We start from the raw sequence: 60,209 nt of genomic DNA on the forward strand, positions 1-60,209 counted from the left end.
TGTTGGACTCTTCTATTACCCCCATCTCCAACATAGCCGCTTGTAGTGGCAAAAACAGTTTAAACCCTTAGACCTATTCCTATGTCCTTGTTGATTTTACCACCATGAGGAAAGCAGGAAAGCAATGTCAAGACTCGCAGTTCTGTCCAATAATTCAATGCAAAGGGAGTTTGACCATCCAATGTTGCCGGTTTATTGTACAAAAAATGTTGTCACAAAACAAAATCACTATGACAAGCTGAACGGGCCCAAAACGGAGACAGCCTAATTCACAGCCTCAGCCCTGAGGTCAATGACGGTATTTGCGCCCGCCTTCCTCCCGTCATGTGTGTCCGTCGGTCCTTTCAAGGGTGGCACCGTCACCACCTACAGAGGGCGCACACTTGCAATTCCACAAAAGAGGAAAGAAATATATATAAATCATTCAAAATACAAAAACTTAAATGAGGCTCCTACACCGCTAATTCCTCCCAAACCACTTTTCTTTTGTGTTCGGGTAGTCTATAGGGTCGTGACCTTATCGTCAACCCCGGGGGAGTCTCGATTTGGTCCATTATCAGGTCGGTCTGGCATGGCCGGGGGGAGAACACATCAGCAAACCGCTTCTGCAACTGGGCAATGTCTGCTCTCTGGTCCTCAGAGAGACGACCCTCACACGGGAGCGGGGTGGGATCGACCGCTTTTGGCACCTCCGGCCCCAGGTCCTCTCTTTCCGATACTGTGGAAACCAGAGAAACATACTCCACCAGGCTTTCAGGAGGTTGAGGTGGTATATTTGTGTAGCACCGCCCCTGTCAGACCGCACCACCAATCAACATCCCCCACCTGGCGTGTGACCTCGAAGGGCCCTTGCCACTTAGCCAGGAGTTGAGTTGGAAGAAGGAAGTAATACAAGTACCTTTTCTCCCGGTGTGAAATGTCGCAGCCTGGCTCCTCTGTTGTACAGCCGTTGTTGTCGTTCCTGGGCCTGGAGCAAATTCTCCCGTGACATCCTACCCAGTGTGTGGAGCTTTGCTCGCAGGTCCAGGACAAACACGGATCTCGTTTTTGCTGGGGCTCGGACCCTCCTCCCAGCGTTCTTTAATAAGGTCCACCACCCCTCTTGGTGACCTGCCGAACAGAAGCTCAAAGGGGGAAAACCCTGTGGAGGCCTGGGGGACCTCCCGGACTGAAAACAACAGGGGGTCAAGCCATTTGTCCCAATTACGTTCATAGTCGCTAATAAATTTACGGATCATGGACTTCAGCGTCCTGTTCATCCGCTCCACCAACCCGTCGGTCTGGGGATGGTAAAAGCTTGTGCGGACAGATTTAATGCCCAGTAACCCGTAAAGTTCTCCCAGTGTGCGCAACATGAACGAGGTGCCCTGGTCTGTTAGAATCTCTTTCGGGATTCCAACCCGGGAGATGACCTGAAACAGAGCCTGCGCGACGCTCTTTGCAGAGATGTTGCACAATGGCACTGCCTCCGGATACCGTGTTGCGTAATCCATGAGGACTAACACAAAGCGGTATCCGCGTGCACTCCGGTGGAATGGCCCGATTAGATCCATGCCGACGCGTTCGAACGGGACCTCCACCAACGGTAGCGGTCGCAACGGGGAATTAACCAATTGACATTCCGGGTCCCATGTGACCCACCATCGGATTATAGTGAGCCGCATGGAAAATCATTTCCCTGCGGCTTTTCGGCACCAGCAACTGGGTATTTTCCTGTCCCGTCCGAGTGTCACGACTCACTCGATACGGTCTGTCCCTAATCAATGAAAAGTGTGGGTACGACTGCTGTGTCAGGGCGCACCAGTTGACAATCAATTCTTGTCACTTGGTCGTAGTCAGGTGGGAGCTAACCGCGACCTTTATCCTTATATTTTTTATTATCCTATAAGTTCAACGGACACTATGGGATACTCGTGAATGTCCCTGTGCACACACCTAATTTTCACCCGCAACGCCTCCAGCAATGCCCCCGGCCGAACCAGGCTTTGGTGTATCATGGACTGCGAACAGCCCGAATCCACCATCGCCTGGCGTGTCCCCCCAGGTAAAAATTTAGTATACTTTAGTGTATTAGAAATATGAGTGAAGTACATGAATTATAAAACAAGTATGCTTCCACTTGTTGTGCTTTATTTAAAGAGTATTTAATATGTACTTTTTTAAAGTATACTTCAAAAAAGATTTAATTAAGTTCATCTTAATAGTCCAAACAGGAAGTATACTAATTTACAAGTAATCAAATTATTTTTTAAATGTACTTTTTGAAAGTGTACTTTGTTGTTAATGTATTTTAAATTGTATAGAAGTTTATTATTTTTTAAGTGTATTAAATTGGACATACTTAGAGTGGCAATTCAGTGTACTTATGGGAGGTATATTTATACACATTTTTTGGAAATTAATTGTTAGTATACTTTTTTAAAGTGTACTATGTAATCACTTCATTAGAAGTGTGACTTCTGTACACTTTATACAGTACAATGTAAAATAAGAGTATTTTTAGTGGCATATCAGAGTACTTTCATAAAATATGCTAAAACACAAAAATGTATAGTATACTTTTAGTAAGTACGCTTATTTGTAATACAGAGTAAGTATAATTTTTTTCAGTGTACACTGATTTCACTTCATTGGTGTGCTTATCTTAGTACACTGTAAAGAAAGTGCACTAAAATATAAGTGTACTTTTATTAGCATATCAAAGTTCTGTCATAAAATATGGTAGGTAGAATAGGTAGGACTTGTACTTTGATTTTACAGGTGGCATACTCATGTTGCAGTGCTCAACTATTGTTGAGCACTGCAACAGATCAAGATTCAAAAATCAATACTAAGCAGTAAATGGCTACGAATGGACCAAGTAATTGAACCTACCCACCAGTCGGTTCCCACATCCAATCAGTGTGCGCAGCATCATCGACATCCAATCACTATGTAGCAGTTTGGGCGGCAATTAGCTACAGTAGCCAATTAGTAACGGTTAATGTTTGAAATTCATCAGTGATACTACTCAGGCGGTAACAGGGTAAAGTTAGCACAACGTATGGGTTGTTTTATTTCGTAGACGGGTCCGTTATTGCAGATAGTACATCTATTATACAGGATGCATATATAAATACTGGTGTTACCGTCACCTGCAAAGAAGACATCCAGTCCCAGGAAGGCTGGATAGAGGTGATTTTGCCAGCTAAACGCAGACGAGATCCGAAGCCGGTTGCAGCCAAGCTGCTGTTTATGGCAGGTAAGTTCTAAAACATTTGAAATGTTCTGAATACTCTTTGTAACCGACTACTGTCATGTAATGTAACGTTACTGATGATGAAGTGCTTAAAACATAAGGCACTTTTCCTTTACATGGTACCTACTCGCCTCGCCTCTTACGGAATAAAGTACCTGGTACCTGCTAACGGGTACTTTTTTTTAGCACCACCTCAGCTAGGTTCCAAGCGAGCTGAGACGATACCGAAAGGTGACGTGAAAGCGACGGGTGTGGGTGTCCTGAACAAACCCGCTATTTTTAAACAGTTTACCCAGTTGTGTTTTTTTGCTGCCTCCAGCTTCATTTTAAACAAAATGTGTCTTCTGGCTGTGGCAACAACAAGACACCTTCGACGTTGTGTGTGTGTCGTGTTAGGTCACGGCAGTTGCTGCGGCGCCGCTTGTTGTACAGTTTTACACGCAGTGCCACCGCAGAACTGTAAAACGAGCTCAACTGGCCTGATGATTATACTTGTGCGCTGGTGTGTCCGTCGACCCGGCATATAGACGACCAGCCACGCTGAGGCGGTACTAAAATCTGCAATGGAAAACGGACGCAGTGTGTCGTGGCGAGTCGAGCAGGTACCATGTAATGTAATAACGCCATAATGAATAAATCCTCCTGTAGAGCGTTTACGGAACAATACCTTATCTTTGAAGTGTTTGGCTTAGGTTTTAGTGAAGGTTTAGCTAGTACGTTAGTATTATAGAATTCGTCGGCGATATGCAGCATGTACATTTAATGAAAATTCAGATAATTGGTTAAGTCAAAGTTAATAAAGTCATTCAGTTGTTGGGGACAACATATTTATCACGAAGGTGCAACAGGCGAAAACATAGAACAAATAAAGTTGTGTCAAGGATACATCTTCAGAGGGGAGGTACTCCCGCCATAACGTGGTATGGACATTAGTGCCCAATACTGATGAAAGTAATAAAGTACAAATAAATTAAATGACAGTGACATTCCTGTCATGAAATTATTATTTTGTATTATTAAAAAATCGTATTGAATTTGTATTTTATGTGTCTTCTTCACAGAAAACTACAAAGAAGTAGTCCAGAAGCGTGTTGCTTTCCTCAAGGGGGGGGATATATGGTCTTCCATCAGTCAGGAGAAGGGGGTGGTGAAGCAAGCTATGACCGTAAGCTTGATTTATGACTTAACAGTTATGGAACATTGTGATTCCAGTTTACAAATAATGCTGTGTCATCGTAGAATATGTTTTCCATGGGAGTTACATCATGAATTTTTGCAGACTTTTCCCAGCTGGGTGCACAAGCATTTAGCAAATTTAGCCAGCAAATATCTATTTGAAATGATCAGTATTACTTAAAAGACTTTGAAACAAATCAAGTTAACTATTTTGTAATGCCAGGCATGTTAAGTCAAGATTCAGTCTCCTATTACAAATACTGCCAGAGTGATGGATGGATGGTGGATTCTTGGAAAGTGTGCTGTAGTCGCAATATGAATAAATACACTTGTAGAAGCTATTAATAAATGGGTCTCTGCCATTGCTTAAAGTGGTGGTGTTGACATTTTTCAAAATCATTCTCTTAAACAAGATGTACTGTACGTTGTCAGTCTGGTTCACAGATGGCCAAGATGGGCGAACAGCTCAAGAGGGACCTCAAACGGCAACCTACAAGACAACTCAGTTCTACTCCTGCTAGATATGAGTCTGATTCCGACGACACATGTTGATATTTTTGATCCACCCAAAAAACAAAAAATGGTAAGTTTAAAACTGTAACTGACTTCATCAAATAATGTGCAGTGTTCCCCAGATAATTTTAGAGTTTACAGTGGTGGATTATAGCCTATTTGTGCTGAAATACATGCACTAGCACACATTACACTTGAATTTAATTATATTCCCCAGTACCAAAGTCCAAACCCAACCTACAAACCTATGCCCTTGGTGCTCTGGGTAAAGATTGTGATGTAGCAGAACTGCATGCGAAAATGAGTTACTATACAAGAGTGTATGAACTCTGTATGAAAATGTTAATTTCTACACACACTGACACCATGAAAATTGTATTTTGGCGTCCGTATGACTAGGAGTGTAAAGCTGCCATTGTTGTTTAAGGTAATTAGGTTGTTGTTTTCTGCATAGGTGATTAACACCAGTGAGGAGGAGGAGGAGGACGCCATCCCTCAGGCGGAGTCTCAGCGGCCAGGGACAGTGCCTGCAGTTTTTGTTGAGTTGGATGAGGACAGTTTGAAGGCTCTGAAAGGTCGGTGGGTGTATATGTATGCTAGTGATGTCAGGGTTGTCTCTGCCACCACCTGAACCCTCCCATACACCTGCAGTCATTGTCATTGAGGTCATGAAGTCAACTTTATGAATTCAAGACATGCATCCCACTGATAATTTGAAGAACATGCATGTTATGTCTTAGAATACAGACCTGACTTCCCACATTACAAATTTGAGATTTTTGCCGTCATTGACTACTGTTAATACTCTTTGTTTAAATTTCACTGATTAAGCAATATGGCAAATTAATGCAAATATATTTCCACACAAAATTGGTGTATATCTGGTTTTTAGCTTTACTGCTTGCTTGAGCAGTTGTGGTTAAGCCAACTTCAATTCAAATTCAATGACTATTTATTCATCTGAAATCTTTGGTCAGTTAGTTTATTGCACAATTCATAGATGGTCATGGTAGTTCAATTTTTCTTTGTCTGGGAAAGTCATGCAATTTTACATTTGACTTAACTTGGGAACCCTGTACTTCTCTATACTTCACAAGCTAAACTGAACATTCGCCCCACTCCATCTTCACACGTAATAATGGAATTACTGCCCTGTGGGTTTGAGTGAGTGGAACATTCATGTCAGACATTTCTGACATGATTCATGTCAGAAATAATGAAAAGTTAAAACAGATGTAGCTGTCAAAAAATGACATTTATATAGGTGCAATTTTGTGTCATAATGTGATACTGACCCTTTTTATACTCTATCCTTATTTTAGAGCTGCCAAGACTGGTGTCTTCACTCAAAACAGTCCTAAACAAAATGCAAGATTCACCTTTGTCTTCCATGATTTCCAGCCAAAGCGAATCCCCGCGCACTAGCAGCGAAGAAGACATGGTATGACTGAAGGACCTTAAACAAATCCTTGTTATGTCTTTGTTATGATTGGGTGCAAAAAGCATACACAAGGGGTACAGTTTGTGATAAAACACTTGAAGCCAAGACACGTGCCAACCTGCCCTATAGAGAAGTGTTTGTAATTTACCTTTTGTCTTAATCTGCTTGTGTGTTTTCACAGGTGTCATTGGGCAACTCATTAGTGCAAAAACGCCTCTATCAGAGGCTGAGTGGGAGGAGGATGTCCCTCTTCACACAAGAACTGGCCACATTGGTGTTTGGCAGGGAAACTTTGGCCAAGGCAACCCTCACAGGAAAAGGAAAAAAAGGCGAGCTGAAGGAACAGCTTGAGCCAGAAAAAACCAATGCAATTATAGGTACAGTAATGTCATAGTTATGAATCCAAATCCATTGTCATGATTGATTGACAAATCCATAATCATCAATGATTGTATTTCAATGTTATACATTGTCTATCCTGTTTTAATTCATGCCCATGTCTCTTTCCGGTTTTCACAGATGCAGTGAGGGAGCGATTCCCCAACACCGAGGTGGCAGAGATCCGGGGCCTTCTACGAAGGAAGTGCAACAATGAGAGCTACAAGGCCTCTGGTAATTCGAATCAGAGCTAGATTTGCATGTAGTAAGTTGTTCGCCATTGTTTGATCTGTTCCCGGCATTTCAGAGAAAGTCGACTGTTCAAGGTTCCTCCTTTTGCCAATATCTGCTTTTGTGTGTTACTTTTTTGTCAATAATAAAGATCCTTTTCTGAAATGCAATTTGTAATCTGTTGATTAAATGCACTTGAACTGAATTGTAATACAATACACTTGTAGTGAAATAGCAAAATTAATTCTTAAATATAACAAAATGGGGATAAAAGTACTGATGAAATATACTTCAAAACCATTTGTTTTGACCTTACACTTTAATAACATTGCACTGAAAGTACGTGTCTATGATGTTTAGGTTGTAATTTAACTTCACTTCAAAAACGTTATTGTCATAGTGGGACACTTTAAAAGCACTAAATATAGCTAGGAAGTGCATTTGTAGATCACTTGAAATATTACAGAGACATACTTAATATAGTTTATAGTAACTTTTAAGTATGATAGCAGTATGCACAAAATGTGCTTAAACACAACTATAATTTACGCTGCAATGCCTTTTTAAGTGTATTTCTATTAGAATGGCGATACAATGCAATTGTACTGAAAGTGTGCTTAATTGCTCATGAATCTTGATTTTCATTAGTATCTTTTAGTGCACTTGAAGTTTAAAAAAAGTTGTTCCAATTTAGTATACTATTTACACTAGAAGTGTAATCAAATAGATGTTAAGTTGAATTTAATGCATAACTTAATACACTTAACTATACTTGGATTTGACGAAAATAGTACAAAATGTAGAAAATATACTTAGTACACTTTATTAAAGTATATTTTTAATATTATTATTTTTCACCTGGGCCCCCCTGAATTCTTACCGGAACGGGTACGTCGCTCCCGGGCCGGGGGAGGGTGCTGGAGCGCTGGCAACCCGGATCACCTGCCCCACCTCCATCAGCGGGCACTCTCTGCGTAGGTGGCCAGGCCGCCCGCACCTCCAGCACTCCTGCCCTGACGCTTGAGAACCTCCCTGTGGGTCGGGAAGGGTGCCGGGGCCTGCTGTGGTTGGGGGGTCGCGGTACCGGGCCGTCGGGGTCCGCCGTGGGGCCGTTACGGGTCGTCCTTCCGTTTGCTGCTGGCTCCATCCCCGGGGTGCCTCCGCTGATCGGGGCGGCGCCGGCGCGCCCTCCCGGTCGCCCTGTCTGCTGGGGTGTACCGCCAGGTGGTCCTCTGCCAGGGTGATAGCTGCCTCCAGCGTCGGTGGCCGGTGGTACCGGACCCACGCCGCCATCCGGGCCGGGAGCCCCTCCACGAACTGATCCAGTACCACCTTCTCGAGGACGTCCGACGCTGCTCCAACCCCGTTTGGCAGAAGCCACCTGGCGGCCGCGTCCCTGAGCCTCTGCCCATAGGCGAACGGCCGGTCCTCGGGTCCCAGCCTGGACCGCCGCGCCGGGCCGTCGGGGGCAGCCCCATGGCTGCTGATTGCGCCTCCCCGGTTAGGAGCGGGAGCAGCCTGACCGACCACTCCCCTGCTGGCCACCCGGAAGCCTCCGCTGTTGCCTCAAAGGCTTCCAAAAATGCCTGGGCATCATCCTCTGCCGTCATCCGGTGGAGGGTCAGGCTGGCCATGGCCGTCGGGGTCGGAGGTGGTTGCGCGGGTCCCGCCCGTGCCACCAATTGCTCCAGGGCCTGGGCCTGCCTCCCTACCTGGGCCGGGGGTTCCCCCAGGAATTTCCGGTTGGCCTCCGCCTGGTCCTGCTGAATCGCCGCCAACTCCCCAATCATCTGGCCCAGTGCGAGCGCTGGCTGGGCCGTCATACTTTGCCGTCGCTCCTTGTCCGACATCCTCTGGTCTCTGTTGAGTTGGGCGCCACTGTACGGTGTTTGTCGTTCGGGCTCTGGACAAAGCGACTCGAAGCCTGGGTCGTATAGTATAACGTTTTTATTCTTTCCAGGAAAACAGCTGCACCGGCGTCCGGCTCACTCGTCGGGTCTCCCTCTTCCTCCTCGCTCGTCCCCGCCTTACTACTTAAATGCAGGAGAGCACACACACACACACACACGCAATCACCAACAGCTGTTTATTATTAGTTCCCACCTGGCACTGTTCCCCGAGCCACTCCCCCTCTCTCCCCCCTGCAGCCGAGCCGAAACCACGCCCGCCGCCACACTGAACTATAAAAGAGAGCAAAGAGAAGAAAAACTTTGATTCATGAGCACAAAACTCGCAAACGAGTTTTCCTAGACGAAGGGCTCGCGGACATGACGAGGTGGCGCGTGGACCTTCTAGAACATTGTCGGAGCCGCAGCGGTGCGAAAAATCCACTGCTTTCCATCCTGAACCGAGAAAGGTTCAGGATGGTCCCTTAAAGATTTGATAATAACGAGAGGCAAAAAAGCCGTACTCTTTGAACCCCCTGCTTTGTATAACGTCAAACTTGGTCAAATAAATCAAAATAATATTAAAATATTAATTGAGAGGGTCGTGTAAAGACGTAACAGGTAGTTTAAATTTGAGAAGGCTAAAATGTTCGCACAGCACTAAATAAACAGCACTCAGTTAATAGTAGGTAGCCTGTCTACATTCAATAAATACATACACCTATTTAATAAATAATGAAGACAGAAAATCTGCAAATGTCCATTTAGAAAAGACTTGCTGTGACTTTGACTATTTGTCTTTATTCATTTCAGAATGGCGTTAAGAAAAGTACTTTCATCGAAGCCCCAAACCCCTTACTTTAAGCCCCCGGCAATACACATTTGTGTGGTCGCACTGAAGGACCAGCATAGGGTCACGAGGTGGGACTTCCAGGACGGCAGAGCGGTGGCGGCCATCACAAAAGATAATGCCATCATGGCTATCAGCGACGGGCACTCCGTGGCCAAAGTGACCCTGTATGAAGACCTGAAGGCCCAAGTTCAAGAGGGTGCTTCCTATGTGGTTCATGGCTATAACTTGAGGGGCAATTCCCCTCCATATGCCTTTAATGTTTCAAAGGAGACAGAATTCTTTCGCAGCAGTGCACTCGTCATCGACGAAAATTTACAAAACGAGGCCTTGAGGCTGATCAATCGTCGCTCGCCCCTGACCCTCCTCAGCACCTGCAGGGACTCTGCTGGTCTGGTCACGGTGGAAGGGAAGGTGGTCGAGGTAAATAACTTTCCGTTTAACAAGACTGCGATATATAGCAAATGTAGTTTGTTGCTGTAAAATAAAAAGTGTAAGTCCGCCGGATTGCAGCTATGAGAACATTAGCACCCAAATCCACTGTGTTCAGGTGTCTGAGCTGAAGGAGGTGGTGGTGGCGAGGGACCGCGTGGCACTGCAAAACATCACGTTGAAGCAGGTAGGCTTTTTAATAAATGCCTATAGGTCACTTTGCATATTGTCAGCACAGTAATACACTATGTCATTCATAGGGGGAAACAAAGGTGCCCGTGTCCCTCTGGAGGGAAACCGCCCTCCACTGCTGTGAGATCGGGAACCAGGGCTGGACTGGGACAAAAAAAGGGCCCTGGCATTTTTGCTCAGACCGGCCCACCACAATCGGTCGGACACAACCACCAACCAGTACACTATCCTTGCGGTTCCTGTAGATATGCATATCTACTGATCCGTTCCCAAAAACCCATACAAAGCTGAGAACTACTGTAAGTGCCATGGACGGTAATGTTGGTAATCAGACAGTTGATGGACCCCATTGACTTCCATAGTAGAAAAAAAAATACTATGGAAGTCAATGGGGTCCATCAACTGTCTGATTACTGACACTCTTCAAAATATATATTTTTGTTTATCAGAATAAAGAAATTCATACAGGTTTGAAACAACTTGGGGTGAGTAAATGATGACACAATTTTCATTTTTGGGTGAACTATCCCTTTAAAGAGCACAAACCCCTCTTTAATATGACACCAAACAAAATTTACCTCCAATTGTTGAGATACTTCCCATAAAAAACCTATACAAACAAATTACTCACACAAAACGTCCTGATAATATACACATATATATATATATATATATATATATATATTAGGGCTGTCAAATGATTAAAAATTTTAATCAAATTAATCAGAATTTTCAGTGGATTAATCATGATTAATCACCTGAATCCTAACAATTTTTTCTTTCTGAAATGCATAATAAAGATAAATAACAGGACACAGATACATAATTATCAATATTATTATCATAATTATTATTTTTTACATAAATACATGTTATTGATATTTGATTTTTTAATTCATTCCAGAAAATAATCAAATCAATGTTATTTGATAAGTTAGACTGATTTCCCTGCATGGCTCTAGAAGGGTCTCGAGCCTCTGCAGTTTATCCCACTCTGCTGTGAGTTTCTGCTCCTGCGATGACCAGACATGACCAGACATGTCAACCCTCCCGATGTTTCAAAGCCCCTCCCGAAAATCTCCCGGACCGACCTTTCTCCCGATTTCCACCCGAACAACAATATTGCTGCACCACCCGTCACTGGGCGCGCCGTTTCAGACCGAACAATAATAAAGGTTACACCTTGAAGTCAAGCCCGGCGATTAGAACGACTGGCGCTGCAAAGAAATCTGCTACCACCCCCATTTCAGTGTGAAGTATCCCCATACCTGGGAGGAATTACATCGCATTGGCTTCTCTTCCTCCGCATGTTTCAGAACAGTATTACGGGTCTCTCCGATGGTCTTTCCTCTATCTCAGCGCTGCTCTTTATTTATTTTTCTTAGCAAAGCTCTGCTGGGCGGAGCTTTTCTTCTTCTCTGTTCCGCTGCGCGAGAACCGGGGGGAGGGGGAGGGGGGGAGGGGGGGGGGGGGGGTGCGGGTCTCTTGCGCAAACGACTTGCTGAACCTGACGGCCTGACGTATGCCTGCAGGTGGCAGTAATGTGTTGTATAGGATGAAGTGCATTCCCTAGAAGAAGAGGTTCTTTCCGGACCTGAATAATTTGTCACACTGCGCATGCGTGAAATGAGTCAAAAAAATTGACGTAATTAACAACAAACAGCTAATTAACGCCGTTAACGCGCTATTTTTGACAGCCCTAATATATATATATATATATACAATTTAGAGTATTCACTTGCCGTAATATTGCATATTGATGATATTGGAAATTCAGAAGAAACATTAGAAAATATCTAGTTAGTTGAATGTACAGCTTTCAAAATGCAAAGCGGGTTTTTAACCCCCAAATAACATATGTTAGCGACCTCTTCTAACGTGTAACTCGTTGTGGGCGAGTAATAATTAAAATAATCAAATGGCATCATTTAAGTTTTTTTCTAGAGAAGGGCCGTCGACGTTATAAGTTTTAAATGTTTACATTAGAATATCCCAAGTTGCAATTGAATAAGTGAACTCTCAACTCTGCTAGCTACAAAAACACGTCGCGCGACTATTATGTTTGAGAAAGTTGCGCGCGCCGCGCAGAGCTGAGAAAAAAAAAGTTGAGCGCTCGCGCAGCAGAACAGAAGAAAAAAAGCTCCGCCCAGCAGATAAAAAAGAGCAGAGCTGAGGTAAAGGAAAGACCATCGGAGAGACCCGTAATACTGTTCTGAAACATGCGGAGGCAGAGAAACCAATGCGACCTAAATCCTCCCAGGTATTTCACACTGAAATGGGGGGTGCGGGTACTAGCGGGCAACGGGGGGGGGGTGCTGCGGTTTTCTTTGCAGCGCCAGTAGTTTTACGTTCTAATCGCCGCGCTCGACTTCAAGGTGTAACCTTTATTATTGTTCGGTCTGAGACAGCGCGCCCAGTGACGGATGGTGTAGCAATATTGTTGTCCGGGTGGAAATCAGGAGAAAGGTCGGTCCGGGACATTTTCGGGAGGGGCTTTGAAATTCGGGAGGGTTGACATGTCTCATTGTAAGATATGCAAAAGCGACATGGCCTGGCACGGGAGCACCACGGCAATGATTCATGATTTTGTGCTTAATATATTTAATTTGGCGGCTGTAAAGTATACATCATGCGATGTGTGTATGTTTTTTGCATTTTATTTGCTTACTTAGGGATGTTCAAGGAGCAATCTGTTTAAAACAAAACATATTTAGAAAGTGCAGTCAGTTCTATTTTTCAATAAAGGGTTGGAAATTAATGTTTTTACATTTTTTATTTTTTCATCCGATTCATCGATTAATCGAACAAATAATCGACAGATGAATCAATTATTAAAATAATCGTTAGTTGCAGCTCTACAAAATAGCTTATGCTGTGTTATTTGACCTTAGCTGAGTGGCCATTGCAGTAACTTTTAAGTGACAATTTGACAAATGACAACCTGACACTCAGACTTTATAATAGCAACAACCGACAACAATTGTGTTTGTTGCCTTATTATAATATTCATTAATTGAGGTAACTGTTAAATCGTCATCATCTTGGTTGTGGCCCAGCCACACACACTATCCTCTTGCACCCGCCCGTATTAACACTCCCTCCCTGTTCATGTAGCTACCTGCTTGCTTACCGTTTCAATGACACTCTCCTGCTCACTCTGCCCCTCCTGGACTTCACTGTCACACTGACACCTGCTGCACCTTCTCCTCTGCTGCCTGCGAGCTAGGTTTGCCAACCGTCCCGTATTACCCGGGACATCCCGAATTATGGGCAATTTTGATTTGTCCCGTCCGGGACAGCTCCAGTACCAATTTCCAATCACAGCCTGCAAAGTCAATGACGCGCGGAAAAACTCCCGGTTGTTGTGAATTTCTCCGCACCCCCCTTGCTCTTACGTTTTTGTTTCTCCATCCTAATCCACACATTTCTTTCTAGCTCTGAGCCACTGAATGCATCTGACTGACACACGGAGAGGGAGGGGTGGAGCCTGCTAAGAGATGATTGGGCCAGCCCAGTGTCAGTATGGAAAATGAACCAATAGGCCGCTGTCCCTGCTTTATGGGCCGGTCGAAAGCAAAAAAAAAATCTTTTTAATAAAATGTTTTTATAGGCCTATCGACCGGCCCCCAAGTGCATCGGCCCACCGGGCATTTGCCCGGTATGCCCGATTACCAGTCCAGCCAGTACACGCCCTGTGTCCCGGGAGTGTCCCACCTGAGACGGTCGGAGTCCAATTATGGATTCCGGCTCCAAACAACGGTGGAGTCAGCAATTGAAGTATGCCTACTAGTTTTTTTCCCCCTTTTTCTTCATGTGTTACCTTGTTATCATCATCATCACAATAAATATGATGCATCAATATAATGCATCAATTCAACAATGTATTTACGAAGCAAGAAGCTGCATCAGATATTTTGTTGCGTATGCCAACAGTTTAATAGGATATTTGTATGCTTGTGTTAGATAATTTAAAAAGAGAGGCACGTGTTCAAAAATTGGAAGCCTGGATGGGGACGTCTGGAAGAATTCAGCCAAACTACTTCTCTCGTTCTGGTAGATTTATTCATCAGATCACAGGTCAAGTATAAGCGCTGCATTTGCAAAGGCAGGAGCAATCCTGCCGGCCCGCAGGCCGGAAGAACACACTAACTTACATCAGCAAGAACATCATGTTTTATAACCCGAAAGACAAAGAACAGTTTTCTATTGGCCCTAAGCTGGTGTAGGGGATGGACCTTCTCCCCCCGCATCTAGAGATCCGGTCACATTCAATGTCCAGACCACCTTGCTTAACATAAACAATGAAAAAAGTCTGGATGTTGGTGTGGTGTGATTTTTAAACCCACTAATCTAGCACATCTGCTGGTTGACCCGCTGACCTTGCTTCCTTAGTCAGGACAGAAACCCGATCCCCTTATCAATTCACACAGAGAAATTTCTGTTTGTCCGTGCGGGTCCCAACTCTTGAATCATGTCTCTCAGCCTGTCTCTGACTTGCTGGCACATCCTGCTTGGTCTCTGAATTGGAATTCTACAGCAGAACGAGGCAAAGATTTCCTAACTCAGCACTAAGAAAAAAGCTTTTGATCATCACTTGTGACCAAATACCTGCATGTCTTTCGCCAGGCGGTCAGTTCCACGACAGCGGAGGAGGTTGGAGTTTACGGGGCAACACCTGCACGCGAGGCTCTCGGAAGTCTAAAAGTGCTCCTGGAGGACGACAGGACGCTGTTCATCGAGGAGAGCAAGTGGCTGCCAATAGCTGCCATAATGGAAGCGCCACCCTTACCGGTCAAAATAACTGTTAAAAGCAACACCATTGTCGCCATTGAAGCCATGCGGAAGGAGGAGTAGCTATTTGAGTTTCTTTTTGTTGTTGCTGTTTTTGCTGTTGTTTTAAGAAACTGGGTCAGGTTCTTAGAAATAAGTTGAGCTCCATCCAAAGTTTGATGGATGCCGTCCCTCCTAATCAGACCAGGCCAAAATGTCTTCCAGTGATCAGCCCACATTATTTACTGTAACATCTCCCGTTACTTCCATAATGCCCATAAACTCCTTAGTAGCCCTAGCAACCATCTCAATCCGTGCCGACTTTTTCTTAATCTGTTCACTCACATAAATGCCAAAAAATCCACCCGTTTCACCACCAATGTTTCTTCTGTAACTGAGCATCCCTCATGACTACACTTCTTATCTCCCCCCTCCACCACCTGCCCCTCCCCTCTCCCTGTGATCACACCTGGCTGTTCCTGGGCCCTTATTTCTTGTTCCCTCCTGCTGCCTTGGCTTTTCCTTGCTGCCTCTCCATATGTTACCTTATTTACTATCTTGTACCTCTGTCTCTTTTCTTTGCACAATAAACAATAAACCCCCCATTTACCGCAGTTACAACACCTTATTTTAGCCTGTGCTTCACATTTCACATACTCATGTGGGCTCCCACATTTAGCACACCGACACTGCCCCTAACACACACTGGCCACATGTCCCATGCGTTGACACTTGAAGCACCTTAGCGGTGCCGGCACATACTCCCTCACAAAGTAACTCACATACCCCAAACACACTCTACTGGGTAGATGCCCATCAAACTCCACCATCACAGTTGGGCTCTCCTCTCCGTTCCCTTTGTTTTTATTTGTCATTCGTTTTGCCTCCACTACCCGTCCACCCTTTACTTCTTTCTTGAATTCCTCCATTGTTATATCTGCTCTTAGCCCTTCCATCCGGTACATGACACTCCTCCTTCGCTCCATTAACAGCAAAAATCAACACTCTCCCATGCCCAACACACCTTGCATCACTAACATGTCCCACCTCTGCTTTAATAGCTTTAGGTATTGCTATCGGATTCAACACTTTCCTCGTAGGCTCATCAAACACAGCAGAGATGCTCACAAGTCTCTGAGCTCGAGTCCGAGTCGAGTCTGAAGTCTTTCGAGGACGAGTCTCAAGTTACGAGTCTGAAGTCACTGTGTGTGCGACTTAAGTCGCACTCGAGTCCCCTTCTCTTATCATCGTCCCTTTTATCGTAAAAAACCATACCAACAACTTTTTACTCCGTTATTTTTTTTGGGGGGGGTTTTCCCATCAAATGAAAATACGGAGCGTAGCCGCTAAACCGGAAGTACGAAGATTTTCACAGTAAGAATCGACGCAACCGTCTGTAATGACAGCCGTTACCAGGGTAACATGAGGAGAAAGTTCATTAACTGATATAAATAAATAATCCTGGTCTGACGGGATGTGTTAGCAGCAGTAGTTGACTACACGCGCTGCTCTTGGCTCTGATATTCATTGTCCACTGTACGGTGTGCGTGGCTGGTTCAGGAGGAAGGCACCAAACGTCTTTCTAGTGTTTTCCCGTATCCCATGTGACCCGCCATCGGATTATAGTGAGCCGCCTGGAAAATCATTTCCCGGCGGCTTTTTGGCACCAGCAACTGGGTGTTTTCCTGCCCCGTCAGAGTGTCACGACTCACTCTATACAGTCTGTCCCTAATCAATGAGAAGTGCGGGTATGACTGTGCTACGTCAGGGCGCACCAAATGACCATCAATTCTTATCACTTGGTCGTAGGCTGAGCGTAGAGTATCGTCACGAGACTGCTCGAGTGGAAAATCTTCCATGGAGCGGAACTCGGGAACTGCCGGAGTCTCCACGGGAGGCTCCGCCGGTTCCCCCTCTCCCCCGGCGGCGTCGGACGACCTCGCGTCACCGCTGAGCACAGCACACATACCGCATGTCCCGGTCGGTCGTGAACGCACCCCCGCAGCCTGCCCCATTAGCGTGTTAAATCCCGTTCCCAAAATTACGGGGTGCGTCAGGTGGGAGCTAACCGCGACCTTTATCCTATATTTTTTTCCCCTGAACCTAAGTTCGACGGACACTATAGGATACTCGTGAATGTCCCCGTGCACACACCTCATTTTCACCCGCGACGCTTCAACCAATGCCCCAGGCCGAACCAGGCTCTGGTGTATCATGGACTGCGAACAGCCCGAATCCACCATCGCCTGGCGTGTACCCCCCTGGATTCTTACCGGAACGCGGTACGTCGCTCCCGGGCCGGGGGAGGGTGATGGAGCGCCGGCAACCCGGATCACCTGCCCCACCTCCATCAGCGGGCACTCCCTCCGCAGGTGGCCGGGCCGCCCGCACTTCCAGCACTCCTGCCCTGGCGTTTGAGAACCTCTGGGTGGGTCAGGAAGGGTGCCGGGGCTTTCTGCGGTCGGGGGGTCCCGGTGTAGGCCTGTCGGCGCCCGCCGTGGGGCCGGTATGGGCTGCCCCACGGTCCGCTGCGGGCTCCCTCCCCGTGGCGCTGTTCCAACACCACCGTATCCAGGACCTCCGCCGTGGTTTCCACCCCATTCGGCCGGAGCCACCTGGCGGCAGCGTCCCGGAGCCTCTGCCCGTAGGCGAACGGCCTGTCTTCCGGCCCCAGCCTGGCCCCCCGGAATCGCCGGCGGTGGTCCTCCGGTAGTAGCCCCAGCCGGTCGACTACGGCCTTCCGCACCGCCGCGTAGTCCCGCCGGGCCGCCGGCGGTAGCCCCATGGCGGCTGTCTGCGCCTCCCCGGTTAGCAGCGGGAGCAGCCTCACTGCCCACTCCCCCGCCGGCCATCCGCACGCCTCCGCCGTTGCCTCGAAGGCCTCTATGAACGCCTGAGCGCCGTCCTCCGCCGTCACGCGGTGGAGGGTCAGGCTCGCCATCGCTGTCGGGCCCGGTGGTGGTTGCGCGGGTCCCGACCGTGCCACCAATAGCTCCAGCGCCTGGGCCTGCCTCCCCACCTGGGCCTGGAGCGCCCCCAGGAACTGTCGGTTGGCCTCCGCTTGGTCCCGCTGGATCGCTGCCAGCTCCCCGATCATTTGGCTCAGTGCGAGCGCTGGTTGGGCCGGCATCGCCTGCTGTCCCTCGTCTTTCATCCTGCCGTGTTGGGCGCCACTGTACGGTGTGCGTGGCTGGTTCAGGAGGAAGGCACTGGACACCAGGGTAACACAGTTTCAATATATCTTTATTTAATACAGCTCGCCGGCGTCCTGCTCGCTCGTTCGCCCTCTCTCTCGGTCGCTCGCCTCACTGTTCTTAAATAGGGAGGAGAGGACACACACACACACATCAATTCCCGCCAGCTGATTACCAAACGTTCTCACCTGGCACTGTTCCCCGAGCCACTCCCCCTCTCCCCCACACCTGCAGCCGAGCTGAAACCACGCCCGCCACCACATCCACGTATTGTTTTGCTTCAGTGAGCAGAGCAGAGACAGTTTAAGGAGATCGCAGAGTAAACGGTCCGCCACTGGAGTGCATACGTCCCGACGTCAGCAAACCGTCGGTCAAACCGCCTGCCGGTTCTTTTGTTGCCGTCTTGTTGGAAGGTTTTGAACCCAAAGCTCACAAGAAATGGCACAGCAGCGGCCCGTGCATTCAACATATTTGACAACAAATTGTTGTCCCCGTGTGTGGCCGCGCGTGCGCAGCCAGCAATATATGTCAATGTACGTGTTACGTAGGCAGGTAACGGAGGGAGGGGTATACCAAGCTCATCAGATGTTTCTTAGAATTAAACATTGTTCACGAGTCCCAAAGCTCGAGTCCGAGTCGAGTCTGAAGTCTTTCGAGGACGAGTCTCAAGCTAAGTCTGAAGTCACTGTGTGTGTGACAGTTCGAGTCCGAGTTCGAGTCCGAGTTCGAGTCCGAGTCTCAAACTGGCTCTGCGGATCGATACCGGACTCCGCGCTTGATAGGTATTTCTTCTACCTTACCGAGAGATGAGAAAAAACCACAGACGTAGAAGTCGTATATATTTCACTTTGCAAAGGGGAAGCCCAGTAGATTGTGTTTCGACACTCCCCCGAACTCCCCTTTACAACAGCCTTTTATTCGCAGTATTCACACACAAACAACAACAGGGTGGGGGCTTCCTCTGTTCTAAAGGGGTGCAGAGTTCATATGTATTGATATCTACTCCTGTGTCAGGGGTGCAGAGTCCATGTGTATTGATTTCTACTCCTATGTAGTGATATTTTACCTGTGTCGGGTGCAGAGTTCACAAGCACGCGCTTATGTGTACAATATCCTGTGTTACAGTCAGCTGGTGGTGTACCACCACTGCACATGATAACTTGCATAAGATGTTCCAAAAGCATTACAATCACCCACCGTGCCCCATTATTTCCCTCCTGTTTATGCTTTTTAACTTATTGTTTGCATATCTTAACACAGTTCTGACAATACTTTGGTTAGGACCGTAGAGGGGCGAGCTCGTAACATCAGCATCTGTTCGTTCCTACAAAAGGAGTTTAAAACAGGTACATCACACTGAACTCGGTCCAACATCGTCATTTTCCTCTGGGTCCTGTCGTGACAGGGGTACATAGTGAGCTAGGGCAACACTGTTAATGGCAACCGAGATTACTGAGGCATTTATAGATTTGGTAATCATTGAGCGGATACACGGGATAACACAGGTTATAAGACAGCAAAAGATCAGGAGGCCGCTGCAAAAAACTACTCCCGCTTTTATGAGGAGTTGAATCCAAGTGCCGGACCATATCCAATCGTACCAGTTCGCACTACGGACTACGTGGTCAGCAACCATAGCCCTCTGCAGTTGGGTCAGGCGGCCTAGTGCGTCTGTCTTCATCAGTGATATAGATGCAGCAGGTCGTATTTAGGAGTATACAGGTACCACCGGATGCTGCAGTTCTTTGGTGGATGCCTCTGTATCACCTACTGTCGCCATCTGTAGTTTCACGTCTTGCAACGGAAACCACTCCGAACATCACCAGGAACAAGCCTCCTAGGCCTCTACCGGTGTTGGAAAAGCTGCGATGCCAGTTCTTAACTCGGGGCTTTAGGGATGTGTCCCCACGCTGGTCTCTCTCCTCTCTCACAAACGTCATGGCTTCAGGCTCCATCCCCCGGTCTGACACCTAATGAGTAGGGATCGCTGATTTCTTCACTGACGTTGAGATGGCTGCCTTTTATGCGGGCAGTCCATGGCGCCATGGATTAGTTCGAAAGGTGTGGGGCCGGTTTGGTTCGGAACTATGTGCATTACCTGGAATGGATATTCAGGGGATGGGAACCTCCCGCTCTTTGGGCGTAGGTTCCCCTGTGGATTGTGCTTAATGCACGTTACACATGAACTACAACATTTTTTTAAATAAGTTTTGAATATTGACTGTGTAAAAGTGTCATATTATGGTGAGCATCCCTCCTGTTGAGACATGGCATTGCCCATGACTCATAATAAGGGCAGCAGCTCTAAACAAGCTCTTCGGAAGAACCGGCTTTCCTTTGACGCAAAGGAGGCCGTTTAATTCTGTGGCTCCTCTTGTTATCCAGGAAGCCCTTTCCTGTGCTAGCCCCCTCCCGGGTCCCCTGCCCTGATAGGCAGTAATTCCGAAATCGTCACCATAGTCATCCATGACATACACCTCTGGTTGCTTTTGCATTTTTTGTTTTATTAAATTTCAGTCAAATTTGCGTGGCGTCCGTGTGTCACAATGGTGTCAACACTCGCGGTTTCCCATGTTACGCAATGCTTTTTTATCCAGTCGCCTATGGGTTTCTGTAGACCGCGGAGAATACCATGTTTTAACGCCTGTTGGTATAGAGTTTTCCGCTTCTGTGTGGGGAATGCCGCTACTCGCTCTGTGTTCTTCCTCATATCTACAGTGAAAGTCAGAGACTGACTCCCCAGTGTTTTGTTTGCATGCTGCTAACCTACTGTGTGCTGCAGCGCGAAGGAACAGGGGGTGGGCTCTATCCAGAAGGGCGTCAATTTGGGCTTTATAGTCGCCTGCCATCGGCCCGTTCTGTGGGTGCCCGAACACGACTCCGGCATCCGTCGCTCCTGTGTAATTACCTCCACATCTAGCCCATTTTTATTCCGAACATTTTCTGTAGGAGCTTGCCCATTTCTCTCCCGTTTAATTTGTAGGAGTCGGCCAGCAAGAACACATCGAGTATGAATTGATCAAAATTCCTTACCAGAGGAGTCAAACTTTCGCACGCGCTGACGCATTCGGTCCATGGCCGGAACACATACAAGGGAACGTCTTTGTGGTGTGGGTTGGGGACCTGTATCATCGGATACGTTTGCACTTCTTTTATTTCTTTGTTACTTCTAAGGCAGTTCTTTATTGGCGAGAAATTGAGTTTTCAGGATCAGGTTTGGGGTCTCCGACATCTCGCAAGTCGGGATAAATGAGCGCTGATGGGGCTGATATGGGGGCCTGGGGACCGTAGACTGGAGGAAGGTCCTGTCGTTGGTTCAGCGCCGGCCCTCCGGCTTCTTCCCCAACAGCCACGTCGGCGGCGACTGGTGCGGGACGAGCCGCGCGGACTACGGGCAGATCATCTAGATCGGTTTTTGAATAGAGTGTCCTCGGCCGCGGCTTTTGTTTTTTCACTTCTGCTTTTCTTTTCTTTGCTTCGGTCCGTGCTTGGTTGCGGACTTTTGCTGCTTTTAACCAACATTCGGCTTGTTCTAATTCGTCATGTGGTTTTTTGCTTTTTTTTGGTTTTGTATTTAATGTAACTTTTGCCTTTAGGTCTTTACACATCGGACACTTGCCGACCAGATACGGCGTGTGGAGCGGACCAACCCGGACTCTTTGGTTATTGTCCTCGGTGACTTTAACAAAGGAAACCTCAGCCATAAACTTACGAAGTTCAAACAATTTATTAAATGCGCGACCAGAGAGGAGAACACGCTGGATCATTGCTACACTACAGCAAGCAGGGCTTATCACGCCGTCCCTCGTGCTGCGCTGGGACACTCCGACCACGTCATGGTCCACCTGATTCCTGCATACAGGCAGAAACTAAAGCTCTGTAATCCTGTGGTCAGGGAATCCAAGAAGTGGACTAGCGCGGCTCTTGAGGATCTTTGGGCGTGTTTTGACTGCACAGACTGGGATGTTTTCAGGACTGCTTCTGACAATCTTGATGAGTTCACAGAGGCTGTAACTTCCTACATCGGCTTCTGTGAGGACAGCTGTGTACCATCATGCACCAGGGTGAGTTATAACAACGACAAACCCTGGTTCACAGCTGAACTCAGAAAACTACGTCTGCAGAAGGATCAGGCATTTAGGAGTGGGGACAAAGACCTGTACACAGAGTCTAAATACAGGTTTAGCAAGGCGGTGAGAGACGCTAAACGACTGTACTCAGAGAGACTCCAACATCAGTTCTCAGCTAACGACTCTGCTTCGGTTTGGAGAGGCTTTAAACACCTCACAAACTACAAGCCGAAAACCCCCCACTCCATGAATGACCTCCGCCTGGCAGATGAGCTGAATGAGTTCTACTGCAGATTTGAAAGATAATGTACTGACTCCATACCCCACAACTCCACCACCTCCCCCGACCCATCAGGTGCACACACCTTTGGATTACTCTCCCCTCCCCCACTGCCCCTCTCTGTCTTGGAGAGTGACGTCAATCGGCTCTTCAAAAGACAAAACCCCCGGAAAGCAGCCGGTCCGGTCTCGCCCCACACCCTGAAGCATTGTGCTGACCAGCTGTCTCCTGTGTTCACCGCCATCTTCAACACCTCCACGTCCTAGCCTGCTTCAAGGCCTCCACCATCATCCCTGTTCCCAAGAAGCCCAGGATCCCAGGACTGAATGACTAGAGGCCCGTCGCACTGACCTCTGTAGTCATGAAGTCCTTTGAACGGATACTCCTATTCCACCTAAAGTCCCTCACCGACCCCCTCCTGGACCCCCTGCAGTTCGCCTACAGAGCCAACAGGTCTGTAGACGATGCTGTCAACATGGCCCTCCACTTCATCCTCCAGCATCTAGACTCCCCAGGAACCTACGCGAGGATCCTGTTTGTGGACTTCAGCTCTGCCTTCAACACCATCATCCCGTCTCTGCTGCAGTACAAACTCTCTCAGCTACACGTGCCCGACTCCACCTGCAAGTGGCTCACTGACTTCCTGTCCGACAGGAAGCAGCACGTGAAGCTGGGGAAACACGTCTCTTCCTCTCCACCCTCATTGGAATGAACTCTGGTGGGGGCGAGTCCGCCTACAGGTGGGAATCTGACCACCTGGTGACGTGGTGCAGCGAGAACAACCTGGAGCTTAACGCCCTGAAGACAGTGGAGATGGTCGTGGACTTCAGGAAGAACGCAGGCCCACCTTCCCCCCTCACCTTGTGTGACTCCCCCGTCACCACTGTGGACTCCTTCCGTTTCCTGGGCTCCATCATCACCCAGGACCTCAAGTGGGAGCTGAACATCACAGCTCCATCACAGCCAAGGACAAGGGCAGGCTGCAGCGTGTCATCCGCTCTGCAGAGGGGGTGATTGGCTGCAATCTTCCGTCTCTCCAGGACTTGTTCGCTTCCAGGACTTTGAAGCGGGCCAGAAAGATTGTAGCCGACCCCTCCCACATGAACTGTTTGCGCCCCTCCCATCCGGCAGGAGGTTGAGGTCCATCAGGACTAAGACCTCCCGCCACACGAACAGTTTCTTCCCTTCGGCAGTCGGCCTCATCAACAGAGCCCGGGGCCCCCCCTGACTGACTCTGACTCCCCATGTCACTCGTCACTTTGTTTAGCTGGTGCACTTTATCTTTATTTCTAGTTTTATCTTATCTCCTCTAACTAGCTTTAGTTTTTAGCGTACTAACCCATAGCATATATTTTATTATACTTTTATTTTATTTTATTTTTATCTTATTGCTGCACTATGTCGTCATTATTGTACTGTCTTCTGTCATGCATCAACCGCCAAGACAATTTCTATGTATGTCCAACATATTATGACAATAAACGTTTCCTGATTCCTGGTTCCTGAGCTGTTCGTTGTCTCCCGAGGGGGCGGGGCGTTTCCCCTTTTGGTCACCTGACGTCTTTCTAGTCTGCGCTGTTCAGGAGGCTGCGCCCGTGGGTTGCCACAACATTTTCACCAGATGTAACCGAAGTAATACATACCAAAACAAAGAAGTTCAGAAATAAAGTAATGTCGCAGGGAATGACAGAGAAATGACATAGGGAAAAAGTATTGAACACATGAAGAAAGGGAGGTGCAAAAAGGTACGGAAAGCCAAGACAACTGGTGAACATTTCATGTCAATAGCTCCTTTGGAAAAATAATTACCGAGAATAATGGTGACGTATTCAATACTTATTTCACCCGCTGTATATACAGTTTTTTATTTTAAATGAAAACAAAACAAAAGCTTTATACTTACTTAACAGTCAAGAACTGTAACAAAATGTATTAACAAGACCGGCTGACGTGGTGACGTCATCAAGTCAGCTGCTTATCCATTAGCGTAAATGACCGTACTCCCGTACCCGTGAGTCAGGACTCCCGAGTACGCTTCCCGAGTCTATTCTCCCGAGTACGCGAGTCCGCCCCCGCCCTCTTAGGAATTGAAGAAGGGCCACTGATACCCGGAACTAAGAGGGAACCGAACAGTTCCTAGCCGGACATGCACTCAGATGCACACGTAAACATGGCGGCTAACATAGAGCAAATTTTTCAAGATTTTATATTGAATAAGATCAGAGAAATTGAAGACCAGAATGAAGACAACATGTACGTGAATTCTGTGTTCTGTTTTAAATTTAGTGTAGTGGTAGTAAAAGAGTGGAGGAGAACTAACGTTAATCATGACAGTTGTACCGCTAACATTGACGTTTATCTAGTTGTTGATTCATACCGTTAACTTGGGACACAAGTAGCAACATGATGTAACGTTAGTGTATACAGTGTATGTGAGTGAATTCACAAGGCGGCCCACGTTAAACCGGTCCCATTTCTGTTTAACGATACTGTGGAAACGGTGCACACTTTTAGTCGTTAGCTTTACATTTCATAAGTGCATGAAGGGTTCTCCTTTGCTCGCGTCCAGAGGAAAACATGTGACATTTAAACAGTCCTTAACAATAATCACACAAGTAATCTGAAGCTAAATATTGAATTCGATATTGTTGGTTCAAAATAAATTTTCCATTCTAGTAATAAGTAACGTTAGCGCACGGTGTTGATTGCTAGCGGTTGTATTGAAAATCAAGTATTTATACTTTTTCTGAATTATCCGACTGTGAAGATTTATTGAGATAACTCATGTTTCTTGTTATTCGGCATTTAGCTTACGTCCTGATGTGCTGAGGAGTACGAATCACCACTGAATAATGAACTCTTTCTGTGTTCTGTGTCCCTTAGTGCTGCTGAAGGATCAGGTGATGTTATTAAAATGGCTGAAGCGGAAAAAGGCCCTTCGGACAGAAACAAACACGAAGAATTAAAGGCCAGTGGCACACAGAAGAAACACAGGAAGCACAAAAAACACAAGAGTAAGAAGAAGAGAAGAAACAGAGAGAAGGAGAGCAGTTCCGAGTCTGGAGCAGAGCTGGAGGAAGAAACCAAACACCAGCCAAGGTGAAGCTTTAACATGCTAATTCTGCTTCTACACCACGCAGGCACACTCACTCACATCTGTTTAATTTAATTCAATTGAATTAATTTTATTCTGTATAGCCCAACATCTTAAATTACAAATTTGCCTCAGACGGCTTTAAAGTCTCTACACATGCAACATCCTCTGTCCCGAAACCCTCACATGGCACAGGAAGAACTCCCCCCTAAAATGAAATTAATGGACTAACTACCATGGATGTCACAGGATCAACAACAAAATATGCACAATTCATTCAATTCCAAAGACTGATATGATTCAAATATTCCAAGTTGTAAGCCAGGTCTATGGCAGGACCACTTCAGGGACAATCACCATCAGACATAACCTCCATCCACAGAAGCACAAAGACTTCAGGAAAGAAGCAGAGGTTGGTTTATTATGACAGTCATAGTAATGTGATTCATATTAACAAGATGGCTGTAACTCGCATCAGCACTAAACGTGTGTCTAATTAAAAGGGCTTTGAGCCTTAAACGTAGACAGTGCACACATAATGCTAATTGTTTTCTGTTTGTTTTCCCCTACGTTTACACATAAGAAAAATTAATAATTACACACTTCTCTTACCATGTCAAGTGCCTTGAGTAGCTTCAACACTATAAACATAAAGGTATTATTATATATTTCATTCACTAGCTCGCAGTTGTCTCGAGACTGACTCTCCTTCACTCAACACTGAACATTATATTAAATAAAACATGAGTTCTCAAATTCAGAGAATTAAAAAAAACAATCAAACAAACAAAAAAATTATGATGTTACAGAATAAAGGAATTGTTTTTCTTTTTACAATATGTACTGCTTTTTAAATAAACTAGTCACTACTTTTTGAGGAGAAACATTTTTACATTCACTGGTTCAAAAATTCATATTTGACTTTTTTTAGACACCAATCTGCCTCTGATATATAGAAAACATAAAAAACCCTCACATGTGCAATGTTGAACTGCTACCATGATGTGCCACATTTCACCTAGATAGCAAAATTTAAAACATCTATCATTAAAAACTATGACAAAAGGCAAAAGTCTATCAAAATTGACAATCTAATTTAAGAAATATTGAGGCACTGCTTTTTTTTACCTTATTGCAGGATTCTCCAACGTTTTTTAGTTTAGGGCCCTTAATCTGCTTGATAACCACTATCCCGAGTCCCAAATAAATCTTTTGAATTAAACTTTTTACCACCGGTCAAACGTTTTGACAGGCCTTTTAATTGTTTTCTTTTTTTCTCTTTTTCTGCATTGTAGATTAATATTGAGGACATAAACTATGAACGAATACAGGGAATTATGTGGCAAACAAAACAAGTTTTAAACAAACCATATTTTACGTTCTTCAACAAAGCCACCTTTGAACTCCAATCATTCTTTCTATTAGCTTCACGAGGTAGTCACCTGAAATGTTTACCAATAAACAGGTGTGCCTTGTCAAAAGTTAATTTGTAGATTTTCCTGCTTTCTTATTGTGTTTGAGACCATCAGTTGTGTTGTGCAGAGGCAGGTTTGGTCCACAGCTCCATTCAGTTGACCTATTGGACCACAGTTCTAATCGGAATTATGGCAAGAACCACTCAACCAAATAAAGGGAAACCACGGCCCATCATTACTTTAAGACAGTAAGGTCAGTTAGTCCGAAACATTTCAAGAACTTGAAAGTATAGTTACAAAAATTCTTAAACGTGGCTTCCATGACGACGGCCACAGGAGAGGAAGAACAAAAGTTACCTTTGTGACCTAGGATAAATTCATTAGTAACCAGAGGACAGTGAGTGAATCCAGCCTTAATGGTTGCATAGCTGTAAATGGTAAATTGACTGTACTTGTATAGCGCTCTTCTAGTCTTCCAACCACTCTTAGTGCTTTAACACTTAATTTCATCATTCACCCATTCACACCCAGTCATACACTGATGACAGGAGCTACCATACACAGAGCAACCTGCCCATCAGTAACTAACATTCACACACTGTAGTCATGGCTACAGGAGCAATGTTGGGGTTAAGTGTCTTGGTCAAGGATACGGATAAGGATACATGCAGGTTAGCTGGGCCCCAATCGCCAATCCTCTGATTGGAGGACGACCTCGCTCCCCCGTCACACACAGTCGGCCAGGCAAAGAAGTCACTACTGGAGAAGAACAAGAAGAAGAGACCCGTTTTGTTGAAGAAACATACTCAGACTAGCCCGTCTGACACTAACCACAATGCCATGTTCGAAGTCACAAATCTACTTTCTTTCCCATTCTGATTCTCAGTTTGAACTTCAGCAAGTTGTCTTGACCACGTCTACATGCCTAAATGCATTCAGTTGCGACCATATGATTGGTGATTAGCAATCTGTGTTAACAAAAACAATTAATAACAATAACAAGCAACGGGTGTATCTAATACATTGGCCGGTGGAAGTGCACTAACAGTCAAAAGTTGACAAAAAAAAATGATGTACAACCTTTCAAAGGTTTTCTTTTGCTTCACAGAGGAGAACCAGAATCGCCCACACAGCCAAACGAGGAGCGAGGTAAACCTGCCTTTTGTTAATTCCTGTGCGTCCTTTTTACACCGATGTGTTGATCAACTGTAGTGAAAAAAACACAGAATTAGTGTATGTCTCTGATATGGGACTGATAAATGATTATCCTGTAGCTATGCTCACACTACTAATCAGACACACTGTCAGCATTTTCTTATCAAACTATATTGACTGGCTGCATCACTATACTCCTTAAAACTGCACATCATATTACTATAATTTCATCTCTAAATATAGTCATCTGTTTAACAAAACATGCTGTGGAACTGTGTGTCCAGGTGAGGACGAGAGTAAGTCCAGATACAGCAAGCGCTACTCAACAGAAAAGAGGAAGAAGAAGAAGAGGAGAAAGAGGAAAGGAGAAGAGAACTTATCAGATAGCAAAACAGAATTTGTGTTAAAGCAGAGAGAAAGTAAGAGTGGCCAGTGCTTATTGCCAAGGCGACGAGAGGACCTGCCTGATATCATCCCGAAACAGGTAAATAGACCAACAAACTAACTGAGCTCTTCATGATGTTTACCGTGGATATTAAACACATCTATGTTATTGTATTTATGGAATGATGTAACCCAAACTTGCCTAGGAGCAAATACATTTCCTTGAATTCATACATCCCATTCATTCAAGTCAGTAGCACATAAAAATAGAAACTTGTCTGTTGTTGGTGTGGTGGTTAGCCTTGTTGCCTCACAGCAACTCAGAATCAGAAGCCATTTATTTAGGAATTTGACTACGTTCTGGGTTCCAACTCAACCAGCAACCTTGTGGAGTTTGCATTTATTTCCCTGTGGCTACGTGGGTTCTATCTGGGTACACCGGCTGCCTCAAAAGACATGCTCTGGCTGTTAGGTTAAATGGTTACTCTTAAGTGTGTGGATATGCAAGTGAACGATTATGTGTCTCCCTGTGATGGCAACCAGTCTAGGTGTACCCTGTCTCCTAGTGCGGCAGTATGTCCAGAAATTCATCCCACAATATTTTGTATAATTCTGGTGGTCTTTCCAGCATGGACCCATTCATAGAGAGGATGAAGTCAGCAGACTGTCTGTCGACCCTCCCCATCTGAGAATAAGTTGATACATAATGAGGAATGTGGGACCATTATGTTTTATTTCTTGGGGTATTGTAGTGTAGCCGATACATATTGGAAATTAAAAAAAACTGCATTCAAATCCTAGTCTGTAACATGGGAACGGTCATGGCAGTATCTTGGGATGAGAACCCCGGGGCAAGGGTTTCCTTAAACTAACTACTAACCAGTGGTACGAGTGGAGAAGTTGAGCACCCTCCTCGAGAGAAGAATTCGAGTTTTGAGTTTTTTCATTTCTACTAATTTAGCTTTAATCCAATAAACAGACCCTGCATGTGTTGTTGGCAAGCCCTTTGTGCAGCTCCGCTTCTGTAACAGTTTGTGTCTGGTGAGCTTGATAACCACTACAATACATGACAAAGTTCTATTAACACAACGTGTTACTGATCTGTAATGTTATTCCTGGGCTTTTTGTTCATAATGTGATGAATCATATTATTGATTATTGAACATTATTAATACACCGAGGCCACATGTGACTCAGTGGCATAGAATGCTATAATAAGATGAGGCTTGTCTTTCATTTCCTCTCCCAGGACAGCTCCAATAAAGGAAGAGGCAATGAGAAAAGATGCGGCAGGAGGAGAATTCGTTCCTGTTCCCGTTCCCGTTCCCGTTCACATTCATGTTTAGTGAGGAGGAACTTCAAATCCAGAAACCACCACCGAAGATCCAGGACGCGGTCCAGGTATGAGGAACAACCATAAGTTGGTTTAACTCTTAAAAGAGATGAGTGGCTCAGTGGCCAAAGCTGGTTTGTTGGATCCCTGGCTGCAGCAGTGTCTTCGAGCGTTGAACAAGCAGGGGGCCTATTTCATGTATGTACCTAGAAGTAATAAACAAATCAAATTAACTTGTTGTTTATAAGTTAAGGTAACCTACAGTGTCCTAACCTTCAATTTTTGCTATCCTTTATCCATTTTTCCTTCAGATGTTCATAATGAATTGATGTTGAAGCTGTATTTCTGTTTAATTACGATTAATAATTATCATTATCTCTTACAATGTCCAGTTAATAAGACGTGTAAGAGATATTAAACGGACATATGGCGGCCACGATATATGCATGTGTCATTGTCCCAGGCTGTTGCAGACCTTATATAAACTCACTGTTTGAAGTTGCTTTGTGAATCATCAAGTCCTCATCCGTACTGTGCTATTCTGATAACTTGCCTGTACTAAACATTTAGATTATCATGGTGACCCTTTACATTCTGTGGGAACAGTTTCTGGCTGCTTACATGCTAGGTAAATCTTATAATTGTGCTTTTTCTGTGCCCTTTTCACTGGGTGCTCCATCCTCCCATGACAGCTCTTCAGACAAGAAGGGACCTCTGGATGAATCCACCCAAAGTCCTTCTGAAGGACTCCGGCCATCTCAGCTGGCCTGCAGCCCCATCCGAAATGTCTTTGCTGAGGAGCTGCCAGTGTCCTGCACAGAGCCACAGAGCCAAGACCAGAGAACAAAGCCCCTGCAGAACCAAGAGGACACGGCACCAAGACTAGGTAGGGCCTGCTTAATAACCAAACCTGCAGCTTCCTGCACATCCCAATCAATCTGCAATCAGTGCATTTTAACTGATCCGGACCAAACCACTGAACCCAGCCCCCCTTAGCTCAGAGCATCAAACTGCACCAGGTCGTCTGACTCTACTGTTAAATCCCCAGCAAAGAAGAAGAAGACGTCTCCACGAAGGAAAAAGGAAGCAAAGACACGGCAACGAAAGTCACCATGTCGGAGCCACTACATTGGATCCAGGTCCAGGAGTCTTTCAAAGAAGAAGCGGTCACGGTCAAGGTAGAGGCTGGGGGTTTCTCTATTAAGACTCTAGTGGTATCTAAAATGATCCAACATTATTGTGATATCAATATCTTCCTCTTCCCTGAGCGACTAATGAACATGTGCCCAGCTCTGCCCTTATTTACCCTGACTGCTGACATTCATTTTAACTGGTCAAAGTTGCGCCGAATGAAGCCCCACAAGGACACTTACCACTTCCTCACTTGTGTCATCCAATCTCATGGATCAATAAAAAACCAACTTTCAGCAACTATGTATCAGAGAGATTAGCAGAGTTTGGCCTTTAATCACTAAACATCACTGTGAGGTCAAGGAACCTAAAACATTGAGCTGTCCAACCCAGTTCTATCTGCTTAGGATGGGACACCTTCCGTGTTTTTACAACAAAGACAATATTTGTTAGCCGTTTGCTTCATTGCAAATTAATTGATAGATGTTGGCTGTGCAGGTCAGGAGGTCGGCGCTCGCGGAGGTCACGCTCAAGGTCGGCGTCACACAGTCGGAGGAGGACCACATACAGCCAGAGGGACCGCTGGAAACGGGAGCCAAGTCACTCCCCTGTACTCATCCTTCGAAAAAATAGATCCCCCACTCGGAAACTCTGCAGTTTGAGTAACAGCCCTCAGCGCGTCAGTGAACTGGGTCAGATTATATCACTTTTCTGTACTTAAAGTTGTCATTATTTATAAAAAAAGTCTCCAGTGTCTTGAATTCACTATGCGTAATAGTCAGTTCCCTGAGTAACAAACCCAAGACCTGCATTAATGCATCTTGATAGATAAAAAAGTGTGAGAACAAGCTGCATTGGTTAAGAGCACCAATAGGAAATGATAATTCTTATTCTTTAGGTACAGGATCTGAAATATATTTTTTAGTTTTCAACTAGAAAATAAAATTAATTTGTAGAACGTCCTTCATTATGTAGCGTTTTTGTTGAGTTGTCAGTAGTTGCTAGTCTCCCAATAACATGCCAGGCATAAACTAAGTTAGTAAGATATTTCAATGTTTGGGAAATTCCATTGTAAAGAAATTTAGTGAAATCAACACATGCAGTTAACGAGGAACTGCTCACTGATGCACTTATACGTATAAATAAGATGACTGTACTCAGATGAAACTCATCATTGCTGATGTTGACATTTCATCCCAAGTAAAAATCTTCACTAATTTATGGCTTGAGAAAAGTTTAAAAAATGGTGCACTGTTTGAGTTAGCCCTAATCAGACTAATGCTGATTGTAAAAAAACTGTGTGGATGTAGTTCGGCTCAGAGCCAGGTATCAACTAATTACACCTTTGCCGTATTTATGTTTATTGTTTGTTTCCTCAGACAAGGACCAGTTGCTGGAAATTGCCAAGGCCAACGCTGCTGCCATGTGTGCCAAAGCAGGGATGCCCATCCCTGCCAGCCTGAGGTCCACAGTGCTTCCCTTGGTTCTGCCCAGTATGGCCATGAATGCTGCCATGGCCAGTATGACGGCTGGTAGGAACCTTTTGACTATTTTTGTTCTCTAAAATCCGTCCATCCCAAAAAATAGTCAGTTGGTTTTTCTGTCAGAGTGGGCAAGCCTTTGCAGGTGTTCCATACATAGTGAGAGTTTTGGAGAATTTACATTCTTCAAATAGGTTATTTTAAGTTGCCATGCAAGACCGCTTCTGAGACAGTTGAATAGATTGAAACTTACCCTGCTGTAATTGTTTCACATTGAGTCCTGTTTTGTGTCTCTATCTTCCTAAGCCACCATGACAGCGGCATTGTCTAACATGGGCATCTCTTCACTGCTCTCACTGCCATCCATCACCAACAAGCCACCTCCTGTCTCCTCCCAACCCAACATGGCTCTAGAGGAAGTCAAGAGGAAAGTAGCAAAGCAGGCCAACAGCATCAGCATCAAGGAGTTTACTGATGTAAGAGAATATAATCCATGTGATATTTACTGCCCACAGAGAGCAATCAAATGTTATGTTATAAGATGTTATAATCTTGAATGTGAAGACAATTCGCTAATATCTCATCTGTAGATAACAGATACAGTTACAAGTTAATGTTTTGTCTCAAACAAATATAATACAGTCTCAACATACAGTATAGTTAGCAAGCCTGAGCTGGGGAGGTCAAAGTCATTACAAAATTATCCAGACTCTGTTCTCTAAGAATGAGCAGTATGCACAAAAGCTCTGAGGCCTGTTTCTCCAAGCATATTCAACATATCCACGGTATTTTAATTATGTGGTTTACCACGTGACAGCTGCAGCTGGCTACCAACCCGATGAGTAAAGCCAGGGTTTCTCAGTGTGGCTGTGAGACGTTCGCATGAAGGGGCGGGGTTTACAGCATATAATACATAACTTACACAGATAAGTCTGCTCTTAGAAGTGAACCCACTATGTTATGAAGTTATATTTTTCATAGCATCTAAAGCCTGTTATGATAAACCAGTCCAATGGACTTGCTTTCAAAGCCGCAATCTTCGGCCACGTGTGGTGACATTTTGGCTTTAAGCCGAATAAGAGAGCCAATAGACTTAAAGGAGCCGGCCTTTCCGGTGAACACATTTTCTCAAACCCTACCACATTGCACCAAGCCCGATGCTTCACCCCGCTCCGTGTGTCTCTTGCATTGTATGTAAGTAAATTGTATGTATAAAATTTTTAAGAATAAAACGGTCTTTCTTCATTGAAAGAGCATACTTGCATTATTATTAGGGCTGTCAAATGATTAAAAATTTGAATCAAATTAATCAGAATTTTCAGTGGATTAATCATGATTAATCACTATTTGCAATTACACCTTAATCCTAACCATTTTTTCTTTCTGAAATGCATACTAAAGATAAATAACAGGACACAGATACATAATTATCATTATTACTATTATCATTATTATTTATTACATAAATACTATTTATGTAAAAATTATAATGATAGTATTTATGTAAAAAATAGTATTAAATATAAATAGGGAAATTTTTGATCATTTGACAGCCCTAATAAATACATGTTATTGATATTTGACTTGGTTTAATTCATTCCAGAAAATAATCAAATCAATGTTATTTGATAAGTTACAGACTGATTTCCCTGCATGGCTCTAGAAGGGTCTCGAGCCTCTGCAGTTTATCCCACTCTGCTGTGGTCGGCAAAACGAGTTTGTGCTCCTGATGGTCCAGGGCTGCGATGACCAGACATGTCAACCCTCCCGATATCTCCGGGAGACTCCCGAATTTCTCCCGATTTCCACCCGAACAACAATATTGCTGCTCCATCCGTCACTGGGCGCACCGTTTCAGACCGAACAATAATAAAGGTTACACCTTGAAGTCAAGCGCGGCGATTAGAACGGAAAAAGATCAGACTGCCGCTGCAAAGAAAACCGCTAGCACCCCTCCCTGCCTGCAGGTGGCAGTAATGTGTTGTATAGGATGAAGTGCATTCCCGAGAGGAAGAGGTACTTTCCGGACCTGAATAATTTGTTACACTGCGCATGCGTGAAATGTGTTAAAAAAATTGACGTAATTAACAACAAACAACTAATTAACGTCATTAACGCGCTATTTTTGACAGCCCTAATTATTATGCTATTATATTGTCATAAAACTCAGAAAATTACGTTTATCTCAATTTATTCTCGTGCAATACATCGAAATCATGTTCTCAAAATAAAATCACGCTCTTGAAACAAAGCTTGTTTCTCTCACAATATGTAATCAAACATGCAGGGAGGACCCTGCATCCTTATACTTTTTTGGAGGCTTTTCTGCCAAGTCAGTGCATTGAAATGGTGTGGGTGTGTGTTTTTCAGAAATGCAAGATGATTGTGGACAGTAAAGGAGAGCTGCCAGTGGCGATGCCACATGTTTCAGACGAGGAAGATGATGGGAAACCTTTTGGAGGATCAGCTCTTCGGGAGCAAAAAGCCATCAGCTTCAGCATCAATGTAATGTCCACACCCAGACTTCACATCCTATTTGAGTTCACTTGTTATTACCACAGCATATCTACAATGGTTTTTGGGATAAAACTTCATGTTACATCTTAAAAAAATATAATAGATCTGTTATCTAATACTAATGAAAACATAAAACAAATTAAAGCTGCGAGCAGCACTCAATGGGTCCTCGCTACTCCGTGCACATCGGGGCAGTTGCTGGACGCAAATAAATACAGCCGAGAACGCCTCCGGCAGTCAGAGACATCGTCCGCAAGTCAGTTGTCGTTTACGAGCAATGCCGGGAATGACATTTTGCCAACTTTATCTTTAACATTATCAATGTTTTAGGTATTTTCTGACCACATTTTAGATGGCGCTATGACTATAATTCAGAATGATCATATGGATGTTTACAGGGTAAAGATGTAATGACTCATGAGAATAAATTTATAATATATGACGTTAAAACCCCTTACATTTTCATGGCAAATTGCCAAAGCACCATGCTCACATTGTTTAATATATTTTCAAGCTTTGTAAGTTATGAGTCAATTTGAGTATGTTTAGTACCTCAAAAGCACCTTTGTTGTTTACTGGTAAGAATAGGTTGCCACAGCAACGCCGTTGCCCGAAACATAAAATGCTTTTTGGGCTGTCGTCAAGAAAGTATTACTTTTGTGTGGAATTAATTTAATGTCGACCTAATTTACATACCGAGAGAAACAAAGTATAGAAACGTTTACTTCCTGTTACCAGTAGGTGGCGCTATGACTTTTATTAAAAATTCAGCTTTACATGTCTTCAGGCCTGGAGTTTGGAGATTGGAATCAATCATGTGTAAAGATGAAACAATCCGATCATGTGGAGGAGATTTATATTTATTAGTGTCCTCACTACGAATAGTCGTAGAGGAACCTATTGTATTTCAAGGAATTATTATTATTATTAGGGTCCTCGCTATGACTAGTCGTAGAGGAACCTATTGTATTTCAAGGAATTATTATTATTAGGCTCCTCGCTATGACTAGTCGTAGAGGAACCTATTGTATTTCAAGGAATTATTATTATTATTAGGCTCCTCGCTACGACTAGTCGCAGAGGAACCTATTTTTCGGTCTCACGTTTGGGTATAAAGAAATGTCTCTATAGCGCCCTCTAGAAATATAAAAAAGATCACACTAGGCCAGTTTCCGCCCCCGATGTCCGATCAAAGTTGGCACACAGGTGCTCTTTGACATGCTCTACAATGATGGTATGGAAATGCACCTAACTAGATTTTCCACCATTTTGAATTTAGTAAAAAACACATTTTTGGCAATTTCTTCTAAAAGCTGAGTTTGATTGCCACGAAACCTTCGGTGGATCATTGTTGGATCACTGTGCCCTTGATATATCAGAATGGTGCTAACTCATTGTTTTGATGAGATATGGGCTAATTAACTTCGCAAGGGGTATGGCTTAAACTGGCAGATTTTTAACTTCCAAATGACTTAGCCTGCCCTCACCAAAATTATAGCATGTGTAAACATTGCTACACGAACGTTGAAGTTGTTTTAACTCGACCATACTTTATCTATCTAAACATGAACTTCTCACCCTTTAAACATCCATATGATCATTTCTAACCTGTTCTATGGTTTTAAGAAGATATTACGGTTAATGAACTTTGCAAGGGGTGTGAACCCCACGCAGTGTGCTCTTGGCACCTTGGCCTCTAAAAGTTGCATTTTTCCGGAATAAATATTGAACTATGTGCGTAGGGCGCAATTAAAAAAAAAACACCTTTTAAAAGATTTCGAAGGAAGTTGGGTCACGTATGGTATTTTGAGAGGCTTTTATTTTGGGATGGAACATCAGAATGTCCTGGTTATCCATAAGTGTCACCTTGGGGGTGTCACCTTGGGGATGTGTACTATCAACTTGAAGTGGAATGGTCATGAAGGTATTGATTCCCTTTAAATATAATCTGAAAATGACAAAATGTAGTCTGGTGATTGAGATATTGAAGGAAATTGGCTCTTGTATGGTATTTTGAGAGGCTTTAATTTTCGAATGGTACATCAGAAGCTCCTGGTTATATGTTGACATGAAAGGCCTAAAACCATGATAATATCAAAGATAAAGTTTGCAAAGCGGCATTCCTGGCGTTGCTCCACGCGGTTAACGACCACTGACTTGTGAACACTTCGTCCGACGGCCGCAGGGTTCCTCGGCCGCATTTGTAACCGTCCGGCCAGTGCCCGACGTGCAAGGAGTAGCGAGGACCTGGGCCTGAGCAGACTGCGGAAAATTTATATATTCTTGGTGTCGCGCAATTTGGGGATGAAAAAAGTGCTCTCTAGCGCCCCCTTAAGTGCTCCCTCTGGGGACATTTTTGCCCACTTTTACCGATTGACTTTTGCACACACGTGCTCTTGGTTGTGCTCTACAAAAAAATCAATCATGGTATGCAAATGCGCCTACCGTTTTATGTCCGCCATTTTGAATTTTGTGAAAAACACGTTTTTGCGAACTCCTCCCAGACGCTTGGTCAGATTTTCACGAAATCTTCAGCAAAATGATCATTGGCTCAATGCCATCAAAAGTTATTAAAAGCTTGTTGATATCTCATTGGGTTTTTAATTGATGGACCAATCAAGTTGTAGGGGGTGTGGCCTAAAAAGGAAAGACCAATAGCTTTAAAAGTAAAAGGCCTGTCGCCACCAAATCTTTAGAACATGTTCACATTGGGTCCTAGAACTTCCCCTGTTTTTTTTTGTTGATATTTCTGGCTAGACATTTTTATTCATGATGCTTGTGTAGGCATATAAGTATTGCCATGCAGTGATTTTCAAAAAGTATAGCACCACCTATTGGCTTAGGTCAATGCTATTATATGCAATTTCTACAGTCAGATGTCCATTTTCTAGCCCTTTATTCTGATCCACTTCAAATCTGTGAATATAAGCGTTAAGCCTGTGATGATAGGTCACAGTGAATGTTGGGAGTTTTTTACAAACTTTGTTGCCGTGACCACACCATCTTCGCATGAAAGTTCAAGCACATCTTCTGAGCCTTGGCAAACTCCAAAACTCTTGAAAAGCTCTGTGAGTGTCCTAGGTGATGATCCTTAAAGACCTGATGTGGAGTTTTGGATCAAAAGTGAAAAATTGCCTCCATAGCGCCCCTTGGAAGTTTTTGACGAAGCAGCGCCGGCACCCTATTTGACCTACAAGTACGGTGATTTTTGAACAAATGTATTACGGGGAGACTTTAAAAAAGCCTCTGAGGACTATGCTCTAAAACAAAAAGGAAGTCAGTTATAATTTTTTTTTTGTGATTATTCCCTGTATTTTTTGCAAAAAGGCGTAAACCGCTTTTGTGTTGAATCAATTACACAGACATGATCTGTGTAATTGATTCAATTTGCTCTTCAGACTACCTTTATTTTACAGGATTACATCTTTTTGTTATTGTGGTCATCGTGCCCGAGACCCGTAACACCCACTCTGCGATCTCCATTAACTGTCTCTGCTACATTTCATTGACTTTTTGCAGGCCTTTTGCAGCTTGGCAATAGCCTAGTGTTGGTGGATTCCGTTTATGAAACCAGGTTTGAATTCCAGCCCCAAGAGTGATTTATTTTGTCTCTTTAGTCTCTTTTTGACACGCGTATCCGGCTGACCGCTGCTCCCCTGACATGCAAGGAGAGGCGAAGGCCCGTTCATCGCTGCAGCGATGCAGCTTTAATATTATATTTTTATTTTCTTGGTGACTGATCAACTTTGCCGATTCTCCCTCTCGCCTCCCTTTATCGAATTCTTAAAATATTTACAGTGAAGCATTATGAAGGTCCTAGGTCTTTTCTGACATCAGATTAACCTGTGAGGAGCAGGGTGTAAAGTAAAAAACATTTACTTTCCGGTTGCCACCAGGTGGTGCTATGACTAAAGTTAAAAATGATCATATCGATGTCTACAGGGTAAGGAGGTCATGACATATGAGACATATGGAGCAGATTAGATAATGTACGGTCAAGTTAAAACAACTTTTTTTTCAATTAGCGATTTTTTTTTGCCGGTGCACGCTCACATGGTTCAATATTTTTTCAAGCTTCAATGCAATTTTTTAAAGGTAAAGGTCTCAAGATCACACCGGCCAAATTTAATGGGAATTAATCCCCAGGTAGGTCTTTCACAAATTTGGTGAGGGCAGACCAAGTCATTTGGAAGTTATATGTCTTGCCAGATTAAGCCACACCCCTTGCGAAGTTCATTAGCCCATATCTTCTCAAAACTATACAATATCAACAAGACTTTTATGATTCAGGGGTACATAGAATCATTAATGATACACAGAAAATTTTGTAACAATTCAAAAAATCTTATTTGGCGCAAGAACACATCCATGCCAAATTTCAAGTCAATCGGGTTTCAGGGGGAAAAAATGGCCTACTTTGATGAGGAAAAAAAGGGAAGAAACCTATGGGTGAACGCCAGAGGAGGAACTTGTGGTCAGGTTGATCTCATTAGCAAATGCCGGTACGTATATATATATGGTGCTATGAAGTTAAGTGAATGAATAACTTATTAATTAACTGTAAGATTACTTGTGCCACTCATTTGATGAAACTCTAAATAATTAACCATATGTTTCCTTTCAGAACACCACAGTCCGTCCAGCTGTGCGTAGTGATGCAGGCATGGCCAAGGAATTTCCTGTGTCTTCAGGATCACAACATCGCAAAAAGGTCTGTATATCTTTGTGGGAGTTCTAAATACTAAACATAACTCAACTAATAAACTGTGATGAAATAGAAGATTAACGTCTACATGAGTAGAGACAGATGTTTACTTCCCTCTCTGTGTGTTAAAGTCATAGATCTCCTCTCTGTGTTCATATAGCTGGCCACTTGGCATTTTGTCCATGTTAGTGTTCCAGCATTTCGTGGATATTGTGACGTTTCCAAGAACATTCACCCTGGAGGGCGCCAGCCTGCTCACCTGTTGAGAATGGGCAAACATCAGTGGCCCCTTATAAAACTGGTGGTACAGATGGCCACTAGTTAAACTAAAGGTCAAAAAACCACGAAGCACGTGGATGAGGCCAGCAGAAATGTCTTTACTGTCCACCAGTTATCAGTTCTAAGTTCTAAATTACAAACGATTAATCAACTGTTGGAAACAAATTATATTCAGGAAAATACTGTAATTTAATTATACAACAATGCTTTGTTATTAATGGAATGTCTTATGCCCAGGAGGGCGAGGCTCTAGGTGCCTATGGAGAATGGGTTCTGGTTGACAAAGCAGCAGAAAAAGCTGCTGCGGCCACGAGAAAAGCCCTGGCCACTGTTGCCATAGCAACAGCCAACTCAGCAGGTGAAACGATGACACCAGTCTTACCAGAGGTTGTTGAACAGCCTGAGTTGGAGTCAGATAATGACAGTGTTTTTCCTGAACAACTCCTGCAGGTGAGTAAGTCTTCTACATACAATGTAAGAACTAAAACAAATTATATCCACTTTTGCATCTTTAATCTGTAATTCAATCTGCACAAAAAGCACCAAACATTAAACCAAGTTGAAGTTACTTATAATGCTTTCCACTGTGAGAATGTGTAGTAGCGTTATTTCTTAGATTAATTGTGACATTACCATTTTACCACGCTCCTCTGCTGCAGGGGCATGCCCATAGCGTGTTGTTTGTAGCACTAACCACAACTGTTTGTCACAACTACTCCACAAGATATATTGTGCAAAGTTGGGTAGTCAGCAAATATGTTGCAAACCCTATGGAGCTCCTCGTGGACAACAGATAACCTTTTCTTCTAGTCTTGATGGGTATTGCACAAAACCAGGATAAGGGGTTAAGCCAGGACGTTATCCTGGATGAATTTAGCTTTGACTTTGTTGCACAAAAGCAGCTTGAATTAAACCCAGCCAGGTCACCATGCCGATTTATTCTTTGCAGCTAGACTGCTCCGGGGCAGGCTGACAGCCAGGTGTGTGTTAAATCAGCTGCTGCTCTGATCCCAAACAAACATTTTAAACAATTATTCTGTTGTCTTCTGAATGTGTTCGGATTTCTTTTTTTTAACATGCATTACTTCACTATTGCTGTTACGAGTTTGATTTTAAACCCTACTATTGCAGTTGTTTAGATCAGTAGTCCCCAACTTTTTTTGCTTAACGGACTATTTACAACGGACAATATTTCGCAGACCAGTGAAGAAGGTCCGGCATATATGGTAAATGGTAAATGGACTTGTACTTGTATAGCGCTTTTCTAGTCTTCTGACCACTCAAAGCGCTTTAACACTACATGACATCATTCATACACTGATGACAGGTCCTACCATACACAGTGGCACTTGCCTTATTACCTCCCCTGGCCACAGAAGAATGAATGAATCAAAGAATCAAAGAGGATTTCCACATATGCTCGTATAAATGGGTGATTGTGTTTTATGTGCAGTACTAGAGAATGTACCATGTATGAAGAGGGCGGTTTCTGGAGGTGGAACAGTGTCAGTAGCTGTCCAAACAAAGGCCAATTCTTTAGCCTGGGGTTGGTCCCCCACCCCAGTCCCAGACAAATGAGCCTTTTTTAACTGCTAAAATCAGTTTGGATTAAATATGTGAGCAGGCATCTTGTAAGTAATTTCTACACCATTTGCAAACTGTTAAGGCACTGGAAAATGTTTTTATATTTTATATTGACCTGTTGCCAGGCTCTTTTGCTGTCTTGTTTGTTCTGTTTGAACATTAATTGTAGAAAGATATTTAGAATTAGACATAGCTTATAGAGATTTGCACGTATGGCTATAAAACATATTCTCACATTGTGAATAAGGGTTTGAAATTAGGCTTAGTCATTAGGATAAATTTCCAGAGGAACATAAATTCCTCTGCTCATTTTTAAGGCACAGAACCCTAAATGATAATACATTTTATTTATATAGTGCTTTGCATGGTAGGCTAATCAAAGACACTTTACAGTAAAACCAGCGCATTTAACACATGATCACAGATACAGCAATTAATACAGTCTACAACTTTCCTAGTTAGTACATATTTTCAAATCCTTCCGCATTTAGTCGGTCCGCAATTGTCTGCCAGGCTTTTTCTCTCTGTTCAGTTACAGCTGCGGTTTTACCTTTTTTTTGCATATAATACGCTTCACCTCATGTTTCCTTAATTAGTTACTGCTCGGCAGGTGAAAAATATGCTGCGCACGTATTCTCCATCTCTGCATCAGTAAATGTGTGATCCATACTGTGGTCTATTTAAGAAAGCCGTGGACGCGCACCTATCCCAGCTATGTACACCTGGATTGACTTAGCTCCCCCTTTTCATCCCGGCTCGGCAAACATGCAACCGATTAAGCTGCGACGAGCGGATCACACTAGGTCAAGCTGTGCTTTTTCACTTATCCTGGATTTTATTCTACTTTTTTGCAATTCCTCCTTCAGAATCAACAACCTGTGGATTAATATGTTAACAAAAACAATAACTACACCACATCCAACTAGTTGACACATTCTGCAAAATTCAGAGTTGAATCCTATTTTATAGCAGGGCGATGCTTGCTAGTATTTGAGTGCATCAGGATGGATACAGATGAACTAGTGACAATGTTTTAGTAAGCATCAAAAAATCATGCAAACTTTGAGTTTTCAAATTCAATTGTTTTATTTTGTGAGCTTGCTAAATGTAACAATGTCTGTCCCTGTGTTATAAAGAATAGTGCTGACTCATACCTACCTGTGTTGTCTCTGCAGCCAGTAGATATCTCTCAAGCTGTAACGGAGAGAATCAAAGCGCAGAGGCGATTGGCTGAGAACCCTTATGACGTCAGTGCCATCTGCATGCTCAGCCGGGCACAAGAGCAGGTAGAATACAAGTTTGACAGATTATCATTTGTACGTCCAGGTAATAAAATAGCAGGTATATGATGCCACAAAGCTGCTTACAATAAAATGGTGAACATGATGATGTTCACCATATGGTATGTGACATCTATGCATGGTAATTAACCCCTGACATGGTAACCTGAAGCTCATGTTACAGTTTTAAGGGTAGTCGGTCATTACCGCTTCTACCTAGAGGGTCCCGGGCGGGGGGGGGGGGGGGGGGGGGTTAGGCCCTGTGCTAGGACAGAGGCTAAGATAGAGACAAAAAAAACATTTATTCTCACATCCACACACCTGTCATAAATTAACAAGTGTGCAGGCAGATATTTTAATTAAGTAGAAATAGTTATACAACAATTAGTAGTTATACCAAAGGTGGTTCATTATAAGTATAAATACATTAGAATAGACTATCAGAATTATTAAAGTAATAAATGCCCCCCCTCCCTGCTCCCTCATGAGTGAAAAACGTATATATATAGAAATATATCTCGATACTGATGTACATGTGGACGTGTAAACATCATTAAAATGTCTGTCAAGCAAATTCTAACCATTGTATACTTTTGGCTATTTTTCTTTGAAATCCATTGTACTATGATATCATTCATTGCTTTAATTTGGTAATAAGTGTAACAATGAATGCAGTAGAGTAACCAATTATACACTCACCGGCCACTTTATTAGGTACCCCATGCTAGTAACGGGTTGGACCCCCTTTTGCCTTCAGAACTGCCTCAATTCTTCGTGGCATAGATTCAACAAGGTGCTGGAAGCATTCCTCAGGGAGTTTGGTCCATATTGACATGATGGCATCACACAGTTGCCGCAGATTTGTCGGCTGCACATCCATGATGCGAATCTCCCGTTCCACCACATCCCAAAGATGCTCTATTGGATTGAGATCTGGTGATTGTGGAGGCCATTTGAGTACAGCGAACTCATTGTCATGTTCAAGAAACCAGTCTTGAGATGATTTCAGCTTTATGACATGGCGCATTATCCTGCTGAAAGTAGCCATCAGAAGTTGGGTACATTGTGGTCATAAAGGGATGGACATGGTCAGCAACAATACTCAGGTAGGCTGTGGCGTTGCAACGATGCTCAATTGGTACCAAGGGGCCCAAAGAGTGCCAAGAAAATATTCCCCACACCATGACACCACCACCACCAGCCTGAACCGTTGATACAAGGCAGGATGGATCCATGCTTTCATGTTGTAGACGCCAAATTCTGACCCTACCATCCGAATGTCGCAGCAGAAATCGAGACTCATCAGACCAGGCAACCTTTTTCCAATCTTCTATTGTCCAATTTCGATGAGCTTGTGCAAATTGTAGCCTCAGTTTCCTGTTCTTAGCTGAAAGGAGTGGCACCCTGTGTGGTCTTCTGCTGCTGTAGCCCATCTGCCTCAAAGTTCGACGTACTGTGCGTTCAGAGATGCTCTTATGCCCACCTTGGTTGTAACGGGTGGTTATTTGAGTCACTGTTGCCCTTCTATCAGCTCGAACCAGTCTGGCCATTCTCCTCTGACCTCTGGCATCAACAAGGCATTTCCGCCCACAGAACTGCCGCTCACTGGATGTTTTTTCTTTTTCGGACCATTCTCTGTAAACCCTAGAGATGGTTGTGCGTGAAAATCCCAGTAGATTAGCAGTTTCTGAAATACTCAGACCAGCCCTTCTGGCACCAACAATCATGCCACGTTGAAAGTCACTCAAATCACCTTTCTTCCCCATACTGATGCTCGGTTTGAACTGCAGGAGATTGTCTTGACAATGTCTACATGCCTAAATGCACTGAGTTGCCGCCATGTGATTGGCTGCTTAGAAATTAAGTGTTAACGAGCAGTTGGACAGGTGTACCTAATAAAGTGGCCGGTGAGTATGTATTGTTCATGTCCTTTATGGGTATTTACCAGAGGTGGGATCAAGTCACTGTTAGGCAAGTCACAAGCAAGTCTCAAGTCATTGCCCTCGAGTCCCGAGTCAAGTCGAGTCAAAGACGAAGCAAGTCCCAAGTCGAGTCACAAGTCACAGCCAACAAGTCTCAAGTCGAGTCACAAGTCGTACCATTTCAATTTTGAGTCATTTCGAGTCATTTTATTATAGTGGAGACGGGGAACCCTGGGTGATGGTGCGCTGCCTCACAGACCTAGACTACGAAGGGAAGGGTAATGGTGGATCGACTGTGACTGTGTTATAGTACTGTAACGCTCACCCCAATGCTGCAGCGTAAATAAGGAGGCGATGACTGGCTTGCAACTCCGCTGCATTTATTTATATAAAACAACTCAACTTCGGTCACTGTTGGCCGTCACCACGCCGAACGAACACTTCCGCATACACGGCCCCCCAAAACTCGGGTTGTCTCGCGTAACTACAGCTGGTAACAGCGCATAACGTGAACACATGCAACATCTGCATAACTGATTAACTAATAACTTTAACTCAGCTCATTACACTACTTTAAAACGGACGTTGACATAATGTTGGCGAGGATTTCCATCGGAGTCTGAATCCGGGTTCAAAAATCCCGATTTTTGTAACCATGAACGAGCTGTCTCGTTGATACGGTCAAATGGACTGCAGTGATTGGATGTCGTGCAGGCAGCGCGCGCTCTCTGCATACAGGTGGCGCACATTTTTTTGACAGATGCAGATAAACAGAGCGGCGCGGTGGTGTGAAAATGTTATCCCCCAGTTTTCATGGGAAGTAGCAAGTCTTCTCGAGTCAAAAGGCTCGAGTCCAAGTCAAGTCACGAGTCATCGGTATTCAAGTCCAAGTCGAGTTGCAAGTCTTTGTACGTTTTGTCGAGTCGAGTCTCAAGTCATCAAATTCATGACTCGAGTCTGACTCGAGTCCAAGTCACATGACTCGAGTCCACACCTCTGGTATTTACCATATTCAGTACGGACCATGTGGTGAGCTGACCCCCCTGACTGATCCCCCTGACTGACTCTGACTCCCATGTTCATTCAATCACCTTGTCACTCGTCACTTTGTTTAGCTGGTCCACTTCATATTTAGTTTTATTTCTAATTTTATCTTATCTCCTCTAACTTACTAACCCATAGCTTTAGTTTTTAGTGTACTAACCCATAGCATATATTTTATTATACTTTTATTTTATTTTTATCTTATTGCTGCACTATGTCGTCATTATTGTACTGTCTTCTGTCATGCATCAATCGCCAAGACAATTTCCATGTATGTCCAACATATTATGGCAATAAACGTTTCCTGATTCCTGATTCCACACTTTATTAAACTATCTTCTGATAGGTGGATGCGTGGGCCCAATCCAACACTGTTCCCGGCCTTTTCACTGGTTCGACTGGAGCCCAAATCCTCAGTTCGGAGGAACTTTCCACCAGCGGACCACAGGCGTGGCTAAAGAAGGTAAGAAACAAGTACAACACACAAAATTTAAGACTACAAAATAATTGAGACAAAAGAGCATAAACTTGCTCGTTAACAAACGGACATCCCCTTTTGACATATTGAAGAACCATGTCCCCTTGTTAACACAATTAGCTTTAGAATCCTAAAATGTAGTTAATTACTATAGTGAAATGGAGAACAATAAAATTACCGTCAGCTATCTGACAGTAACTGTCTTACAAAATTACAATCAAAAAGTATGAAAACATTATTTTATTTCATTTCAGTTTTATGTCATTTTTTTGTGTTAAACGTTATTCTGACTCACACAGGCTCAGCCATACAACCATCACATGCAGGCTCTGGATTCCACCGCCGTAGCTGCTGCACCAATAAAGGCACTTTACTAGTGTTAGCAGGCATCAGCAGCCAGTGGGCAAATGCGCAAATCAGGAGGCTTAGATGACATTTCAAACCAAAGCTTCATTTATGTTTATATGCCAATCATATCACTCACCATCACTGACCAGTTATCTTCAGTCTCCACCAGTCCTCTCCATCCCCCACCCAAACAATTAAGCTCCTTTTATATAATGACTATAATTAGTCCATACCATCTATAGATAGATTAGCCACATATAAACACACACATTAACATTTAACTAATTTCCCCAAACCAAATACATATTTATTTATTTATTAAGCATCTACAATCCCTTAAGTACTGTAAAATATCCTCACTAATTATTCCAATATAAACAATACACATACGTGGCCTTGCTCCCACAGTCATTTCTTGGGATTGGTGCTTTCCAAAACGACATAATACTCTAATCTATCATCACTCAGTGCAACACGGGTAACGGCAGGGCGTTGTTAGAGCTAGCCTTCACTTGAATGTCGAGAGAAAAAAACTGGGTTACCACTCCCTGGTTAAGGACCACGCAGGATGTAAAAAAAACGAGAGTTGAAAGTGAAAAATAAACTGCTACGCTACAAAGGGTGGTGATGAAAATGACTGCGCAGTCTTCAAGCCCGATATATTTGGACACACGCCACACACCGCCACTCTCTGAAGAGAGCATGATGATGCATGATGTTTTATTTATAGAAAAAGTCATTTTGAATGAATATGTGGAATGGTAGAAAAGAAAATGTCAGATAATGGTAGATTATTCATTTGGTAAAGCCCACAGTTTATGGGACGTCTTAAGTGGTATATCGGGACATTTTCCTAGAGGACCGTGAACAAAGACATTGAGTTGCTCTGTATGCAGAAATGACTCAGATGATGGACCAGGCTACCACCACCATTAGCTGCCTAGTTGGACACTACTCAACTATATCTATACAAATAATCGTTGTTTGCTGCTTTATTGATGCTGTGAGTCCCATCTAAAGAAGCTCTCTGTGGTCTGATGTGTTGTGTTTGTGGGGGAACTTGAGTCGTCCCCTATGTATCATTATTATTATGCATTGGGGTCGTGCGTGAACTAGGGGTTCATAGGAGGAGTTAGTTTCCAACCCTGTATTTTGTGTTTGAGTCATCTTCCCTCATAACAATAAAAAAGGCGGGATATTTCTTCATGTTCCTCAGCTCAGTATTTGTCACTTCTTTCTGATAATTTTTCTGTCTTTGTCCTTCCTCCTCTCACTGTGTCTGTTTGTGTCTTGGTAGGACCAGTTCCTTAGAGCAGCTCCAGTTTCAGGTGGCGTTGGTGAGTTCCTGATGAGAAAGATGGGTTGGAAGACGGGAGAGGGCCTCGGGAGGAACCGCGAGGGTACCGTGGAGCCTATCATTATTGACTTCAAGGTTGACCGCAAAGGTATGAAGCAATTGATTTTGATAATGGACCTCGATAAAGTATGCTTTACAAGGAGAGGATAAGGAAGTCAAATTCATCTCAAATGAAAAAACAGACACATCCCATGACTGCCTGTCTTTCAGGGACATTCCTTAAATCAGGGGTTCTTAACCTTTTTGATTGTGGGGCTTTGGGGATTTTGTTTTTGATTCTGATAGTAATGCTGATGGTAACGTAATGTAATGGTAACAGAAATTATCTTTTGATGTGTTGCAGGACTAGTCGCTGAAGGAGAGAAGCCACAGAAGCAGACAGGAGGACTTGTGGTAACCAAAGATCTGATGGGTAAACAACCTTTACCTGTGCACTTAGTTCATGACACTGGAATTGAGTTGGATCAATTCTGCCTTTTTATTACTTAGAGATTGGACATGAAAGAAAGTATATATATATATATATATAATTGTCTTTATATGGCTGTTTGGATTGAGGTCTGAATTCATAACTACACCTAGAATTCTGGCTTTGTTTGAGGTTTTTAACATCAGCGATTGAAGTTGAGCGCTAACTTTCAATTGTTCTACTTTGGCCCCAAAAACATTGATTTTCCTTCTTTGTTTCATTGAAGATAATTCTGTCATATCCAGTTGTTTATTTAATTAACTACAGTATGGAATTTTCAACCTTTTGAAGTAGGATTCAAACCATTTCAGTGCTTTCCCAGAGTCCGATGTTGTGTAATATCTTCCAGAATTCCATGGTTGATTGAATGGAATTGTGTCATGATATTTTAATGTATATTTTTTAGAGATGATCACTCTATATATATATATATATATAATAACATGATAAAATAACAAATTAACTCATTACTGTTAAGCAACCTGCAGGCATTTATAGAATCTCATAGTAGAGTTTTAAATGACCCTTTTCATTTTTAGCCCTGATAAACAGTAATGTGAATCTATGAATATGCTGTTTATCAATTTTACTTCTTCATAATAACTCTCCTATTGTGCCCTTTATCTGTAAACAGGGAAGCACCCGGTTTCAGCTCTAATTGAGTTGTGTAACAAGAGACGCATAATGCAGCCAGACTTTGTTATGGTCCATCACAGCGGTCCTGACCACCGCAAGAACTTCCTCTTTAAGGTGGGTCCTCTAGGTTCTCTGTGTCAACAACACTCCTCTGTATTAGCTAGTTACATGTTGGACCTTTGCGCTTTGTCAACAATGTTTTCTCATTTTGTCAATGTACGGTGTGCGTGGCTGGTTCAGGAGGAAGGCACTGGACACCAGGGTAACACAGTTTCAATATATCTTTATTTAATACAGCTCGCCGGCGTCCTGCTCGCTCGTTCGCCCTCTCTCTCGGTCGCTCGCCTCACTGTTCTTAAATAGGGAGGAGAGGACACACACACACACATCAATTCCCGCCAGCTGATTACCAAACGTTCTCACCTGGCACTGTTCCCCGAGCCACTCCCCCTCTCTCCCACACCTGCAGCCGAGCTGAAACCACGCCCGCCACCACATACCCCCACCGCCCGACTTAGGACGGGGAGCCGTCCGGCCTAGCTTACTCCCCCCCCCCCCCCCCTCCCTCCAGAGGGCGGGAGAGGAAGTCCGCCACGGCCATCTGCGTCCCCGGCCTATGGACCACCTTGAAGTTAAACGGCTGCATGGCCAGATACCACCGAGTGATCCGGGCGTTAGTATCCTTCATGCGGTGGAGCCATTGGAGCGGGGCGTGGTCCGAACAGAGGGTGAATGAGCGTCCCAGGAGGTAGTAGCGCAGGGAGCCCACCGCCCACCGGATGGCCAGGGACTCCTTCTCCACCGTGCTGTACCTGGCCTCCCTCTCAGATAGCTTCCGGCTGATGAAAACCACGGGGCGGTCGACCCCCTCCACCTCCTGGGACAAAACGGCCCTTAGCCCTCTGTCCGACGCGTCGGTCTGCAGAACAAAAGGGAGAGAAAAGTTAGGTGTGTGGAGGAGCGGCTCCCCACAGAGAGTCTGTTTTACCTTCTCAAACGCCCGCTGGCACTGCTCCGACCACTGGACCGGATCTGACGCACCTTTCCGGGTCAGGTCGGTCAAGGGGCTGGTGAGGTCCGCAAAATCGGCGATGAACCGCCTTTAGTAACCTGCCAGCCCCAAAAACCGCCTCACCTCCTTTTTCGTCTTGGGACGCGGGCAGGCTGCAATTGCCGCTGTCTTGTCCACCTGGGGACGCACCTGCCCGCCCCCCAAGTGGTACCCCAAATACCGTACCTCCCTCCGTCCAACTGCACACTTCCCCGGGTTGGCGGTGAGCCCGGCCCGCCTCAGCGACCCCAGCACCGCGTCCACCCGCCGCACATGCTCCGCCCAGGTGGTGCTGTGGATAATAACGTCATCCAGGTATGCGGCCGCATATGCGGCGTGCGGGCGGAGCACCTTGTCCATGAGCCGCTGGAATGTGGCCGGGGCACCGAACAAGCCAAAGGGAAGCATGGTAAATTGGTACAAACCATACGGAGTGGAGAAAGCAGTTTTCTCTTTGGACTCTAGCGACAGGGGAATCTGCCAGTAGCCCTTAGTTAAATCCAGGGTCGTAAAAAAACGTGCAGTGCCCAGCCGGTCCAGGCCGGCCCCAGGTCCTCTCTTTCCGATACTGTGGAAATCAGAGAAACAGACTCCACCTCCCTCCAGGCTTTCAGGAGGTTGAGGTGGTATATTTGTGTAGCCCCGCCCCTGTCAGACCGCACCACCTCATAATCAACATCCCCCACCCGGCGTGTGACCTCGAAGGGCCCTTGCCACTTAGCCAGGAGTTTTGAGTTGGAAGAAGGAAGTAATACAAGTACCTTTTCTCCCGGTGTGAATTCTCGCAGCCTGGCTCCTCTGTCGTACAGCCGCTGTTGTCGTTCCTGGGCCTGGAGCAAATTCTCCCGTGACATCCTCCCCAGCGTGTGGAGCTTTGCTCGCAGGTCCAGGACGTACTGGATCTCGTTTTTTCCGGGGCTCGGACCTTCCTCCCAGCTTTCTTTAATAAGGTCCAGCACCCCTCTTGGTGACCTGCCAAACAGAAGCTCAAAGGGAGAAAATCCCGTGGAGGCCTGGGGGACCTCCCGGACTGCAAACAACAGAGGGTCAAGCCATTTGTCCCAATTACGTTCCTTGTCGCTAATAAATTTACGAATCATGGACTTCAGCGTCCTATTCATCCGCTCTACCAACCCGTCGGTCTGGGGATGGTAAACGCTCGTGCGGACGGACTTAATGCCCAGTAACCCGTAAAGCTCTCCCAGTGTGCGCGACATGAACGAGGTGCAGTGGTCTGTTAGAATCTCTTTCGGGATTCCAACCCGGGAGATGACCTGAAACAGAGCCTGCGCGACGCTCTTTGCAGAGATATTGCACAATGGCACTGCCTCCGGATACCGGGTTGCGTAATCCATGAGGACTAACACAAAGCGGTATCCGCGTGCGCTCCGGTGGAATGGCCCGATTAGATCCATGCCGATGCGCTCGAACGGGACCTCCACCAACGGTAGCGGCCGCAGCGGGGCACGCTGTATGGCTGGTGAATTGACCAATTGACACTCCGGGCAGGACGCGCACCAGCGGCGCGCGTCCGCCCGGATGCTTGGCCAATAAAATCGGCGGCGTCGGACGACCTCGCGTCACCGCTGAGGACAGCACACATACCGCATGTCCCTGTCGGTCGTGAACGCACCCCTGCAGCCTGCCCCATTAGCGTGTTAAATCCCTCCCAATCCGTTCCCAAAATTACGGGGTGCGTCAGGTGGGAGCTAACCGCGACCTTTATCCTATATTTTTTTCCCCTGAACCTAAGTTCGACGGACACTATAGGATACTCGTGAATGGCCCCGTGCACACACCTAATTTTCACCTGCGACGCTTCAACCAATGCCCCAGGCCGAACCAGGCTCTGGTGTATCATGGACTGCGAACAACCCGAATCCACCATCGCCTGGCGTGTACCCCCCTGGATTCTTACCGGAACGCGGTACGTCGCTCCCGGGCCGGGGGAGGGTGATGGAGCGCCGGCAACCCGGATCACCTGCCCCACCTCCATCAGCAGGCACTCCCTCCGCAGGTGGCCGGGCTGCCCGCACTTCCAGCACTCCTGCCCTGGCGTTTGAGAACCTCTGGGTGGGTCAGGAAGGGTGCCGGGGCTTTCTGCGGTCGGGGGGTCCCGATGTAGGCCTGTCGGCGCCCGCCGTGGGGCCGGTATGGGCTGCCCCGCGGTCCGCTGCGGGCTCCCTCCCCGTGGCGCTGCTGCTGGTTGAGTCGCAGGCGGCGTGCCCTCCCGGCAGCTCCGCCCGCTGCGGTGCACCGCCAGGTGGTCCTCGGCCAGGGTGGTGGCTGCCTCCAGCGTCGGTGGCCGGTGGTACCGGACCCACGGCGCCGTCCGGGCCGGGAGCCCCTCCACGAACTGTTCCAACACCACCGTATCCAGGACCTCCGCCGTGGTTTCCACCCCATTCGGCCGGAGCCACCTGGCGGCAGCGTCCCGGAGCCTCTGCCCGTAGGCGAACGGCCTGTCTTCCGGCCCCAGCCTGGCCCCCCGGAATCGCCGGCGGTGGTCCTCCGGTAGTAGCCCCAGCCGGTCGACTACGGCCTTCCGCACAGTCAATTATTTGTTTGTTTTAATCATTCTAACATGCAAATTCTAAGCATGTATTGCATTTCCTATGTTCAACCTGTTTGGTTAGCATGTACAAATCTTTTCTTTTTGGATACATTCAAAATGTGAAGTGGTGATATTATTACGAACATAAATGGGATTATCACATGGTAATCCATTCGAGTTCCTTCCAAAAGTCAAGAGAGTAAATTGGACTTTTGCATGTGCGCACCTCATTGGTCTTAGTAGATGCTGTAGCTATTGAGATGTTTTGAGGCTAGGTGATAGCTCTGACTTCCAGGTGGCTAGGTAGATGATCATTCAGCATGCAACATAATGAAATCAGGGAATCCGTCGTTAGAATTTGTTTTTCATAGAAATCCATCTGATGAGTGATGAGATCAGATTTGCGTTGGACAGATCAACATTAACAATCCAGCTATCCAACTCTGCTCCACAGCTAAAGTTATTGTGGTGATATGCTTTTTACAACAGTCTTTTATTCTAAATTCTAAGATTGAGTTTTGTATTGTAGGAAAAGAAAAAAAGATACAGTTGTTGCTTTCTCTGCCAAACTTTTACATCTGAAATGATTAAAGTTGAACTCACACCCGAATTAGTCACAGAAGACTAACAAATAATTTTGATATTTGCAGGTCATTTTCTTAATGTGTTTTTAGGAAGTGGCATGTAATGGGGTTGGAATCAGTGATTCCTATCGCATTGTAGGATCTTCCTCTTTAATCTTTTTATAAGGCCTTAGACCTTCCTGAATCTGCCCAGCTCACTGTATATAATAAGAAAGATTGTTTTTAATGAATGATTGACGTTTTCTTCCTTCCTACACACTAATCTGTGTTCTCGTCCATGTATTTATTGTAGACTGTGATAGTTGACTTCTAATATTTAATCAATTAAACAATTAAACTTATTGTACGTCGCTTTGGATAAAAGCGTCAGCTAAATGACATGTAATGTAATGTAATGTAATCAACTATCCTTATTTTGTTTTGTCTCAAGGTCACAGTGAATGGTGTGGACTACCAACCCCAGACAGCTAGTCCCAATAAGAAACATGCTAAGGCCATGGCAGCTACTGTTGCACTGCAGGCTCTGGGGGAGGTAATGTTGAACAGAATGATATAAGCAACATGTACACAATGGACAAAATGTAATTAGGATCCTTGCTACGACTAGTTCTAAAGGAACCTATTGTATTTCAAGGAGTTATTATCATTATTAGGGTCCTCGCTACAGCTAATCAGAGAGGAATCTATTGTAATTAAGGAATTCATTATTATTAGGGCCCCAACTGGAAGTCTGGCAAAGGCCCTATTGTATTTTGAAGAATTATTATTATTATTTTTACCACTTAAATTCCACTTCATCATATAATAATAATAATACATTCATTTATAACGCACTTGTTATCAACTGAGAGCAAAACAGTTCAAATGAAGTAAAAGCCAGTAAAAACCTTCCCGAGTAAGTAGGTTTTTAGGCCAGTTTGAAAAGAGTCCAGTGATCATACTGCCCTCAGGTGGTCAGGGAGACTGTTCTATTTGCGTGGCGCTGCCGAGCAAAAGGCCCGGTCGCTTGGTGTTGGGGACCCGGAGAAGCGAGCTGAAAAAGGTGGTGCTCTTATTTTGAGACTAAATATGCTCCAATGTTAACTGAACTTGACACACACAAGTAAAAGATGCAGTTACTTCTCATGCAGTTACTTCACTTCAATGCTTCCATATGTCAGTGTTGGTGGCAGGGAGGCAACTGCTTTGAGCATGCTCTTCGCAAGGCACAGTCGGTTCCTTTGCTTTGTTTTGATCACAGTAGAGAAGGAGCCCTCACATAAATGTGGAAGCAAAGGGCAGTTTACTCTTCCATGTGAGGATACACATATATACAGTCAAATGTTTTTCCTGATAAATGATAGGTAGCTTGCTTTGGAGGAAAGAAATTGGTTCCTCACACAATTGCAAAAGTCCGTTGAAAAATCATCCTCCAGTTTTCTGTGTTCAGTATGGAATTGATATTAAACAACTTGGGAATCCTTGAAAACATCACAGTACAGGAAGAACTTAAGCCAAGTGGTAAGATCTAGCATCGTTGAGCTTTATGCTCTACAAAAAAGTTGTTGAAATGTTGTCAGAAGATATCAAAAACCTTTATAATGGTATAGATAAAGTTTGCAAAGTGACATTCCCGGCGTCCTTCCAGACGGTTAATGACGACCGACTCGCAGATTCTTTGTCCAACAGCGTTCTCGGCCAGGTCTGTAGCCGTAGGTCAGTGCCCCAACGTGCACAAAGTAGCGAGGACCCGTCCATCACTGCTCGCTATGACTTATCGTAGAGCACATGTGTCAAACATGAAGTTAACTCCAAACAAATGCAATGAATAGAACAGAAACAATGAAATTGTGGTACAGTACAAAAGGAGGTGCAGTATGACTGATTAATTGTTCATCAGAGAGATGACACAAGGGGAGAAGCTGTTCCTGTGTCTGGTGGTTTTGGCCTACAGTGCTCTGTAGCCACCTGGAGGGGAGGAGTCTAAACATGTTGTGTCCAGGGTGTGAAGGTCTTTAGGGACTTTTCCTGCCCGTTTCCCCAACTGAAGCTGTACAAGCCCAGGATGGAGGGCAGCCTGAAGCCAATTCTCTCTGGAGACCTGATGATTCATTGTAGTCTGTTCCTGTCAGGGTTAGTGGCCTATCCAAACCACACAACGATGAAGGAACAGTGGACTGAATGATGGTGTAATAGACCAAGAGCTCCTGAGGGGGGTGGCACAGGAAGTACAACCTCTGCTGGGCCTTCTTGCTGATGTTGGAGGCTCATTTCAGGTCCGGGGAGATGGTACATTCCTGAAGACTCCACCGCTGACACAGTGTTGTTGAGTATAGTGAGGGGTGGCAGTGTTTGGGGGCTCCTCTAAAGTTGATTGTTCTCTCCACAGTTTTGAGCTTGTTCAACTCTAGGTTGTCTTGACCGCACCAAAGGACCAGCTGGTCAACTTACCGCCTTTACGCCAATTTATTACTGTCCCTAATGAGACTGGTTGACCGTTGTGCTGGAGCCTCTCCAGCTTCCCCATGTCTGTCAGAAAGTTGTTGTATCCAGTGGCAGGAGGGGTCTGACACAGTGAGCTGGTAAAGTTTGTGTCCAAGTAACCCTAGGCTGATGTTGTTGAACACACAGCCTAAGTGATTTAGCTACAGCTTCCTCAAAGTATTTCACATAACTGATATGAACCACCAGCTCCAAACCCACCTGGACTCCAACTAACTCAATAACTCATGGTCTTAGTTTAGATTTTTAAAGTGTTTTTAGGTTTGCTAACCTTAATCAGATCATTGTGATGCCCATGAAAGAACTAACCTCTTAATTTGTCCTGTCTAGGTTCCTGTCGATGGACCAGGACTCTACACAGGCCCAGTCTTCACTGCTGCTTCTACTGGGCCCTTGTTCTCCACATAGAGTTCCACACAGCACTGGGACTGTAACGCTCTACAGAGTTCAACTATTTGACCAGATCATCTCTGCAGATGTAGGACGGAAATAATCTTTCCCACTCTGATGACTTATTAATACGGCGTACTGAGTAACAAGGAAGTGCTCTGGGTACAGGACGGAGAGCGTGTCTTTTGTACGGTTGCTCGCTGTGGCCAAATATATATCCATAAAGTCACAACCATGACAAGATGGCAAATGATTTCTGTCAAATGTTTAGCATGGGGTAAAACACGTCTGCTCCATATTAAAATATAAGTGTGTGAGAGAGAGAGAATGAATGATATAGTAGCATTTCACCCTGATACATATTGATGATATATACTAACTAACCAGTGTGTGACTCTAACCAGAGACTAACCGGCAGGGTTGTTGCTAGCAGCAGAGCAAGGTTAAGTGGTCTTTAGAGATGACTGAGTCACCGATGGTCCTGATGTTGCATTCGGGACCTTGCCTCATCTAACAAAGTGTTTCTCAAACAAGGCTTTTATGGAACTAACGCTCTTTAGAGAATGTGTATTCTGAATAAAGATTGTATTTATGTAGTAGAGGAAGCCACATTGTTTTCTGGCGATAATGTCTGTGTTGAATATTTAAGTTTCCCAAGGGTGAGGGTGTATGCAAAGCACCCCCCCACCCCCTCCCTGTTTTTTAAAACTGTAGGATGCAGACCCCCATCTCTGCCCTTCAGGAGTTTTGGCAGGTGGTAGGCAGTGTAGGAGAGCACCCGACCACCCAGCAGCAGACCCCAACGACATCCTTGACCGGCTTCCCACCTTCAAACACTTTGAAAGGCATAATCCCTGAAACTGGGCCGCTGCTGCCACCCAGACCACCGGTTGTGTGAAGGCATCAATGGCTCTTTTTCTCTAATTCACGCACATATTATAATGCTGTGCAACTGTCAATTTTGACCAATATTTGTGTGACTGGTCATAATGCATATCATGGTCGCTGACTAAATGTGAAGAAAATCTGTTTTTATATTGTGACTATACAAGACTAATGATGCAGGAGTGGAGATTATTCCTAATCCGACCACTCATGAATTGAACAGGTTATAATACCTACTGTATTATTATTGGAAGAGTCTTTGGTGATTTTCCACCCTGGACCTTATTTCTATATTGTGATGACACAGCAATGTGTGCAATTGGTCCACAATTGAAGGAGAGAAAGAATGCCTGACTGATACGTCTGTTATTGTGTCTTGGTCAGGAAGATTTCAGTAACTGCTTTATCTCACTCACAAAAACATGAAAATAGGACCCTGGTTAAAAAATATCTTCCTGAAAATGTGATAAAAATATATCTATTTTTAACTATTTTAACATATCGAAGACCAAAGCCAACAAAAAGTCCATTTACCGTGTGTATGTATCACAGCCTGACAGATATCACTCCACTGTGCCGATAAGCTGCTTTCTGGTCCTTTAACAAACATTTCATAGCCCTGGACATCACCATGAACACACTTAACACACACAGTATTTTATTTACAGTATTTATGATTCTGTCCCACTTACACCATCAGGCTACTATATCTACTCACTAAAGCACAAAGTGGCCCAACAAAATACAGCTTGATGCCCAAATAACATACATTTTCATATTAATTGTAATGAGATGTTTTTGTTTTCTATCAACGTGTTGTCTAAGCACATGTTTGGTGTGCTAAAAAATATACATTAAAATATCATGACACAATTCCATTCAATCAACCATGGAATTCTGGAAGATATTACACAACATCGGACTCTGGGAAAGCACTGAAATGGTTTGAATCCTACTTCAAAGGTTGAAAATTCCATACTGTAGTTAAATAAACAACTGGATATGACAGAATTATCTTCAATGAAACAAAGAAGGAAAATCAATTGTTTTTGGGGCCAAAGTAGAACAATTGAAAGTTAGCGCTCAACTTCAATCGCTGATGTTAAAAACCTCAAACAAAGCCAGAATTCTAGGTGTAGTTATGTATTCAGACCTCAATCCAAACAGCCATATAAAGACAATTATAAAATCATCCTACTCTCACTCTCTCATATATCTACAATTAGAGGACTTATTCCTGAACAGGTTTTACAAAAACTTGTCCATGTATTCATGTTCAGTAGACTGGATGATTGTAACCGTGTGTTCACAGGTTGCTATAAAAAGTCAGTCAGACAACTGCAGCTGATTCAGAACGCTGCACCTTGAGTCCTCACTAAATCCACAAAAGTTGATCACATCACCCCAGCTCATATTGTTAACTTATGAATATAAGAAACGGAAGCCAAATACAGTTTAAAAATATTTATTGCAGATAGGTCTAATCCGACACCACATACACCGAGACATTGCAGGCTCTGAGCGCCCCCGAGTTACCCTGCAACACACCGCGGTCAAACCCGCTTAAAACGGCACAGCACACCTGGGTATAAGGCCAACCACAGCAAATCACGGCACAACACTGCAAACAACCCCCCCCCCTTCAGTTCACACTATAGGTCAGGGGTTTGCCCGGAGCACTGCTGCAAGTATAACCAGACGTTCCCTCTCAGGGAACTCAAGCTGTGTAAAAATGCTGTGGGAACGCCAATACCCACTCCACCATAAGAGCAAGTGACCGTGGTGTGACGTTAATGCGCACACTCAGACGAGAGCTCCTGTGCTCCAGGCGTAGAGTTAAGGTCTAGGCGGTAAAATCTCACGAACGTGTGGGGAGAGGACCAGCCTGCCGCCATGCAAACGTCGTGTAGCAATACTTTTTCCGACAAATGGGCTTTAGAAGCCGCCATACCCCTAGGAAAATGGGCCCGGACAGCCAAAGGTGCAGTTAACTGCGTCCAGCTGTCGTTCCCCACACCAAGTGGCAAAAAGCCTCCATCTACCAGCATATGCCTTCCTTGTAGCGGGGGCTCTGGAATGGAGGATGGTCTCCACGACCTCGGTCGAGAGACCGGATCCTAAGAGGCGGGTCCCCTCGAGGGCCACGCCCATGGTTTCCATAGCTCGAGGCGAGGGTGAAGGATGGACCCCGACGCCTGAGACAGCAGGTCCACCCTGATGAGGGTCTCCAACGGAGGCCCTGCGAGGAGCAACAAAAGGTCCGCAAACCATACTAGGACCGGCCAGAGCGGGGCTACTAGCAGTAGGCCACCGTCCTGACGGACCCTCTCCAGAACCCCTGGGAGCAGAGCAACCAGGGAGAACCACAGAGGACAAAGAGAAGTCTCTCTGAAAGTAAAAAGGTCCACCTCGGCAGCACACTGGCAGGGAACAGCACTGTAACAGCACACAGTGCTGTAACAGCACACTGGCAGGGACAGCACACTGGCAGGGAAGCGCTGGTCTAGTAGAGCCTGAGCCAATGGGGCGAACGGCCCTCGGGCTCGAGCTCACTGGAACCGGCCATGCCCCGAAGCGGCGGCGGGGACAGCGGACTGACCGGGGGGAAGGGAGCACACAATGGTGCGGTAACGCCCTGACCCCTCCGGTGGGGATCAGTCTCCGGACCCTGACCCCTAAGGCGTCTGGGCCTTTTAGACGAAGCCTTCTTCGCCCCTGAGCGTGGGGGTGCACGCAGCGCGACACTCTCCTGCAGCGCCAGGTGGTGCAGGCTTGTCGATGTCCGGGGCTGCCCTGCGGACATGGCGTCGTCAGGGAAGGAAGGAGTCGAGTGCCTCCACCTGCCGCCTCTCCGTTTGAAGCTTGTCCGCGACGGCCCCAATGGCGCCTCCGAAGAGGGTTGCCGGGTAAAGAGGGGCATTTAGGAGGAAGGATTTGTCGGAGCGGCCGACGGACTTCGCTGTCTCCTTTGTGGCCCTCAACGCGAGGTCAGCCATGTGCC

At 44.9% G+C, this 60,209-nt stretch overlaps 3 protein-coding genes across 5 annotated transcripts; 2 read left to right on the plus strand and 1 right to left on the minus strand.

Annotated features, from left to right (window-relative positions):
- The first annotated feature begins 3,053 nt into the window (after positions 1–3,053).
- On the plus strand, positions 3,054–7,039 carry LOC119210098 (uncharacterized). 2 transcript variants are annotated; one of them, XM_037459788.2, is made up of 7 exons: positions 3,054–3,241; positions 4,300–4,403; positions 4,847–4,997; positions 5,382–5,502; positions 6,250–6,368; positions 6,550–6,745; positions 6,888–7,039. In XM_037459788.2, exons 3-7 carry the CDS (start codon positions 4,938–4,940, stop codon positions 6,998–7,000), a joined length of 609 nt encoding a protein of 202 aa, XP_037315685.2. In that variant the 5' UTR covers positions 3,054–3,241; positions 4,300–4,403; positions 4,847–4,937; the 3' UTR covers positions 7,001–7,039. The 2 variants fall into 2 exon arrangements, with proteins under 2 accessions (XP_037315685.2, XP_037315771.2); XM_037459874.2 differs by lacking the exon at positions 3,054–3,241 and having other exon boundaries at positions 4,225–4,403.
- Positions 7,040–17,268: 10,229 nt separating this feature from the next.
- Positions 17,269–18,527, minus strand: LOC134127033 (uncharacterized). Its single transcript, XM_062561616.1, has 3 exons — positions 18,490–18,527; positions 17,630–18,316; positions 17,269–17,311 (listed from the first exon to the last, which is right to left on the minus strand). The coding sequence occupies exons 2-3, from the start codon at positions 18,259–18,261 to the stop codon at positions 17,269–17,271; spliced, it is 675 nt and encodes a 224-aa protein (XP_062417600.1). The 5' UTR covers positions 18,262–18,316; positions 18,490–18,527.
- A 6,205-nt stretch (positions 18,528–24,732) lies between these two features.
- LOC119209361 (protein SON) lies at positions 24,733–57,002 on the plus strand. Of its 2 annotated transcripts, XM_037458687.2 has the most exons (20): positions 24,733–24,904; positions 25,535–25,750; positions 28,269–28,309; positions 28,600–28,799; positions 29,949–30,100; positions 30,725–30,918; positions 31,081–31,210; positions 31,662–31,855; positions 32,543–32,695; positions 32,951–33,120; positions 35,015–35,149; positions 39,786–39,872; positions 40,383–40,595; positions 42,905–43,015; positions 46,322–46,438; positions 48,099–48,246; positions 48,502–48,570; positions 49,262–49,377; positions 53,883–53,984; positions 56,264–57,002. In XM_037458687.2, exons 1-20 carry the CDS (start codon positions 24,798–24,800, stop codon positions 56,339–56,341), a joined length of 2,733 nt encoding a protein of 910 aa, XP_037314584.2. In that variant the 5' UTR covers positions 24,733–24,797; the 3' UTR covers positions 56,342–57,002. The 2 variants fall into 2 exon arrangements, with proteins under 2 accessions (XP_037314584.2, XP_037314672.2); XM_037458775.2 differs by lacking the exon at positions 42,905–43,015.
- Positions 57,003–60,209: the final 3,207 nt, after the last annotated feature.

This window comes from Pungitius pungitius, chromosome 3 (assembly GCF_949316345.1).
Source record: "Pungitius pungitius chromosome 3, fPunPun2.1, whole genome shotgun sequence".
Lineage (NCBI taxonomy): Eukaryota > Metazoa > Chordata > Actinopteri > Perciformes > Gasterosteidae > Pungitius > Pungitius pungitius.

Bases quoted from the DNA above. Each gene is read 5' to 3' on its own strand.
- LOC134127033 (XM_062561616.1), bottom strand. From the start codon at position 18,261: ATGAAAGACGAGGGACAGCAGGCGATGCCGGCCCAACCAGCGCTCGCA. The intron at 17,312-17,629 runs GTGGGGCAGCCC...ATGATACACCAG, and splicing joins GAGGGAGCCCGCAGCGGACC to AGCCTGGTTCGGCCTGGGGC.
- LOC119210098 (XM_037459788.2), top strand. From the start codon at position 4,938: ATGAGTCTGATTCCGACGACACATGTTGATATTTTTGATCCACCCAAA. The intron at 6,369-6,549 runs GTATGACTGAAG...GTGTTTTCACAG, and splicing joins CTAGCAGCGAAGAAGACATG to GTGTCATTGGGCAACTCATT. The intron at 6,746-6,887 runs GTACAGTAATGT...CGGTTTTCACAG, and splicing joins AAAAACCAATGCAATTATAG to ATGCAGTGAGGGAGCGATTC.
- LOC119209361 (XM_037458687.2), top strand. From the start codon at position 24,798: ATGCACTCAGATGCACACGTAAACATGGCGGCTAACATAGAGCAAATT. The intron at 24,905-25,534 runs GTACGTGAATTC...TGTGTCCCTTAG, and splicing joins GACCAGAATGAAGACAACAT to TGCTGCTGAAGGATCAGGTG. The intron at 46,439-48,098 runs GTAAGAAACAAG...GTGTCTTGGTAG, and splicing joins CACAGGCGTGGCTAAAGAAG to GACCAGTTCCTTAGAGCAGC.